Source organism: Triticum aestivum, chromosome 1B (genome assembly GCF_018294505.1).
Source record: "Triticum aestivum cultivar Chinese Spring chromosome 1B, IWGSC CS RefSeq v2.1, whole genome shotgun sequence".
NCBI lineage: Eukaryota > Viridiplantae > Streptophyta > Magnoliopsida > Poales > Poaceae > Triticum > Triticum aestivum.
The window spans coordinates 368,444,062-368,516,150 of record NC_057795.1 but is presented as its reverse complement, the minus strand read 5'-3'; positions in this window follow the sequence as shown (position 1 = coordinate 368,516,150).

Sequence of the window (72,089 nt, the reverse complement as noted above, 5' to 3'; positions counted from 1 at the left end):
TACAATTTACTATCAACGATTCAATTGGCTCGTGCCGGTTATGATTCTCATTTCGGTGAATTCCATGTGACCCTATTTAAGAGAAGCAATCTCAAAGTGGTCTTTGTTGGGCATGTTGAAGACAACCTTTATGTGGTTGATTTCTCAAAAGAGAAAACTCATCTTGCAACATGCCTAATGGCCAAGGTCGATGTGGCGTGGCTATGGCACCGACGGCTAGCGCACGTTGGCATGAGAAATTTACAAGCTCTCTTAAAGGGGGAGCACATACTTGGACTAACCAATGTGTCTTTTGCCAAAGATCGTCCTTGTAGTGCTTGCATTGTCGGAAAACTACATGAAAAAGCTCATAAAGTGAAGACTATCATCACCACTTTGAGGCCCCTCGAGCTCATCCACTTGGATCTTTTTGGGCCTCCAACTTATGATAGTTTGGGAGGGAGGAGGTGTTGCCTTGTCACTGTCGATGACTACACAAGATATACTTGGATGTTCTTTCTCAAGACCAAAGATGAAACTCAAGAAACCTTCATCAACTTTTCCAAAGAAGCTCAACGTCAACATAATTGTGAGATCAAGGCAATTCGAAGTGACAATGGCACCTAGTTGAAGAATTACATGGTGGATGAATTCTTGAGTGAAGAGGGGATAAAGCATCAATATGTTGCACCATATACTCCCCAACAAAATGGTGTTGCGGAGAGGAAGAATCGGACTCTTATTGTGATGGCTAGGACCATGCTTGACGAGTATAAGTCTCCATACAAGCTTTGGGTCGAAGCCATCAACACTACGTGTCATGCTTCAAACTGGCTTTATCTTCACAAGCTCAAGAACAAGACCCCATATGAACTCCTAATCGGGAGAAAGCCTAACGTCAAATACTTTCCGGTATTCGGTTGCAAGTGTTTCATCCTAAACAAAAAATCCCGTTTAGCTAAGTTTGAGCCCACAACTTATGAGGGCATATTTGTTGGATATGAATCAAACTCTCATGCTTATCAAGTTCTTAATAAATCCACCAGATGCATTGAGGAAACGGTGAATGTGGAGTTTGATGAAGATAACGGTTCACGTGTGAAGCAAATTGTTCCTAGTGTTGTAGGTGATGAGGCTCCTTCACAAGCTATAAGGGCTATGGGGATAGGCCACATTCTTCCACAAGAAACACCCCAAGTCCAAGTAGAAAGAAGAAGGAGTTAGAGCCCCTCTTGTGGACTCTCCACAAGGGAAGTCATCACCGGCACCTCTTATGCAAGATGCTACGGGAGATCATGAACCTATCCAAGAACAAGATGAAGTACCTCATATTCCTGAGCAAGATCAAGGGCAAGCTCATTCAAATGGTGAAGGATCGATTATAGAGCCTCAAGATAAAGCTCAAGTTAGTGGTCAAGATCAAGATCAACCCCAACCGCAAGTTTCTTCATCATCTTCACTTCCCAGTGAACAAGAACTTGTGGTTGCAAAGAGAAGGGTGTCTCCAAGGCTGAAACAATCTCAAGGACAAGCTTCTTCATCAAGTTCAAAACCAAGTGAAGAAGAGCTTGCAATCAAAGAGCAAAAAGTGGCTTCCAAGTTAAATTATCTTCAACATCTCACAGAAAACATCTATCGAAGCATGAAAAAGGGCGTAACTACTCATAGACGTTTGGCAAACTTTTGTGAGCATCACTCATTTGTCTCTTGTGTTGAGCCCCTTAAGGTTGAAGATGCACTTGACGATCCGGATTGGGTAGATGCCATGCATGAAGAACTCACCAACTTCACCCACAACAAAGTATGGACCCTTGTGGAGAGACCAAAGATCATCATAATGTCATTGGAACAAAGTGGATCTTCAAGAACAAACAAGATGGACATGGACAAGTAATAAGGGACAAGGCAAGGTTAGTGGAACAAGGTTTAACCTAAGTTGAAGGTTTGGACTTTGGTGAAACTTTTGCCCCCGTTGCCCGTCTTGAATCCATTCACATCTTTCTTGCATATACCTCTCATCATGATTTTAAATTGTATAAAATGGATGTGAAGAGAGAATTTCTTAATGGTCCTCTTAAGGAGTTGGTTTATGTCAAGCAACCTCCCGGTTTCGAAGACCCCAGTCACCCCTATCATGTTTATGAACTCCATAAGGCGCTCTATGGGCTTAAACAAGCACCTCGTGCTTGGTATGATCACCTTACGGCGTTCCTAAGTGAGAGGGGGTTCCATATTGGGGTAATAGATTCCACTCTCTTCACAAAGAGGGTAAAAGGAGAACTGTTTGTGTGCCAAATATATGTTGATGATATTATCTTTGGGTCCACTAACCATGCTATTAACGTTGAGTTTGAGAATCTTATGACTAAGGAATTTGCTATGAGTATGATGGGAGAATTGAAGTTCTTCCTCGGTTTTCAAGTGAAGCAATTGAGAGGAGAAACCTTCATCAACCAATCTATTTATATTGAAGACATTCTCAAGAGGTTCAAAATGCAAGATGTCAAGCCCATGAAGTCACCCATGCCCACCAATGGCCAACTTCATCTTGATCCTAGTGCTAAAGTGGATCAAAAGGTATATCGCTCCATGACAGGTTCCTTGCTTTACCTTTGTGCATCTAGACCGGATATTATGCTGAGTGTATGTATGTGTGCAAGATTTCAATCCGCTCCTAAGGAGATCCACTATTCGGCGGTGAAAAGAATCCTTCGATATTTGGTTCATACCCCAAACTTGGGCCTTTGATATCCCAAAGGATCATATATTGAGTTAATGGGATACTCGGATTCGGATTGGGCCAGAGACAAGGTTGATCGCAAGTCCACTACCAGTTCATGTCAATTCCTAGGGAGATCTTTGGTAAGTTGGTCTTCAAAGAATCAAAATTGTATATCTCTCTCAACGGCCAAAGCCGAGTACATTGCCACTGGAAGTTGTTGTGCTCAGTTATTATGGATGAGGCAAACTTTGATGGACCATGGTGTCAAATGTGACAAAGTGCCTCTTTGGTGCAATAATGAAAGTGTAATCAAGATTGCCGAGAATCCAGTACAACACAGCAAGACCAAGCATATTGAGATTCTTCATCATTTCATTAGGGGTCATGTGGCCAAGGGAAACATTGAACTACTCCATGTCAACACCGAGAATCAACTAGCCGATATTTTCACCAAGCCACTTGATGAAGCAAGATTTCGCGAGTTAAGGCATGAGCTAAATATCGTGGATATATATAAGTAACTTGGGTTGAGATTCTTGCCCATGCACACATACTCATATAATATCTTGCTTTGATGTAGGCACATGTCTATGGGGAGCTAGCTCAATTCATGAGTTACCTCATCCTAGAAGTGCAAAAAATTTAACAAATCTTTCACATTAGCCACTTGTAGGTGGCACTTGTGCTTCAAAGATGAGTGTTGGTCTTGGGCCCAAGGTTCATATCTTCATGGTTCCATGCCAATTAAACTCAAACATGGTGGCCTCGGCCACCGCCCTCCGTTGAGGTTTTTATCCATTTTCTTGTGTGTGGTGTTTTTGGCCATCCTTTTTCTTTTGGTTTTATTGTGTTTTATTTGCTCGTTGTCCTTCTCTTCTAGTACAAGTGCTCCATATATTCCCTTCTCGTAGTGATAGGATTTCTCTCATGACGTATTCAGAAACATAGACCGAGATGCTACGAAAAGGATTGGTAAGAGTTTTCACTCAGCCATGCTTTCAAGAAGTACTTCTGGTTGAAATTCCTGAGTACCCCGTGTCCATGGGAATGTACCATGCGCATGGGGCTCACTTAGCCTGTGCACACGGGGTCTGCGGTTCTAGACCCTGAAGAGGTTGGGCCTGGGGGCTTGGGTTCATTCCCACACTATCGCCCCCTCTAAGGGTGTCCTGGATTAAGGGGTCCTCGGACAGTCGGACTATATGTGTATGCAGGATTGTTGGGCTATGAAGATACAAGATAGAAGACTTCGTCCCGTGTCCGGATGGGACTCTCCTTTGCGTGGAAGGCAAGCTTAGCAATTCAGATATGAAGATTCCTTTCTCTGTAACTGACTGTGTGTAACCCTAGCCCCCTCCGGTGTCTATATAAACCGGGGGGTTTAGTCTGTAGGACAAGAACAATCATAAGCATAGGCTAGCTTCTAGGGTTTAGCCTCTACGATCTCCTGCTAGATCAACTCTTGTAATACTCATATCATCAAGATCAATCAAGCAGGAAGTAGGGTATTACCTCCATCGAGAGGGTCTGAACCTGGGTAATCATTGTGTCCCCCGCCTCCTGTTACCATTAGCCTTAGACGCACAGTTCGGGACCCCCTACCCGAGATCCGCTGGTTTTGACACCGACATTGGTGCTTTCATTGAGAGTTCCACTGCATCGTCATCATAAGGCTTGATGGCTCCTTTAATCATCTACAACAATGCAGTCCAGGGTGAGATTTTTCTCCCCGGGCAGATTTTTGTATTCAGCGGCTTCGCACTTCGGGCCAACTTGCTTGGCCATCTGGAGTAGATCGACAGCTACGCCCCTGACCATCAGGTCAGGTGTGGAAGCTTGAACTACACCACTGACATCCGCGGAGACTTGATCTTTGACGGATTCGAGCCCATGGCAGCTGCACCCTGCCACCATGATGAACATGACCTACATCTGTCATTGGACTGTGCTCAGGAGATAGCACCTATAACCGCTCCGGCCCTAGATCCAGAGCAGAGCGCGCCATCTGAGGACGGGAAGCTCAACCCTGCCACGAAAACCGCAGACTCAATGGCGTTAGAGCCAAACACAGGTCCAACCCCTTGCAAGGCATGTGTTATCGGAACCTCAGACTCGTCTCCGGCCATAGGCTCCGAACCGTGTGTATCCGCACCCATCGAACCTGACTGGGCGCTGATCTTGGAGTTCAGCTCCGCGGACATCTTCCAACACTTACCCTTAGGCAACATGTTAAACTCGTTGAAATCCCTCTCCTTGGCAGGACAATCTTGGCCAAACTATGTCCGACTCGAGTGGGAAGCGGACGACAAAGAACTTCGTTACCCACCCACCACCCACTTGATAGCCACTGTCGACGACTTGACCGACATTCTTGACTTTGACTCCAAAGACATCGACGGTATGGACGACAATGCGGGAGAAGATTAGGAACCACCGCCCATAGGGCGCTGGACAACCACCTCTTCATACGACATATACATGGTGGACATACCCAAAGAAAACAATGGCGAAGACAAAAAGGATCCAGTTGAGGATAAGCCTCATGAGAAGCAGCCGAAGCGTTGACGTCAGTGGTGCCACTCTAAACCTTGCCATAGCAAAAACAGCGATACCGGCACAAGAGAGAATAACACCCCAGACGACGCCGAAGACAATGAAGACCATGCAGACCCAGCAATGGAGCAGGACAAGCAAGGAGACAGCAAACATAGTCCGGGGCTGCTATCTGATCACAGCGATGCCGAAGACACCAATTATCAACCTGTCTCCGAAGAGGAGATCAGTCTGGATGATGATGCATTCATCGTCCTGGAAAAAAATTAGAATAAGAGTGCCTCCACCAGAGACTTATCGCCACCGCGAGGAGCTTGAAGAGGCAGAAGCAACGGCTTAAAGCCGCACAGGATACACTCAATGATAGATGGAACAAAGTGCTCGACACTAAGGAAAAATATGGCGGTAATCGCCAAACAAAGAGCTACCCTAAACGCAAACTGCTGCCTGAATTCGACGATGAGGCTATCACGTCCATACCACCGAATAACAATACGGCCGATCAACCAGACCGACCACCTCGTGGTCGAGACAGAGAGGCTAACAATGCCGTACACAAACCTGCACCCCCTCCCCATAAAGGAAGGGAGGTCGCAATCCAGGACCAGAAACACGATTTACGCGAAGACCTGGAGAAAAAGGCTGGCAGAACCAGGTCGATCTACAGATCTAGGGAACGTGTTCCCGCATAGGATCATGGCCATCAAACCAAATGTGCCGGTCACTTACCAGTTCGGAACCAACACTGAACACTACAACTGTCGGACCCATGCCACAACACAGCCAAATACAGGGGTGCTGCACACCCCCTGTGCTTCACCAATGAGGTGCTGGATCATGAATTTCCAGAAGGGTTTAAACCCATGAATATCGAGGCATGCGACGGAACGACACACCCTGCGGTCTGGATAGAAGACTTTATTCTTCACATCCACATGGCTCGCGGAGACGATCTCCACGCCATCAAATACCTACCCCTCAAGCTAAAAGGACCAGCTCGGCATTGGCTGAAAAGCCTCCCCAAAAATTCCATTGGAAGCTGGGAAGAACTTGAGGACGCTTTCAGGGCCAATTTCCAAGGGACCTATGCCCGACCTCCGGATGCAGACGATCTAAGTCACATAACCCAACAGCCCGGAGAGTCAGTCCGTAAGCTTTGGAATCAATTTCTCACTAAGAAGAACCAAATCATCGACTGTCTGGACGCTGAAGCCTTAGCAGCTTTCAAACACAGTGTCCGGGATGAATGGCTAGCCAGACACCTCAGCCAGGAAAAGCCAAAGACAATGGCAGCCCTAACTACACTCATGACTCACTTTTGTGCGGGAGAAGACAGCCGGTTGGCCCGTAGCAGCACCAGCGATCCTGGCACATCCAAAGTCAGGGATGGCAATGGAAAACCATGACGCAATAAAAACAAACATCCAAACAATGAAGAAAGCCCAGACAATACAACGGTAAATGCCAGATTCAGGGGTTCTAGATTCGGTCAATGGAAAAATCACTTAAAGGCAACAGAGATGGTCCATCCGGCCTAGATAAAATTCTAGGCAGGTCCTGCCAGATTCATGGCACCCCCGAGAAGCCAGCTAATCATACCAACAGAGAATGTTGGGTCTTCAAGCAGGCTGGCAAGCTCAACGCCGAACACAAAGGGAAGGGACCGCAAAGCAAGGACGAGGATGAATCTCGCCAGCCGAATGCGGGGGGACAGAAGAAATTTCCACCAGAGGTCAAAACAGTGAACATGATTTATTTCACTCATATCCCAAAGAAGGAGCACAAACGTGCACTCCAAGACGTATATCTTGTAGAGCCCGTCGCCCCCAAATTCAACCCATGGTCGGCCTGTCCGATCACCTTCGATCGCAGGGATCATCCGACTAGTATCCGTCACAGGGGTTCAACTGCCTTAGTGCTCGACCCAATAATTGACGGATACCACCTCACTCAAGTCCTCATGGACGATGGCAGCAGTCTCAATCTAATATATCAGGACATTGTCCGTAAGATGGGGATAGACCCGTCAAGAATCAAGCAAAGCAGCACTACCTTTAAAGGAGTAATACCAGGTGTAGAGGCCCGCTGCACGGGCTCTCTAACATTGGACATTGTCTTCGGCTCTCCTGACAACTTTCGAAGTGAAGAGCTAATCTTCGACATTGCTCCGTTCCGAAGTGGCTATCATGCACTACTCGGACAAACCATCTTCGCCCATTTCAATGCAGTCCCGCATTACACTTATCTCAAACTCAAGATGCCTGGACCACGTGGCGTTATCATGGTCAGCGGAAATACGGAGCGTTCTCTTCGTACAAAAGAATACGCGGCGGCTCTAGTAGCCGAAGCACGAAGCAACCTTTTCAAGCCAAGCAGCTCACCGGTCCTCAAGACCGCGGACACAGCCAAACATGTTTGGCGCACACCTATGTGTAGAATCTCAGATAAACCTGAGCTTGTTTAGCAGCCCTGCCCCCATAGATCGCCCCATAAGAAGACTGTACATGTTTTCCCGTATACATAAATATACACTCAACATTCCTTGGGTGGCGCTGGGGGCACCCTGACACGTAAGAACTCTATAGTTTGGCTTGACAAAATTCGGACTCAAGAAGCTACAGTTCTCGGTTTATCAAAACCAACAAACTATACCCACGACCATACCAGATTCTTTCACCTGGTTCTTCCTTTTTTACAGATGGCCATCATGATATACCCTTCAAGGACACTGCACAACAGAGACAAAGGCGCAGACGTGCAGCAGGGCCCCGTTTTAAGGTTTCTTTTTAGATTAAGACCCTGTGTAAACCTTTTTTCTTATTATTATCTCTTGTTGTTTCATACCCTCCTGGCATATAGAACACCCAGGAAAGATATCGGGATTATTTGTGAACTTACGATTCGCCGTACTGAAATGGATGATATAGAAGCTGCCAACAGTGTGCTTTGATAACTATGCTCTCACCACAGGCACTCTCTCCTCACGCCGGACTGCCATACATGCCTTGTATTCAGGGTTCATTACCAGGGGTTGCATCCAGCCTGGTATATATTGAAAAGTCCAAATACCTTCGGGAGTGTTCGGCGTCGCGAGTTTTGGCCTTATATGCATCATCTTCGAATCATGTCTTTGGTCAATAGTTGGGTTTTCCTGGCTCCTGTGCTTGCCACCTTATGTTCCGCTCTATCGGCTAAGGTGGTAAAGGGAGAACTACTGCAATTTGTGCCCTGGTTCATCTAGATGAGCACCTCGGTAGAGAATGCCAAAAACTGACTGTCATGATAAGGCGAGAGCTGGTCAACCACTTGATGACTCAGCGGAATCTTCACGATTCCTCTGCATTAACAAAGGACTGGTTTCTCGGTCACGCATGTAAACGCACCATATTCGGATAAACACGGACATACCAAGGGGCTATATAGTAGCCCCGCCGTCAAACTCCTATGGCTAAGTGAAAGTGTTAAAGCTCTACAGTCCGATTGCCTAGTTCGCCGCACTAACACCTCCTTAATGGACCAAGACGTTGGGTCAAGTGTGATCAAGTGCTTTTCTGAACACCCCCGCATTATACGCGAGGGGGCTGAAGCCGATGACTGCAAACTTTCAGGTTATATACATATATACATAAACCCGCATAGGAGGCACTAAAATACTTTACGGGCAAAAGTATAAACAAAGCCTTCATTATCATAACTATTGTTTTTACAATTCGGATACATGTTACTCGAACACAATATTTTTCGAGAACTGACCCTCTATCAAGTGGGCACCCTCTAAAACTTCTTCAAAATAGTGCTCTGGTGTGTCTTGACCCTCGGGTGGACCCCCTGTTGCAATATCGTTGGCCTTCATCTTCGCCCAGTATGTCTTCACACGGGCAAGGGCCATCCGTGAGCCTTCTATGCACATTGACCGCTTGATAGCGTCGATATGCGACACCGCACGAACAAGTTGTTGCACTAAACCAAAATAACTATTCGCAGTTGGTCCCTCAGGCCACAGCCGGCCCACAACAACCTTCATGGCAAGTCCGGATATCCTGTGGAGATCGGCCCATTCGGCCATCTGTTCATTCAACAACAGCGGACGCCTTGGCATGCTAAACTGCGACTAGAAAAACCAAAAACGCCTCATGGCCTTCTTGGCCTTGGAAAAACTATGTCGCATCAGAAGCACTCTTCAACAAGTCCAAATATGTGTCTGGAGAACTCCACATTTGATCAAGTGGGGCATACTTCGGATCACCGAACTTAGTTCGTAATAAAAATGGCTTCCCAGCCCCGGTCTCCCCGACTTGCTGGATCTCCTCCCGAGCCGCTCTGGCCTCTGACCGGGTTTCCTTTGCCGCTTGTAAGGCCTTCTCAAGGTCATATCGGCTAGCGGCATCCCTTAGCTCAAGAGCCATGTTGGATATTTTCTCCTCACCCAAGCGATGAGCAGCCTATTCGGCTTTTAATTCACCAACTACCTCCTCGGCAGCCGCGTTGCTTATCCTGGCTTGTTCCTTGGCCCGGGAAAGCTCAGCCCAAAGGGTCTCCACCGCAGCAGCACCATCTGCAGTCAAGCATATTATAAATTCCAGCATCATGCTCCTATTTATACTCACTGAACTCCCAAAAGACATACCTTGAGCCTCGTCAAGCTGCTTGTTCATGAGCATGATGTCATCATCCGCTACATCAAGTTGCCACTTCAGTTTGGAAAATTCGGCAGCCCGAGCAGTGGCCGGGGCTGTAGCCGCCTCTGTACAAATTGGCAAAATTATTACCTAAGATTATTTATATTTTGATCCTCTAATCGCCTTGTTTGGATGGCAACCAGAGTCTTAGGGGGCACTATACACAGTGCACCTTGCGTTTATGGTACAATTAAAAAATATATCACATTACGTACCTCAAAGCTTCTTAGTAGGCTCGTAAAGGCTTCATTCAATCCGCTTTTCACGGACGAAATTCGCTCAATCACTGTACCCGTTAAGGTACGATGTTCCTCTGAGATAGGTGCTTGCCACAGAAGACCCGTCAATATGTCCAGTTGTATATCGGATAGTCCGGGGCTCTTGTTGTTGGTTTCTTTAGGAGCCGAATACCCCTGACCTCGGGCGGCCGAAGAGTCACCTTCATGCCTTGTCCCCCTTTGCGGATCGGGAGAGTTCCTCCGAGATGACACCTTTGGGGCGGGGAATTATGAGGCGGCGTTTCGCTCTCCATCATCTCCGGAAGAAGATCCCCCGAGGACGAAGATTGTTGAGGGAGGCTATGGGCCGGACTGCAAAACATACATTTCAGATATTACCCTCACAAATAGGAAAAGAACGGGGTATGCTTATTAAACACTTTTGTTCACTCACGGTTCGGCTAAAGGCTGGCCCCCTTGTGAGCATTGTGCGGCAATATCGCCTCCTGAATCCGGGCCCCTGATAGGGATTCCTTCACTCGCTTGGAGGCCTCTGCCTTCAGGTCTTCGGGGGCGACCCTCTTCTTCCCGTGGGGGAGGGAATGTTAGATTCTCCTCTCCGTTCATCCTCCGACACGGGAGTTTCGATTTCCCCGGGTAAGGCGCGTGACGTACCTCCGGTATGAAGGCCACTTTTGACCTCCACACTCCTCTCCTTTTCTTCCGTCAATGGCACTTGATAAGGCGCCGGAGCCCGCATCCTGGTTAAAACTATATCCGCTGTGTTTTCAGGAAGAGGAGTCAAACACCTGGTCCTCTCCGCCTTCTTTACCCGGCCCTGGCCGAGTACGGTTTTCTCAGCATATTGTTATGGGAAACTTAAACAAAAAATGTGTTCAGAAATTGAGTGCTTGCCGGGGAATCCGGGTGGTTGCAGTCGAGGCCTGCGTCCTTTGTGGTGTCCGAACACCTTTTTCATGACCCAAAGAATAATTCATACATCCCTTCGAGTGTTGTGCCAAAGAAGCGTTGAATGGTTCGCGGTCCTTCCGGATTGAACTCCCACATGCGGAGAGGTCGACGCTGGCATGGCAAGACCCAACGGACTAACATAACTTGGATCACCTTGATGAGATCGATGTCCTTCTTAATAAGGTCTCGAATGCGGCTTTGCAGTATTTGCACTTCATCTAGCGATCCCCAATCCAGCCCCTTGTTGATCCATGATGCAAGCTGAGGTGGAGGGCCGGATCGGAAGGCGTGTGAAGCCGCCCACTTTGTACCACGAGGTTCCGTGATATAAAACCACTCCCGTTGCCATAGGCCGGAAGCTTCGGTGAAGGAACCCTTTGGCCAGGCGATGTCAGCCAATTTGCTTATTATAGCACCTCCGCACTCTGCGTGTCTCCCATCTATTATCTTTGGCTTTACATTGAAGGTCTTGATCCATAAGCCGAAGTGTGGGGAGATAAGAAGGAAAGCCTCACACGTGATAATGAATGATGAGATGTGAAGGAAGGAGTCCAGAGCTAGATCATGGAAATCTAGTCCGTAGTAAAACATGAGCCCTCGAATGAAGGGATGAAGGGAGAAACCTAGCCCCCACAGGAAGTGAGGGATAAATACGACCCTCTCATTGGGTCTAGGAGTAGGGATGACCTGCCCTTGTGCAGGAAGCCTGTGAAGGATCTCCGCGGTCAAATACCTCGACTCCCTGAGCTTCGTGATATCCTCCTCTGTGACAGAAGAAGCTGTCCACCAGCCTTGAGAGCTGGATCCGGACATGGCCTGAGGTCCGAAGCGACTGGTTAAGCCTTGGGTGTTGGAACTCAAGGTGGGAGGAGGAGAGGAGTAGCATAGAGGAGAAAGTCGGGTCTCAGTCTCCTTATAAATATGACGAATGTCAAACATCCCCTACATAGCCTTAAAACATGCCTATTCCCAAGGAATCATACCAATGGGACGGTTGGGTTACCCACGCCCGTGTTGATGAGAATCCCGCAATAAGGGGACACGATCTCCGCCTTGACAAGACGTGCCAATAAAACCGCCTCGCAAAGCGTGAAGCAGTAGGTTGGAAAAATGATTAAAATAAACGCCGAACGATGACGTAGTTGCGTGTTGCAAAAGTTGTCAGTGGATTGGACTCGTGAAAATATTATGCTCTCCACAGTGGTATATGGAATTTGTTTAGCAGAGCCGGACATGATTCTTATGTTGAAGATTTGCTTTGGAGTATTCGGAGAAGGAACCCGCCTTGCAATGCTGAAGACGATCTGCGCACTGGACTCATCGTCATTGAAGCCTGGTTCAGGGGCTACTGAGGGAGTCCTGTGTCGGCGTTCTGGGAACGGGGGTACCCAGACTTTCCTGCCTACGGCCTGCGGCATGGCTCAAGGAGTGGCCCAGTACGTCCCGTCTTCATCGACATATGCTCAAGACCCTCGCGAGGGGCCAAGCCTCGCGGGGCGGACGACAGGAAGCTTCCACAGGCACAGCCTCGTCAGGCTGGCTCGCGAGGAGGCGGAGAGATCAAGGCAGGATACCTCACGAGGTGCCCAGCACGCAAGCCATGACGACCGGAGCCAGGCGGGCGCCAGGCGGGCGCTGGCCTGCGCAGAGTCCTTGTTTCCTCTTTTATGCAAAGGGAGCAAGCGCATGCAAGAGTATCTAGCAAAGGCAACCATTTTGGTGCAACAAGGCCAAGACCAGCAGAACGGCAGGATGGAGGTCATCGTGGAGCCCAAGCCGGCGTCACCATCAGAGTCTTTGGCAGGCGAGGACCGACTTTAGCCAGGATAAGTGTACTAGATGTTCCCCTTCAAAATGGCCAATTGTTGGCGCCCTTCCCGCTCAATATTTGGGAAGAGGACCAAGGCCTCACTCTATAAATAGGACTAGCCACTCTCAAGGCAGGGGGTTGACCAATCGAACCTTAGCCAGAACCACCAACATAAGAACCCCTCCCCTCGCGAGGCAGTTCTTTCTTTGTATTCTTCATCATCAGCCCCTGAGGCAATCCACCACACCACAAACTAGAGTAGGGTATTACACCACAATGGTGGCCCGAACTAGTATAAACCTCGTGTCCCTTGTGTTGTTCTTCGTGTAGTTTAGATCCTTGCGAGGCGATGAGACGTGAGTAGGTAGGAGGTGCGATCTCCGTGCGCACCCCAGAGTTCGAACCTTGAGGGTCTGCCGGAACCCAAAATTTGACATTTGGCGCGCCAGGTAGGGGTGCGCAGGAATCCGCCTTCCGCCGCCCTGTGTTTCGCTGCCCCTCGCATCCATGTCAGACGCTCGTCGGGGCCGCGCCGAGCGCCGGGCCGCTCTCGCCACTCACGTCGCCCAGACGGCCCCGTCGGCGGATGCCGCCGCTGTTCCCCTTCGCCTGCCGTTAGCACCGCCACCGGCCCGGCGGGGAACGAGCAGCAGGCGTCGTCCCTGCATCCTTTAGTGCAGCGAGAAGGCCGCACCGCCACCCCGTCGCTGACTCCGGCCGGTTCCTCGTCCCACGCCCGTCGCGCTCCGGCGGACGCGCATGTCGTGCTGCTCTTGGCGCGGGAGCTCCTGCACTACCGTCCCGTCGACGACCTCTACGATGAGTGGCTCGCCTGCATCACCGAGCTCGTCAGCGCCGCTGGGGGCTCCCCTGCGCCATCCCTCTTGCTGCACCACGCCCCGCCCTGCGTGGGCAACGAAGCTCCGGGGGCGCCTCAGCCGCCTCCCCCTCAAGAAGGCGCCTTGGCCCCAAGGCGTGTGGCCCCTGGACGGGACCCGCTCCGTCTGGTGCCAGCACAGCAAGAGAAGAGCTGCCAAGAGATCCCTCGTCCCCAAGAAGCTTCCCGTGTGCTCCCCGCACCAGCCCGTCACGACCGTGCTCCTGCTCTAGTGTGTCAAGACCCCGCGCTGCTCCTGGCGGCAGCGCACAGAGACTTCCAAGATCAAGATCTCCGTCACCAGAGGCCCCCCGTGGCCACTGCAGGCTGCCGTGCCTTTACCGCCGAGGTGCGCAGCGTGGCCTGGTCGGGCAAGTTCAAGCCAGATCTGCCCCCGCGCTACGATGGCACGGCTGACCCTGCCGAGTTCCTCCAGCTCTATGAGCTGGGCATTGAAGCCGCCAACGGGGATGAGAAGGTCATGGCGAACTGGTTTCCCATGGCGCTCAAGGATGGTGCCCGCACCTGGCTCCTGAACATGGCTCCCGGCATGATTTCCTCCTGGGACGAGATGCGCACCCGCTTTATCGCCAACTTCCAAGGTACCCGCGACCGGCCCCGGCCATGAGCGACTTGCACCGCATCAAGTAGCAGCCAGGAGAGACCCTGCAAAAGTTCATCCAGCGTTTCAACAACGCTCGCCTTAAGATCCCTAGGGTGTCTGAGGAGGCCATCATCTCAGCCTTCTTCGACGGTGTACGTGATGTCAAGATGAAAGAGGAGCTTGCGATCCATGAAGACCTGTGCACCTCCCTGGAGCTGTTCAATTTGGCGACCAAGTGTGCCAGGGCTGAGGAAGGACGCCTTTCCCTCCTTGAACTGCCAGCTGCCAACCCAGAAGAGAAGAAGCCCAAGGTCAAGGACGTGAAGCGCAAGGGGGCTGCCGTGCTTGCGGCAGAGCCGGACACCAAGTGAGGTAGGGATCAGCCTGAGTCATCCAAGGGCAGCCGCTACTGCGTGTACCACGACCTCCACACCCACAACACCAATGAATGCCAAGAGCTCAGGGCTGTGCGAGATGTGTGTGCCGGCCGACGCCCCGAGCGCAGCGACCGGGGCTATGGTCGAGGAGGAGGAAGAGGTGGAGGACGATGGGAAGACCGTGGCCCTTGCCAAGGGTGGCGTGATCGACCTCGCGAGGACCGCTGGCAGGACCAGCATCGTGAGGGAGGTTGGAGGGACCAGCCTCGCGAGGATCGCCTACAAGGCAACGCGGGCCTCCCTCCTCTGCCACCACAGCCGAGGAGGAATGAAGACCATTATCAGGATGAAGGGGCTGGGGGCTTCCAGGAGCCTCGCGCAATCGCTTGTATCTTGGGCGGCGCTCAGGCCCGAGCCTCTCAGCGCATCTTCAAGCAGTTCACTCGCGAAGTAAATGCAGTCCTCCCCAAGCTCGAGGCCACGCGCCCTTTCAGGTGGTCGGTGTGCGCCATCACATTCAGCTCAGCGGATCAGCTCAAGTGCGCGGCCACAGCTGGAGTCCTCCCAATGCTTTGTTCCCCAATCATCAGCAATGTGCAAGTCACCAGGACCCTCGTCGATGGCGGAGCAGGGCTCAATGTCCTGTCCGTCGAGACATTCAATAATCTCCAAGTGCCATACAATCAGCTTCAGCCAACCAAGCCTTTCTCAGGAGTCACCGACGGTTCCACTGTCCCGATAGGGTAGGTCCGCCTTCCTGTTACCTTCGGGAAGCGCGACAACTACAGCACCGAGCTCATTGACTTCGACGTCGCGCACATCTGCCTGCCGTACAATGCCATCCTCGGGTACCCAGCTCTGGCCAAGTTCATGGTCGTGACTCATCACGGCTACAATGTCCTCAATATGCCAGGAAGCGATGGAGTCATCACGATGCCTTGTGAAGAGAAGGATGTTGTATGTTCTCTGGAGCGTGCTTTTCAAGTCGTGTCAATCAAAGACCTAGATCACAGGAGCGGAAGGCTTCCCGAGGTAGTCCCTAAGAAGAAGAAGACATCGCCTGGTCCGAACCCTCGGGAGGCAGGCCCCTCAGGATCCGCGCCTATTCAAGGGGTGCCCCCTTCTGTCGCATAGGAAGGTGCGCCCGGCGCCCTCCTCAGGCAAGGCTCGGGGGCTCTCTCCTGGAGGGCCATCGACTTTGCCAAGATCATGAGGGAGGCGCTCGGGCACCACTTGGAGGCGTGTTTCAAAGCACGTTTCCCTCAGGAAGGAGCAAGGCAAGGAGGGTCAAACCCTCAGGAGTTCGTCAGCGAGATCATTCAGGAGCTGCAGGAGTCAAGAGTCATGAGTGGAAGCGGCCGCTTACCCGCCGTAGCTCCCCATCCGGGCGAGGATGGTGGGTTGCGCGTCTGCATCGACATACCAGGGCTCAACCGAGCCGCCTCTCAGGAGCGCCTCTGGCCCTCACGCGTGGGACGCTGCGAAGGTCCACCCCACAACTATGTTCGCATGCCTTACGGCTTTCCGAACTAGGCTATTGTGCGTCAACGCCTCATGAGGAGCATCCTGGAGGCTCAAGCAGCCAGGCATTCGAGAGTCCTGGCGAAGATGGAGATGGTCCGCGAGGAGCCGCCAACGCCTCCGGAGCCTCCTGAGGCTCCTGGGCCTGGGGGCTCGTAAGGATCGGCTTCCATAGCACACGCCGTCCGCCACTTCAGCACCCTTTCATCTCCAACATCATCAGGTGACACCCTTCGAGTTTCATTTTCAGCTGGGAGCGCCCTCAGGGCTGCATCATTCCCAGGCCGCGTGGGTCCGTCCCTGCGGCATGTATCCCTTTTGTTCATGTTTTTAGCTTACTTTGCTGGGGCGCCCCTCGGGCTGCATTATCCCCAAACCAGTCGGGCCTGACCCAGTGGCATGTATCCCTCTCGCGTTTATTTGGGTCGTGTGGTTGACCCACCATGATCATTACTTGATACTTGTGGCGGCACCCTTCTTCCTTCATGTCGTCTGCTTGCACGTTAAAGGGGGGGTACCTGAGCATCGCGACTCATGGACTCTTACTGGCTCTCCAGCCCTCACCTCCTGGCCTTGTCCATGGCATCGCGACCTGGCATACCAGCAACGGCTGAGCTCGCTCGAGGGCCGGGACCTGAGGACGTAGAGCGTTGGCATCTAACCAGATTTGTAGGAGCACACTACAAGTAAAGGCCCAGAGCTAGGCGCAACCCTCCTTGAGGTAGGGCCCCGTGAGTCCCGCGCTGGCTCACGGGTGCCGAGATACACCTCGTCAAGCCCTACCGTGCTAGCCACGTGTCAGGGCGGGGCTGTACACGCCCCGGGGGCTCCTACCGAAGGGGAGCCCCCTCCCACGCACCAGTGGAAGCACCATGCTCCGCGCTGGCTGACGACACTGCCGAGGAGCGGCTATGCCCGTACATATACGGAAGTGCTATGCTCCGCGCTAGTGATAAACAACTGAGGGTGGCCCCCGGCCGCATCAACCTCAGGAAGCCCAGAGCTTAGTGTCTGGCCCCATCGTAATGCCTCCCCTCGGGAGCGCCGCGCGAGGGGGCTGGGCACGGGGGCTACGCCTGGGTCACACCCAGACACATGCCACCCAGCCAGGCCCCTCGGGCCTGGTTCATCACACGTCTCTCCCCGAGCGGAGCCAAGGTACGAAGGCCGTTTGAACGTCAAGGGGACTCCTGAGCATCACGACTCAGGAGCCTAACTGGTCACGTAGCCCCTCACCCCTTAGTTCCAAAAGGCTAACGGCGGTTGAGGTATGCGCGGGGCCAGGCCCTGCCAATGTAGAACGGTAGACTTACTCCTACATCTCCCCTCCCTACTTGTTATTCGCGCGTCAAGGGGGACACCTGAGCATCGCGACTCAGGAGCCTAACTGGTCACGTATCCCCTCACTCCTTGGTCCCGTCCTGGTTTCCGGTCGGGGCTAACGGCGGCTGAGGTATGCGCGGGGCCGGGCTCTGCCGATGTAGAACAAAAGCAAGTAGGAAGGAAAAATGCAAATCTCAAGGAATTCAAAAGCAAACATTACAGTCCATAGATTGTTTTCACAACAGCAACCGCAAGTTTAAACGCCTCCATGAGGTATGATGCATGTTGCAGGAGCTAAAAACAGGACAGGAGCCGCGAAGGGGTCACTTTCCGGCAGTGCCATCGCTGGTGGTGGAGCTGCGCTGGGCGGTTTCGCCTCGTGGAGCCTCAGGATCGGCAGCACCTCGCCTTGGCTTGGTACTGAAGGCACGGAACCTCGCCAGCAGAGCCTCCGCTCGACCCTTCACATCCTCAACAGCGGCAAGCTCGCCGCTCACAGGCTCCAGCAGGCTATCAAGGTCAATGCTGGGGTCACGAAGGTAGACGTGGGTAAAGACGCGCGTCAGCGTTGCAGAAGAAAGGACACGCGCCTCAGCCTCAGCCGTGGGGCCAAGGTCGAGGGCGACATCTTCAAGGGCGTGGACCAGGAAGGGAAGCAACTTGGCGGGGCCGTCCTCAACGCCGACTAGCGGGCTCTCCAGGACGCTATCATAAAGCGTCTTCAGCAAGGCGCGAGCCTTCTCCTCCAGCTTCGCCCTCGGCCAGGACCGGCACCTTTCCGTCCAGCTCGATCCTCTTCGACTCCAACGCCTGCTCCAGCATATCTAAGCGGCCATGGCGTTCATCAAGCTCGGCATCCCGGTCCTTGGCGGCAGTCCCGCGAGCCTTCATCTCTTCCTCCTTCTCCTGGCGGTCACGGGCCTCCTTGGCGAGCTGGCTGTGCAGGCCTTGCAGCTCGCTCTCCGGCGCCTTGCAGTGACCCCGGACATCCGCAACCTCACCCAAGGCAGCGTCATGAGCAGCCTTGGCCTGAAGGATGGCCTGCTTCTCCTCGTCGCAACCCGTCGTGACCTGAACCAGCGCCGCTCGAACTGAAGCATTAGAGCAGACCCAGCTGGAGGCCAGCTCCAGGCGCCCAGCCACCAAGCGAGGGTCGGCGCCCTGAAGATCTTCTCGCAGCCGGTCCAGCTCAGCAGTAGCACGATCCAGGACAGTAGAAGGAGTCGGAGAAAGGGCAGTTGGCGGAGTTGGAGGAGAAGACGGCAGCGTGATCACAACACCATGAGTTGGGACCTTCTGCGCCCCGATGATTGCGGCGGTGGCGTCAGGCGAAGACGCCTCGAGAGTCGCTTGGGCCATGGGGGCTGAGCTCGCCCCAGCATGCCCCGCCTGGCCTCGCGAGGATGACTGAGCAGTAGAGGCCCGAGCCTTGCCGCCCCCTTCTCCCGCGGGCAGAAGTGCTGCCCTGGACGAAGCTTCAGGGGCCCCCTTCAGCCTTTTCGCCGCAGGCACCGGCTTAGACAAGGAATATGGACGTCAAGCCTCAGCAACAAAAGCAAGAATCAAAACGAGAATCAAGCACTTACTGGTCATCGCCCGCGGGCTCAAGAAACCTTCGGCCGAACTTGAAGCCTGAGAGCCGGCTGTTGGGGTCAGCCTCAGGAGACTCGGGAGCAGGAGGCACGTCTACAGATCGCCTCGGAGCCGGAGCAAGCCTGCGGAGAACCAGCCCCGTCCTGTCCTTCTTCGGGATCAGGGGCGAGCACTCCCCGCCTCGATCGTCGCCATCCTCTTCGTCATCCAACATGAGGCGAAGAGCGCGGGACCTGCACCGAGGGAGGGGCTCTCTCGACTCCCCGTCGGTCACCTCGGAATCGGGCTCCTCTTCCTGCCCCTCTTCTTCCTCCTCTCTGCCGGAGTCGCTGGAGGATACGTTCACCGTCGCCAGGGCTGCTAGGTCCTCAGGAACCTCCGCGGGCACAGACCCATCCCCGTTGAAAGGAGGCATGGAGTTCACTACCTGCCCCCAATCATCCCGAAGGAACAGGGGCACGGGAGCACCCTCCAATCTAGCCACGTCTCCCCCAACCAAGGATTGGAGGACCGCAGCCAGATCTCTGTTGGCCAAGACTACGGAGCTCGGGCGAAGGGCGGCATCAGCCTCCCCGAGCCTCCACAGCGCGAGCGAATATTTCTGAAGCGGAGCCACCCGGTGCTCCAGGAACTCCCTCAGGAGCGACGCCCCGGTCAGCTTTGCCGTCGCCATGTTGCCCGGCCATAGGTCCACGTCCATCCTCTCCAGCACTGGCGTCGCGCGGGGATCGACGAGCTCCGCGCGGGACCAAGCGTCGACGGCCTCGGGCTGTCTCGTGGGCAGGATCAGCCAGGGGTGGATGCGCCCAGCATCCACCATGACCCACTGGCTCCGGAAGCCTTCAATCCTCTTCCCGGGCTTCGAGATAGCATTGGAGCTGGAGTACGAAATAAAGCTCGCGCACACAGTGATGGGGCCGTGAGAAACCCGAAGGTAAAAGTAATGGCGCAGCAAGGCCACCGAGGGCCTTACCCCAACGTGAGCCTCAAAGTAGTAGGCGAAAATCGCCAGGAGAATAACAGAGTTGGGATGGAGGTGCAGAGCTTGCAGGTTGTAATGGCGGAGAACAGAAAGGAAGAACTCGAAAAAGGGAGGCACCAAACCGGTGGCGATGGCGCTCACGAAGAGCGGGTAGAAAGTGCTTCCTTTGTCCTCGGGAAGGGCGGAGCGAACCTTGAGCGCGGCCGCCCCGTCGTTGCCTTGCGCCGCCATCATCTGGCGCATCCGGGCAAGGTTCTTCTCCGACACGTTCGGAGGATCCAGAGCGGGCGAGTACCAGGCTCCGGCCGGGGTATGGCGAGGCGCCATGTCTTGCTAAGATGCAGGGTTGGAGTAGATCTGGGGATTTCGGAAGCAAGAAGGAGGAGAGCGAGAAAGGGGATCTGGGCAATGACATAAGAAGGCAAGGAGGGGAAGCCTGGCCGGATACCTCTCTCTTGTCAATTTGTACAGTTGCCGAGGCGTCATGGGGAAGCAGGGACGCCCACGTCCAACCAACCGCCACGCGGCGCCCAAGGCCACAGGCTGTTGGGGCCCGCGGCGCTTTGCACTTGCCCCTTCGCTTCTTTGCTAAGCCAAGTCTAGGCGCGCCTTGGGCTTGGGGGCTACTGTCGGTGTTCTGGGAATGGGGGTACCCAGACTTGCCTGCCTGCGGCCTGGGGCGTGGCTCAAGGAGTGGCCCAGTACGGCCCGTCTTCATCGACATATGCTCAAGACCTTCGCGAGGGGCCAAGCCTCGCGGGGCGGACGACAGGAAGCTTCCTCAGGCACAGCCTCGTCAGGCTGGCTCGCGAGGAGGCGGAGAGATCAAGGCAGGGTACCTCACGAGGTGCCCGTGACGCAAGCCATGACGACCGGAGCTAGGCGGGCGCTAGGCGGGCACCGGCCTGCGCAGAGTCCTTGTTTCCTCTTTGGTGCAAAGGAAGCAAGCGCAGGCAAGAGTATCAAGCAAAGGCAACCATTTCGGTGCAACAAGACCAAGACCAACAGAACGGCAGGATGGGGGTCATCGTGGAGCCCAAGCCGGCGTCACCGTTAGAGTCTTTGGCAGGCGAGGACCGACATTAGCCAGGATAAGTGTACTAGATGTTCCCCTTCAAAATGGCCAATTGTTGGCGCCCTTCCCGCTCAATATTTGGGAAGAGGACCAAGGCCTCACTCTATAAATAGGACTAGCCAATCTCAAGGCAGGGGGTCGACCGATCGAACCTTAGCCAGAACCACCAACACAAGAACCCCTCCCCTCGCGAGGCAGTTCTTTCTTTGTATTGTTCATCATGAGCCCCTGAGGCAATCCACCACACCACAAACTAGAGTAGGGTATTACACCACAATGGTGGCCCGAACTAGTATAAACCTCATGTCCCTTGTGTTGTTCTTCGTGTAGTTTAGATCCTTGCGAGGCGACGAGACGTGAGTAGGTAGGAGGTGTGATCTCCGCGCGCACCCCAGAGTTCGAACCTTGAGGGTCTGCCGGAACCCAAAATCCGACATCCTGGATTAAGGGGTCCTCGGACAGCCGTACTATATGTGTATGGAGGATTGTTGGGCTATGAAGATACAAGATAGAAGACTTTGTCCCGTGTCTGGATGGGACTCTCATTTGCGTGGAAGGCAAGCTTGGCGATTCGGATATGAAGATTCCTTTCTCTGTAGCCGACTCTGTGTAACCCTAGCCCCCTCCGCTGTGTATATAAACCAGAGGGTTTAGTCCATAGGAAAAGAACAATCATAATCATAGGCTAGCTTCTAGGGTTTAGCTTCTACAATCTCATGGTAGATCAACTCTTGTAATACTCATATCATCAAGATCAATCAAGCAGGAACCTGGGTAAACATTGTGTGCCCCGCCTCCTATTACCATTAGCCTTAGACACACAGTTCAGGACCCCCTACCCGAGATCCGTCGGTTTTGACACCGACACCCTCCACTCCCCACGCGCCTCCAAGACCATCGATGTTGCCTCCTCTCGCCGGCGCTCCTCTAGATAAAAATTGCTCCAAAAGGGTCTAAGAAAATATTCATGTTTCTCTCTGAAAATATTGGTCAGAGGTAAAAATTCAAACCAATATTTTTAGGAGCTCATAAATATTTATTTTGGGCATTTGGAATTAATGCAGTAATTATTTGCATTGGATATATATTTTTATATAAAAAAATATTTTCCAAATATTCTGATTTTTGGTGATGGGCTTTGGAGCAACCCAACTAGTCCCTACAAAAATTTACAGAAGAAAATAAATTGATTTAGTATAATTACTAAATCAGATCAAATGTTAGAAAAATAGAAAAGAAAACAAAAGGAGAAAAACACTTACCTGTGCAGCCTGTACTGGCACTATGCTGCCCAGCAGGCCGGCCCTGCCAGTCACCCCCAACCTCCCACCACGAGGCCACGGGCGCGTGGTCGCCGCGCGCACGCACGCGCCGCGCCACCTCCTGCCTACCTGCCCCTCCCCCTCAACGCCTGGATGTCATGGACGTCACCACGCGCCACCTCGGACCTCCCTCACTCTCTTTCTCCCTCCTCCCCTGGATCTGTCCCTCTCACCGCGACCGAGTGCTGCCGACGCCGCAGCTCACCGCCGTCATAGCTACCGCCTCCCCCTCGCCCTCTCTTCCGGTCCGGAAGCTCCGCCACATCGCCTGCTACCTCTCCGTCGAGCCACGCGTTACGGAAGGCCCTGGAGCGCCGCCATCACCGTCGTCTTCACTTTCGGCCACCCGAGATCGACGTCGCCGTTTTGCTCGCATACGACCTCCCCCGAGCTTGCTGACAACTCTGCTGGAACCCCTATGATCCCCGTCGTCGTTTCCCCCTCTCCGTTTCGCCGTTCGCACACCGCAACTCTATTCCCCTTCATGGCCGTAGCTCCTCGCCGTCGTCCATGTCGCTGTTGTTTCCCTGGCTACCGCAGCTCGTGCCTGCGCACGCCATCGTGCTCAGCAGCCTCCCAGTAGGCCAACGCCGTCGCCCGTAGCTTCGGTCGTGCACTACAGCCTACGCACGCACCTGGCCGTGCTCCAACTGCCGCCCCGAGCTCGTTTTCGGCGAGCTCGGGCCACCTCCACCCCTCCCGTTTGCTCCAAACGACGTGGATGAGCCCCAGCTCCTCACCCGTGGTCTCCGCCGCCCAAATGGTTGCCAGAGGGCATTTTCCGAGCCCGTCCGCCGCGTTCGGCCTCGTCGGCGGCTAAACATTGGCGAGTTGACTGGGTTTGATCTCCAGTTGACCGTTTTGACCACTAACTGACTCTGTGGAGTCACTGACATGTGGGCACTGCCCTTGCTAACTTCTAGATTAGGTTTGGTATAACACTAATTATGTTAGTTAGTGTCTGAGACAGTGACGTGTGGAGCCCACACGTCAGGTTTGACCCAGTCAGCATTGTTGACTTGCTGACGCAAGCATGACATTGTGCTGACGTAATTAAACTTTTTTCTGGTTTTAAAATAAATCATGAAAAATCCAGAAAATTTTATAAACTTGAAAAATCATATAAATTCAACCGTAGCTCAGATTGAAATAATTTATATATATATAAAATTATCAGAAAAAATCAGTCTATCCATCTGTACTAGTTTCATGCATGACAAACCAACTTTTACCTACTGTATAAGTGGAAACACATAAATGGCATTTATAAAGGCTTATTTTTGGAGTTTCATTTGAACCCTTGGTTCAAATGGACTTCATGCAAATGAATACTAGTTGCATTAGCTCAAACAACATCACATCATCATGCCATGTTCATGCATCATATTGTTGAATATTCTTGTGTTTTGATTGTCGACACCATTCCTTCTTGATAGGTCTTGCTCCGGAGAGTGCTCCAGAGTACCTGTCTATGGAGCAGTGTCCCCACGTTGATCTACCAGGCAAGAAACCCCCTTGTTCATTCCGATACAATCCTACGCTCTCGCTCCCGCTCTCTGTTATTGCATTAGGACAACAATGATTCAACTACTACTTTATGTTGCGGTAGTGGAACCCATTCCTCTGCATGACCTGTCATTGCCATAGTAAGTAGTTGAAACCCACTAGCATGTGTAGGAGTTGATTGAAGCCATGTAGTGTTCCTACCATGCCATGCTTGCTATTGCTTAGAGTGTGTCAGGTCTGATTCATTGGGAATGAATTGGAGTGTTATGCTATGTTCTGATGCTGAGAGTTAAGTGTGTGAACACGATTTGGTAAAGGTAGCGGTGAGAGGCCATGTAGGAGTACATGGTGGGTTGTCTCACTTGAACCATCCTTAAGCACTGAGTTCTATGTATGTTGTCCCATGACTAGATACTACCACACATTAGGCTCCAGGCGCTCCAAGCCCTCTCGACTTATTAACCGACTTGATCTCTGTCTAGGAGTCGCAACTAGTTTCTGGTGTTTGTAGGTAGTGTTATTTTTCTACCAAGTGGCACCCGGCAAGGTGGGCTTGGGATAGACTAGGCACACGTGGCCTAGTGTACCGAGTGGCACCCAGATGGTGGGCTCGGGAACCCTGCACACATCATTTGGGGCCGTGATGGAAACCTCGGCCGGACTCCCTTGCAGATAGAACCCGAATAGGTGATAAACCTGGAGTAGGGTCTTGTGTGGTTAGTCAGGTCGTGGATGACACCCTCGCCAGGCTTCCGCTTGAAGGTTGCCGAGATAGATGACGTGTACATGGAGGTAAGTGGCGAGAGCGTGTGTGAAGAAGTACACCCCTATAGGGTTAACATGATCTATTCGAATAGTCGGGTCCGCGGATATGGACTTCTTGGATGCTTATGTGGTACATAGAAAACTTGAAGTGGATACTCTAAAATGCTCAAGACAAGTGTGAGTTCTATGGATGGCCTTCTTGTAGGGAGACGAGGATGAATCCATAGTAGTCTATTGTGTGGTGATTAGTGGACTCGTGTGCGCTATCTCAACTCAAAGAAGTTACTCGTAGTCATAGAACAGGATAACCAATGAGTCAAAGCTGGCTTGCTGCAACTAAACCCCACTTTGCCTTCTTGATACGAATGCATGTATGATAGGTTCTGATGTAAATCTTGTTGAGTATCTTTGTACTCATGTTGCTTAATTTATGTTTTTGCAGCGGAGACTTCGGTCTTACTAGTTTCCACGTGGGCTTCGACAAGTAGCTTGTACCTCAGCTACGATCTTGATCGGATGTTGTAGATAGTCAGGCTCCTCAGCCTTTTTCATTTCTACTTGTCTGTACTCAGACATGTTATGCTTTCGCTTGTTTCTTGTATGTCTGAATGTTGGGGCATGCGACCCCTGTTTGTAATAAATGCTATGATGGCTCTTCAAAGTCTTTATCTATATGAGTTGTTGAGTTATGCTGTGATTCCATGTTGTACAACACATACTTGCATGTTATGTGTACGTGTAATGTGTAGTGCTATGTGTGGAATCCGGCAACCTAGTTGTTTATTCTTGGTAGCCTCTCTTATGGGAAAATGTCTCCTAGTGCTTCCACTGAGCCATGGTAGCTTGCTAGTGCTCCAGAACACTTAGGCTGGCCGGCATGTGTCCTTCTTTGTTCCTATGTTTGTCCCTTCGGGGAAATGTCACGTGTTGTTCCTTTAAGTCCTTTTAGCTGGCTACGACTTGGGTTCATACGTTGATGATCGACATGTTCGTTGTTGGGTCATGTATGACTGTTCCTGTAAGTTTGTGCCACCTTGGATTTATGACTAGTCATGTCGGCCCGGGTTCTCTGTCATATGGATGCTAGCGACACAATCATATATGTGAGCCAAAAGGCACAAACGGTCCCGGGACAGGTAAGGTGGCACCCGTGGGAATATCGTGCATGAGGCCGCAAAGTGATATGATGTGTTACATGCTAGATCGATGTGACTTAGGATCGGGGTCCCGACAGCTTTGGTATCAGAGCCTGACTGCCTGTAGGATTACTAAGCCAAACTGGTCGAAGTTGAGTCTAGAAGTTCCTTAGTTATATAAGGAAATTGATTTTGGAAGGGAACGTAAGGCTCTTTTTACTCCTTATACCACATGGACTTCTGATCTGAGTCATCCTATCTTTCCTACGGGGTTAAGGAACTAGGCTTTCTCTCCCGTCCATCAGGACCACGTGTTACTACTCCGTAGTCCCTTAGGATTGGTTGATCAGAGTCATACCCCAGTTTTTGAGTACTTCCGGTGTAGTCTATTTAGTATTATCTCAGAACCTGGAGTGGTGATGTTGAGTTGATGTACTATCCCATTGTTAGCAGGATGTCTCTTTTCAGCATTTTACTGCCGTTATGCTGCCAGAATTGTCCTAGGAGTCCGAGAGAATACTAATTTCCTTGTCCTGCATTCTACAGTCTATAGTTGATGCTGATTCCATCCTTGGTTTCGTTTCTCAGGATGTCATCACTTAAGCGAAGTTCTGTTGCTCGTAGCCAGAACCACGGAGATGGTAGGGATGAGGATCCTCCCGACCAGCCTTCATTGGTAGAGTTAATGTTAGAGATGGAGAGGAAAAAACGTGAGTCTAACCGCTCGTTGGCACGTATCGAGGAGAACACCGCACATCAGTTCAAAGAGTCTGCGACCATCCATGACTTCATCGGCTTGCACCCACCTACCTTTCATCATTCCATTAAGCCATTCGATATAGATGACTAGCTCCGTAGCATCACTCATATGCTGCATTTCGCGAACGTAGATGAAGATGACAAGGTCACCTATGCCACATACCACCTGGAAGGTCCTGCTAGTCTTTGGTGGCAGAACTATGAGGCTATGCTTCCATCTGGCCAGATTCCTACCTGGAGAGATTTCACTAAGGCTTTTTGTGATCATCACATTCCTCAATCCCTCATCGTTCACAAGAGAGAAGAGTTCTGTAGTTTCACCCAGGGTAAGATGGTTGCTGATGCTTATAGTAAAGAGTTTGAGAACCTCGCCTGCTATGCTACAGAAGAGGTGTCCATGGATGCCAAGAAGTAGGCTAGCTTCCGGAAGGGTCTCAACCCCAAGTTGCGTCGTGATCTCCACCTACATCATTGTGATACATTCTAGGCCCTTGTGAACAAGGCCATTAATGCAGAGACAGCTCAGCTCACTTACGAGGAGTCTCGTAAGCACACCTATGATTTGGGATCTTCCTCCGGCTCTAGCTCTCAGAAGCGCCGGATTTGGGTTCCAAACTCTGCTCTTCCTTCTGTATTTTCACCGAGGCCATCTTATGTGGCGCCTCACCTAGCCCAGTCATATGCTCCACCCAGGCCTATTGGTAGACCGCTTGTCAATGCGGGTCCATGTCCAACCACAGGGACTTGCTTCGCATGCGGGAAGCCAGGACACTATGCACGTGACTGCCCTCAGGCCAGTTATGCTCCATCCCAGCCCAAGAAGTCTGTTGGCCGTGTTAAGCCATCAGGAAAGATGATCAGTGCCAAGCCAGCTCGCACTAAATGTGGACGTGTGCATCACATCTCAGCTAAAAATGCTCATGAAGATCCAGATGTTGTTCTTGGTACACTCATTGTCAATTTTCATCCAGCATAGGTTCTATTCGATACTGGAGCATCTCATTCTTTCATTTCTGAAGGTTATGCTTGTTTACACAACATGTCATTTTGTGATATGCCAACTCCGCTCGGAATCCAAACCCCAGGGTCTAGATGGCAAACTACCAGGATAAGCTATGGTAATGAAATCCTCTTTGACAGACTTGTCTTCCTTGCATCACTTGTAGCCCTCAAGTCTTCAGATATTAACGTCATCTTGGGTATGGACTAGATGACAGCTCATCATGCCAAGATTAATTGTTACACCAGGTCTGTTTAGCTTACACACCCATCTGGCAAAATAGTCACTGTCTCCACTACAGTTGCAAAGCGTCAGCTCTATTCTCTTAATGCCAGCCCTCTTCCAGACCTTGAAGATATCCCGGTAGTCCGTGACTTCCCGGATGTCTTTCTAGAGGAACTTCCAGGTGTTCTACCTGATAGAGATGTAGAGTTTGTCATAGATCTTATCCCAGGATCCGCTCCAATCTCTAGAAGACCTTACAAGATGGCACCCTTAGAACTAGCCTAGCTGAAGAAACAACTTGATGAGTCCTTGCAAAAGGGTTTCATCTGTCCTAGTTCTTCTCCTTGGGCTTGCCCCGTCCTCTTCGTCAAGAAGAAGGATGGTACGAACCGGATGGTTGTAGAATATTGTCCCGTTAATTTGGTCACGATAAAGAACAAATATCCGCTCACCAGGATCAATGACCTGTATGATCAGCTCGCTGGATCCTCAGTCTTCTCTAAGATGGATTTGAGGTTAGGCTGCCACCAAATCAAGATTAGAAACGGGGACATCCCCAAGACGTCTTTTGTCACTCCTTATGGGCAGTACGAGTACACCGTCATGTCCTTCGTTCTAACCAACGCTCCAGCTACATTCTCCCGCTTTATGAACTCAATCTTCATGGAGTACTTAGATAAGTTCGTTGTGGTTTACCTCGATGATATTCTTATTTACTCAAAGAATGAGGAAGAGCATGCCGAACATCTTAGACTTGTGTTAGAAAAACTCAGAGAGCACCGCCTTTATGCCAAGTTCTCCAAGTGAGAATTTTGGTTGCCAGAAGTGACCTACCTAGGCCACGTGATCTCCTGTAAGGGCATTGCTGTCAATCCCGAGAAAGTTCAGGCCATTCTTGAATGGACTCCTCCTGAAACCGTTAAACAAGTTAGTAGTTTCCTTCGTCTAGCCAGTTATTGTCGCCGCTTTGTTGAAAAATTCTCCAAAGTGGCCAAACCCCTCACAGAACTTCTCAAGAAAGATAAAAAGTTTGAGTGGTCCCCACAGTGTGAGTACAGTTTTCAGGAACTGAAAAGACGCCTGACTTCTGCTCCCATACTTGTGCCACCGGATTTCACTAAGGACTTTGTTATATATTGTGATGCCTCGCGATAGGGACTAGGTTGCATTCTTATGTAGGATCGTCATGTGATTGCATATGCATCTCGACAGTTGCATCCACATGAGAAGAATTATCCTACACATGATCTAGAGCTTGCAGCTGTAGTCTATGCACTTAAGACCTGGCGACATTACCTTCTTGGTAAACGTTGCGAGATCTACACCGATCACCAGAGTCTCAATTATATCTTCACCCAACCAGATTTGAACATTACGCAAAGATGTTGGTTGGAGGTGATCTCATATTATGATATAGGGATTACCTACACCCCAGGAAAAGCCAATGTCATGGCTAATGCTCTAAGTCGGAAGTCCTATTGCAACAATGTCATGGTGCAGCAGGGCCAACTACTTCTCCATGAGGAATTCTGTAAGCTTAACCTTCACATTGCTCCTCACAGATTCCTTTCTACCTTGGTGGCGAAACCTGATCTTGACGATTGGATTATCTCTGCTCAAAAGCAGGACACGGGAATTTCCAGGATCAAGAGAAACGTTAAGAAGGGAGTTGGTGGATGTTTTTCTATGGGTGATCGAGGTGTTGTTTTCTTTGAGAGTCGCTTGGTGGTTCCCAAGAATCAACATCTGCGAAAATTGATCCTTAAGGAGGCACATGAATCTCCTCTCACGATTCATCCCGATAGTACTAAGATGTATCAGGACCTACGCCAGAGGTTCTGGTGGACTAGGATGAAGAGAGAAATTGCTTAGTTCATTGCTAACTGTGACATTTGTCATCGCGTTAAGGCAGAGCATCAGAGACCTGCTGGCACCCTTTAGCCTTTAGCCATTCCTGAGTGGAAATGGGATAAATTTGGTATGGATTTCATCACCGGCTTTCCCAGGACCAAGAGAGGGAATAATGCTATCTTCGTAGTCATTGACCGTCTCTCCAAAGTAGCTCACTTCCTACCTGTTCGAGAGAGTATCACTACTAGTTAGCTCACTGACTTATATATTTCTTGAATAGTGTCACTCCATGGTGTTCCACTAGAGATCAATTCAGATTGTGGTAGTATTTTCACTTCTCATTTCTGGGAGAGTTTCCAAATTGCCATGGGAACCCATCTTTCCTTCGGTACCGCTTTCCATCCTCAGTCGAGTGGTCAGGTGGAAAGGGTCAACTAAATTCTCGAAGACATGCTTAGAGCTTGCGTTATCTCATTCGGTATGGATTGGGAGAAATATCTTCCTTTCGCCAAGTTTGCTTATAACAACAGCTATCAATCCAGTCTCAAGAAAGCTCCTTTTGAGATTCTCTATGGACGAAGATGTCGAACACCTTTGAACTGGTCAGAAACCGGTGACAGACAATTCTTTGGACCAGGCATGATCCAGGAAGCAAAAGAGCAAGTTTTCATCATTCGTGAGAATTTGAAAATAGCCTAGTCTCGTCAAAAGAGCTAGTATGATCGTCGTCATAAGGATATGACTTATGAAGTTGGCGAAAAAGCTTACCTTCAGGTTACTCCTTTGAAGGGTACCCATCGTTTCGGTATCAAGGGCAAATTGGCTCCTCATTACATTGGTCCTTTTTGCATTCTCGCTAAACAAGGAGAGATTGCCTACCTGTTGGAACTACCCTCACATCTTTCTCGAGTTCATGATGTCTTCCATGTCTCTCAACTCAGAAGTTGCTTCTCGGATTCCATCCGCGGAGTGGACCATGAAACAGTTGATCTCCAAGATAACCTCACATACCGAGAGTACCCAGTTCGCATTCTTGATCAAGCAGAGTGTGTCACCCGACGTCAGAACATCAAGCTTCTCAAGGTTCAGTGGTCTCATCATTCCGAGAGAGAAGCTACTTGGGAGAGAGAAGATTGTCTTCGACTGGAGTACCCCACTTTCTTTCCGTCGACCACTAAATCTCGGGATGAGATTCTTTCAAGTGGGGGCGAGTTGTCACATCCCTAGTTCTGGTATGCTCTAGACTAGCTAGTCATGTGTGCATCATGTTTAAATTCAAATGAATTTGAATTGGGGATTTGTGAAACCCTCAGAAATCATTTCTAGTAATGACCCAGATAAAAATTGCTCCAAAAGGATCTAAGAAAATATTCATGTTTCTCTCTGAAAATATTGGTCAGAGTTAAAAGTCAAACCAATATTTTTAGGAGCTCATAAATTTTTATTTTGGGCATTTGGAATTAATGCAGTAATTATTTGCATTGGATGTATATATATATATATATATAATTGTCCAAAAATTCTGATTTTTGGTGAGGGGCTTTGGAGCAACCCTACTAGTCCCTACAAAAATTTACAGAAGAAAATAAATTGATTTAGTATAATTACTAAATCAGAACAAATGTCAGAAAAATATAAAAGAAAATAAAAAGATAAAAACACTTACCTCTGCAGCTTGGCCTAGCACTGTACGGCCTAGCAGGATGGCCCAGCCAGCTGGCCCTGCCAGTCACCCCAACCTCCCGCCAGGAGGCCAGGGCGCATGGTCGCCGCGCGCGCGCACCCGCCGCGCCACCTCCTGCCTACCTACCCCTTCCCCTCGATGTCTGGATGTCCTGGATGTCGCCACGCGCCACCCCGGACCTCCCTCACTCTCTCTCGCTTGCCCTCCTCCCCTGGATCTCTCCCTCTCACCGCGATCGAGCGCTGCCGTCGCCGCAGCTCACCGCCGTCGTAGCTACCGCCTTCCCCTCGCCCTCTCTTCGTGTCCGGAAGCTCCACCATGTCGTCTGCTACCTCTCCGTCGAGCCACGCATCACGGGAGGCCCTGTAGCGCCGCCATCGCCATCGTCTCACCTCTGGCCACCCGAGATCGCCGTCGTCATTTTGCTCAAGTCCGACCTCCCCCAAGCTCGCTGACGACTCTGTTGGAACTGATGTGAGCCTTGTCATCATTTCTCCCTCTCCGTTTAATCATTTGCGCGTCATAGCTCCATTCCCTGTCATGGTCGTAGCTCCTCGCTGCCGTCCATGTCGCCATCGTCGCTCTGGCCACCGCAGCTTGCGCCCGCGCACGCCATCGTGCTCAGCAGCCTCCTAGTAGGCCAACGCCGCCGCCCGCAGCTCCTGTCGTGCACTACAACCTGCACGTGCACCTGGCCGTGCTCCGCCGCCGCCCCGAGCTTGTATTCCGCGAGCTTGGGCCACCTCCGCCCCTCCTGTTTGCTCCAAACAATGCGGACGAGCCCCAGCTCCTCGACCATGGTCTCCACCGCCCAAATGGTTGCCGGAGGGTGTTTTCGAACACCCTCTGCCGCGTTCGGCCTCGCCGGCGGCTAAACGCCGGCGAGTTGACTCGGTTTGACCCCTAGTTGATCGTTTTGACCACAAACTGACTCCGTGGAGTCACTGACATGTGGGCCCTGCCCCTGCTAACTTCTAGATTAGGTTTAGTTTAACACTAATTATGTTAGTTAGTGTCCGAGGCACTAATGTGTGGGCCCCACATGTCATGTTTGACCCAGTCAGTGCTGTTGACTTGCTGAGGCAAGCATGACGATGTGTTGACGCAATTAATCTTTTTCTGGTTTTAAAATAAATCTGGAAATATCCAGAAAATGTTATAAACTTCAAAAAATCATATAAATTCAACAGTAGCTCAGATTGAAATAATTTATATATGAAAAATTGTCAGAAAAATTCAATTTTTCCATCTGTACTAGTTTCATGCCTGAAAACAAACTTATACCTACAGGATAAGTGGAAACACATAAATAGCATTTATAAAGGCTTATTTTTGGAGTTGCATTTGAACCCTTGGTTCAAATGGACTTCATTTAAATGAATACTAGTTGCATTAGCTCAAACAACATCACATATTCATGCCATGTTCATGCATAATATTGTTGCATATGCTAGTGTTTTGATTGTCGACACCATTCCTTCTTGATAGGTCTTGCTCCGGAGAGTGCTCCAGAGTACCTGTCTGTGGAGCAGTGCCCCCTGTTGATCTACCAGGCAAGCAAACCCCCTTGTTCATTCTGATACAATCCTACGCTCTCGCTCCCGCTCTCTGTTATTGCATTAGGATAACAACGATTCAACTGCTACTTTATGCTGCGGTAGTGGAACCCATTCCTCTGCACGACCTGTCATTGCCATAGTAAATAGTTGAAACACATTAGCATGTGTAGGAGTTGATTGAAGCCATGTTGTGTTCCTACCATGACATGCCTGCTATTGCTTAGAGTGTGTCAGGTCTGATTCATTGGGAATGAATTGGAGTGTTATGCTATGTTCTGATGCTGAGAGTTAAGTGTGTGAACACGATTTGGTAAAGGTAGCGGTGAGAGGCCATGTAGGAGTACATGGTGGGTTGTCTAACTTGAACCGTCCTTAAGCACTGAGTTCTGTGTATGTTATCCAATGACTAGATACTACCACACATTGGGCTTCGGGCGCTCCAGGCCCTCTCAACTTATTAACGGACTTTATCTCTATCTAGAAGTCGCAACTAGTTTCTGGTGTTTGTAGGTAGTGTTATTTTTCTACCAAGTGGCACCCGACAGGGTGGTCTTGGGATAGACTAGGCACACGTGGCCTTGTGTACCGAGTGGCACCCGGATGGTGGGCTCGGGAACCCTGCACACATCGTTTGGGGATGTGATGGAAACCTCGGCCGGACTCCCTTGCGGATAGCATCCGAATAGGCAATAAACCTTGACTAGGGTCTTGTGTGGTTAGTCAGGTGGTGGCCGACACTCTCGCTAGGCTTCCGCTTGAAGGTTGCCAAGATACACGACGTGTACATGGCGGTAAGTGGTGTGTGAAGAAGCACACCCCTCCAGGGTTAATATGATCCATTCGAATAGTCGGGTCTGCGGATATGGACTTCTTGGATGCTTATGTGGTACATTGACAACTTGAAGTGGATACTCTAAAATGCTTAAACAAGTGTGAGTGCTATGGATGGCCTTCTCATAGGGAGACGGGGATGAATCCATATTAGTGTATTGTGTGGTGATTGGTGGACTCATGTGTGCTATCTCACCTCAAAGAAGTTACTCGTAGTCGTAGAACAGGATAGCCACTGAGTCAAAACTGGCTTGCTGCAACTAAACCCCACTTATCCTTCTTGATACAAATGCATTTATGATAGGTTCAGGTGTAAGTCTTGCTAAGTACCTTTGAACTCACGTTGCTTAATTTGAGTTTTTGCAGCGGAGACTTCGGTCTTACTAGTTTCCATGTGGGCTTTGACAAGTAGCTTGTACCTCAGCTACGATCTTGATTGGATGTGTAGATAGTCAGGCTCCTCAGCCTTTTTCATTTGTAGTTGTCTGTACTCAGACATGTTATGCTTCTGCTTGTTGCTTGTATGCTTTGAATGTTGGGGCATGCGAGCCCTATTTGTAATAAAGGCTATGATGGCTCTTCTAAGTCTTTATCTATATGAGTTGATGAGTTATGCTGTGATTCCATGTTGTACAGCACATACTTGCATGCTATGCATACGTGTAATGTGTAGTGCTATGTGTGGGATCCGGCAACCTAGTTGTTTATTCTTGGTAGCCTCTCTTATGGGAAAATGTCTCCTAGTGCTTCCACTGTGCCATGGTAGCTTGATACTGCTCCGGAACACTTAGGATGGCCGGCTTGTATCCTTCTTCGTTCCTGAGTTTGTCCCTTCAGGGAAATGTCACGTGTTGTTCCTTTAAGTCCTTGTAGCTGGCTACGACTTGGGTTCATACGTTGATGATCGACACGTTCGTTGCTGGGTCATGTATGCATGTTCCTATAAGTTTGTGCCACCTTGGGTTTACAACTAGTCATGTCGGACTGGGTTCTCTGTCATATGGATGCTAGCGACACAGTCATATACATGAGCCAAAAGGCATAAACGGTCCCGGGCCAGGTAAGGTGGCACCCACGGGAATACCGTGCGTGAGGCTACAAAGTGATATGATGTGTTACATGCTAGATCGGTGTGACTTAGGATCGGGGTCCCGACAGCCGGGCTCCCTTGCTCTGTGGAGATCGTCCAGGATGGAGTCCTCCTCTGGTATTTCCCCTCCCTTGTTTGTTCCTCTTCTTCCATGGATGCCTCTCTAGGATTTAGGGTTTGTAGGTTTTCACTAGATTAGGATAGTTGCTCCCCTTGTGTAGGACAAATCCAGGTGCATCTATCATGTGGTTCCTCTTCCACAACCTCTCCCATATTTCGATCTAGAAGTGGCTGCCACTGGGGAACCACCGTGTCCACGGGGTGTTTGATGCCCATGCGCATGGGGCCCCGTGCCCATGGGGTTTAACCCCCATGAGCACGAGGTACACAGGAACATTCTTCCTTGTTTTGTCTTACTCCTCTGCCATCATCTCAAGCACTTGTACTCATTTGTGTTTTTTGCATTGTGTTGTTGGGTGTTTGTGTGTGTTTCAGACTTCGCTGACAAGAGGGCCGAGCTCCGTCGCAAGCGCCCAAAGGCTGGTTCAAAGGAGTTCACAATTGCTCGTCGCCAGCCATTTGAGGGAATTTGTCAGGGGTCAGGGTCAGGCCAGGGCCGTGTTTGCAGTGCAACCACCAAGCAGCCCGTTCTTGAGGCCTCCAATGATTTAGAGGAAGAGTGTGACTCACAAGATGATGCTCACTATGTCAACCCAGAAGATGTAGAGATAGAGGCTAAGGATGATATTGTTGATGGAGGTGATGAACATGAAGATGAAGAAGAGATGTCTAGTCCTGAGCATGCCATTCCCGCTGGGCGGGATCTCAGGAACCTTCCCCTTACCAAATGGACCAAGCCAGAGCTTTGGGCTGAAAGACAGAGTCATCCAGATGCTGCTGCCATGGGTTTGGGAGTGGATCCCCGTTTCAAGAATGAATTTCAGCAAAGAGTGTACCATGAGTTGATCATGACCAAGGTGAAGAAGTTTGCTCCGCACAAGCAAGTTAATGTTGAGAGTCTCCGTGACAATGATCATCTCTATCTAGGTGTATATTCTGCTCTTGGGAGGCTGGGCTCCTTCCGTTTGTCACTTCCAACCATTCGTACAATGAGGATCTGGTGATGCAGTTCTTTGCAACCTTGTCTTTTCCGATGACTTTGCTCACACCCTCACATTGATGTCTGGGACTCATCGGTGCTTTGAACCTATGGCCAAGTTTTCCGAGATCATTCCATATGTGTTCATTGATGAAGAAGAGGCAACTGATGAGTTTGGAAGGGGTCGTGAGAGTGGATAGCGCACTAAGGATGAGATTGTGTTTGCCTACAAGCAAGAGAAGTCTTTTGTCACCGGGTCCATCAAAGACCCCGTGCCTCTCTAGGATACAATGCGCCATATCTTGAGGTATACTCTCACTCCAAAGGCGGGTGATTCTCACAACATATGGTGTTCCATGTTGGATGTGTTTGTGTGCCTGCATAGGAAGAAGAGTGTGGCACCCCTGCTCAGAGCAACCGGTTTACCATGCGTTTCCAGTCCAGAGACCTTGTCTTCTGGCAACACACAACATCTTGGTACAGAAAACGACCGCTTTATTGATGCTAGCGGATCAAATTTTATATTACAACAGATAGCAAGGCCAAGTGGCACACACGGTGTGACTGAACAATATGTACATTATTTAGTGAACATAAAGGGTCCTCGATCATCACAACTACGCGGCAGCGGAACAACGTCGTGGTGGAACTCCATAGCACAGGGACACCGATGTGGACACGATCTAGACTCGGACAACACTCCTTTCCAACAAGACTTTCCTGAAATCTGGCATGACACGCTAGGTCAGTACATTGAATGTACTTGCAAGATGACAACAAGCATAAACATAATGACAAACAATATCATGATAATTAACCAATTCATAATAATGCAACAATATATCCAACATGCTATGATCATGCTCTTGTGATAAAAGTCCCTCGGACTGGCTTACCAACGGTGATCACTCTCTTGGATCACAAACGTACCACCCTCAAGGTAATAACTAAAGATATCTTGTGATCTTTCCGGCGATCACAACCACGACCAATATTTGGTCTTAAACGGTTATCCTTCCGGCGATCACAACCACGACCAACACTTGGTCTCAAACAACAAGATGACCTTTCCGCCATCATCAATAGTGCAAAGTTCATAACTTAGTGTGCAAGATTTATTAAACGTTGACCCATGGTGTGACCTACTTTCGAGTGTGTCTGTAACCGTGGATTCGGCTATCGATAGATTAATACACTCTGCAAAGGTAGCGCACTGTACCCACACCATGGAACCAATGGCCTCGCTCTCCCATTCGGGTGGACCAACGGCATTCCGACGAAACCCCTCCATTGCCATGACACTCTCCCGGCCACTCCGACTCACTCCCCACTGGGCTAGTCATGGGTGGCCCCATGTCTACCATAGACACAACGACCACCGTCGTGGCCAACACATAAATTGTCCCACATGGGGACACGATACCAAAATCTCAACAACGGGCACACTTGGTTATGTCTGCTTACCGGGCCAGGGTACCGCACACCCATAGCCTTCCCTCGTTGGAGGCACCAACCAGAGGCATGACAACAGATCGAATAAAGGCCTTCCCATAAAGGAAAATGTGGTTGCACTGGGAAAAACTTGATTCAGTGGCACCATGACCCGGTAAACAATATATTCAAGTTGAGTTATTATCAGGTTCAACTTAACATGAAAAATAACCGGTGTCATAGTATGCCATGAAATGCAACACTAACATATGCATCACATATTAACGGAAATGACTAAGTCAACTATATACACACTAAGCATCAACATCAACAACTCATGACACTTCTCTGATTAAGATTAAACCTCACTTTAAAAAGAATCTTTTTCTAGCAAATTTTACCATTTTTACTCATGCAAGAAAATAAATCCACTAATTAGTTATATCCATAACCATATTATTCTTTAATCACCCAAAAATAAATCCTACTTTCTTTACCAACTAAGTTAACTTCAAACTTTCCGTGAATCAAGTATATTAACTAAAACAAACAATTAACAGAATATAAATAACATAATAATGATTTAAATGCATGGATTAAATCATTTGTTCAAGTAAGAAAATCACAAATATTGAAATGGCACCATGAAAATGTTGTTGTGGCTTGCCTTAGTGCAGATGAGGTTCACAAGCCTCCTTGTGATCCTCAAGACAAGCCTCACCCTCTGAAAATATTTAAAAATACAACAAGAAAACATCAAGAACCCTTCTAAAAATCACCAGAAAATCTAGATAGCAGGGAAAATCCCATATTTGGTGAGCTGCAAGATTTCTGTACAAAGAACACAATGCAAAAAGAATCAATTCATTTGGACTTATGGTTAAAGAGTTTTGGCTGTTTGAAGTTCTCTGGATAAATTGAAATTTGAATTTTAATAAAAAAATACTGGGGGGGTGACGTCGAAGGCGTAAAGCCTCGGGGCGCCACCGCTCGTACCGCTTCGCGCGCGTATTGTGTGGCTGACTAGCGGGCCCCGCTAGTCAGGTGAGGTGGAGGGGGAGAAGGAAACAGAGGATGGAGCGGCGTCGCCAGAGCACACGCCGTCGACGAGGGCTTCTTGGCCAAAATGAGAGGGAGAGATCGAGAGAGGAGACGGAGGCGCACCTACCCATACCCGTAGAGTAGCTAGGGGTGGTCGGACGATGTTGGAATCGGCCTCTCTAGCGGAGGCAGAGAGCGGAGGTCGCCGGAGACAAAGACGACGGCAAACAGAGGCAACTCCAGGGGCTCCAACCAGGCGGAACAGCTCCACCGGAGAGTGGCGGAGGCCCTGGAAGGGTTGCCCAGGCCCGGGAGGGGCTGGAGCTATGGAGACGACTCAAGGGGATCGCCGACGAGCTCAAGCTCGGGGACGGCAAGCCCGCGACCTGCCGGGCCGGGCTACGGCTATCTACGAGATCGTGGAGTGTGTGGGAGCGGTGGATGGTGCTCGACGAGGCTCGGGAGGGCTCTATTTATAGCCGAGTGTCGAGGAGGGATCGGGCTCCACCGGTGGACACCAGGACATGACGCCCGGCGACGAACGGTGTCAGTGAGAGGGGGAGAAGGCGATGCAGCTCACGCGGGGACTGTGGGCGAACGGGGACGAGCACAGGGGCACTGGGGTGACGATGAGCATAGTGCGCACCACACTGTTACGTTGGTCGGACCGCGTCCGTGCTTGCTGCGGCGAGCTCCAGCGTCGGCGAGTGCCAGGGTGGAGTTAAGAGGGCTTGGACGAAGATTGTGGCGCAGTTTGGCACGCTCACGCAGGCGGGGAAGCGAGCACGCGCGCAACAAAGCGCTCGGCGGCACTCAGAGCGCGTTGGATGCATGCCTGCACGCCTAGATGAACATGGTCACCGCGTGAACTCTGCCCTTAGGGCGACCGAAGTCTAAAGTTCATGCCTGGCTTGTTGTTCATGGTAGTTTTAGTGGTTACCACACTTGGGTTTGGTCTTAGGTGCAGTAGAAAAGATTTCACACGCCAGGTAAGTTTCGGGACAGTAACTTTGAGAGCTTACTTGGTCAAACTACTGGGAGTTGGGAGCTGGGCTTTGGAGGTTAGCAATCATCTACTAAGGTGATGAAGCACCAGAAAAATCAGTCACAAGGGAGCAAGTAAAATGGTAGTTGTTGTAGAAACCACCATTTCTGTCCAGAACGGAAAATATTTTCTGTAGCAAAAATATTCCAAAAAGTGATGAAATATTTTTGCTCAGAAAGGTGCCCTAGGGTTCAAAGAATAATTGGGATTTTTCTCAGATTTTTATGGGCAAGAAAAATTGGGGTTGCTTTGGAGCACATTGAGCTAGCTAGGGTTTAATAAAGGGAAATTAATATTTTTCATTAAAGAAAAATATTCCAAATAATATTTTGAGGTGAAGCACAGAGGGAATGATGGTTAGAGAGGGAAATGGGACACTTGGGTGAAAGCCAAGGGGTACCCAAGTGTTCAAGTCCATATGAAAAGATTCAAAACTCCAAATTTCAAATTCAAATCAACTGAAAATCAGGCAAAGAAGAGAGGGCAAAAACCAGGCTGTCACAAACCTCCCCCACTTAGACTGAATCTCATCCTCGAGGTTGGGTTGCTTGGGAAAACCATTCTGGGTAATGTGCCCTTAGAAATTCTTCCCGTTCCCACATTGATTCTGACTCTGTGTGATGCTCCCATTGGACTTTATGGAACTTCCTTGCTTTACTACGAGTGACCCTTTCCATCTGATCCAAAATCCTAACCGGCCTCTCTTCATGTGTTAAATCCTTTGCTAGCTCTATTTCAGTTATAGCAGTCTTTTTCTCAGGCGGCGATATGCATCCTCTCAACTGTGAAAAATGAAACACATTGTGCACGTCCGACAATTCAGGGGGTAGTTCCAACTGATATGCAACAGTACCCACTCGTGACATAATGGGAAATGGACCAATGAATCTGGGTGCCTACTTTCCATGAGTCTGGAATCTCTTGATTCCCTTCATAGGAGTGACTCGGAGGTATATGTGTTCTCCGGGTTCAAAACTGATATGTCGGTGCTTTGCATCATAATAACTCTTCTGTCGAGATTTGGCCAATCGCAATCTGTCTTTGATTTCCTTAACTTGCTTTTTAGCTTCCACCATGAGACTGATTCCGAAGATGCAACTATCTCCAGTTTGGGACCAATTTAATGGAGTGCGGCACTTACGGCCATACAAAGCCTCATATGGTGACATCTTTAGACTGGTCTAGAAGCTATTATTGTAAGAGAACTCGGCATATGGTAGACAGTCTTCCCATTTAGGTCCTTGGGCCAAAGCACAGGCTCGCAGCATATCTTCGAGTATTTGGTTTACCCGCTCTGTCTGTCCATCAGCCCGAGGATGATAAGCGGTACTATACTTCAGTGCTATCCTCAAGGCTTGATGGAGACGTGACCAAAAAGCAGAGGTAAAAAGTGAACCTCGGTCAGAAGTGATGGTTCGGGGTACTCATGCAGACTGACTATTCTGGATACATACAGCTGTGCAAGTTGATCTGCTCGATATGTGGTTCTGATCAGGATGAAGTGAGCAACCTTGGTTAAGGTGTCCACTATGACCCAGATTGCACGCCTGGGCCCGCAGGCGCACCCTGGTGGGTTGTGGTCACTGTGGGCCCCCTCTTCTAATGATTCCAACTCCCAAAAAACACAAATATTCCAAAATAATTCTCCATAAAATTTTAGTGCATTAGGGCTTCATTTGATATGGATTTTCCGTGAAACAAAAAACATGCAACAAACAGGAACTGGCACTGGGCACTAGATCAATATGTTAGTCCAAATAAATCATATAAAATGTTGCCAAAAGTGTATAAAAGTTGTATAATATTGGTATGAAACAATAAAAAATTATAGATATGATGGATACGTATCAAACACCCACAATTTAAAGTAGTCAAGAACATATAGGAACAACTTGTCTCTAAAACTGATAGTGCATAAGTTATCTCAGCCAAGTTTAAAGATTGAGAAAATGTGTGAAGAACTAGGCCAAAGACTATTCTAACCTTAAGAGGATCATTGCCAATTGTAACGAGGTGATTCTGTTCTATGACTGCCTAGAGGAGTTCAGACAGTTGACAGTGTCAGAGCACAATGGTAGACACATTCTTAAGCAACACTTGGAGAAAATGCTACTCGTGCAGATAACCTACTGGAAATAAAGAGCCACCATCCGGGCTATCAAGTTTGGTGAGGCCAACACGAAATTTTTGCAGTCCAAGGCCATTATCAAACACACAAACAACCATATTGCTTTGCTCAAAGATGAAAATGGTATAGAACACTATGATTGCCACACTAAGGAAGCTCTCCTTTTTAAATCTTTCAAAGAGAGAATTGGTACAACAAAGACCAATCCCCTGTTACCACACAACCTGATTACATCCAGTGTTGAACTTCACAACCTGGAAGCACCATGTACCAAAGAAGAAGTTGATGATGTGATTGCCAAAATGCCCAGTGATAAATCCCTAGGACCACATGGTTTCAATGTTGCTTTTCTCAAGGCCCGTAGGGATATTGTGGCACCAGATTTCAAACATAAATTAATTGTTGATTTTCATTCTGGTACCATCAACTTGCATAGCATCAACTACTATTTTTATTACACTCATACAAAAAAGACTTTGTTGATGCACCAGGAGATTACAGACCTATCTCCATGCTCAATTGTACTCTCAAGATATTACTAAGCTCTTGGCAAACAGATTACAATAGGTCATTCTGACCCTCGTACATGAAAATCAATATGGTTTTCTATATGACAAAATCATTCAAGACTATCTTGCCTGGTCTTTTGAGTATACTCATCAGTGCCAACAATCAAGAAAGGAGATTGTTCTTCTTAAGTTGGATTTTGAAAAGGCATTTGATGTGTTGAGTCATGACACTATTTTGCAGATTTTCAAAGCTAAAGGCTTTGGACAAAATGGTTAAAATGGATTGAAATCATTAAAATTCAATTACTCTTCTGTCTTGCTTAATGGAGTACCTCGTAAGAAATTTCTCTACAAAGAGGGGGCCAGGCAAGGGGACCCCCTTGAGAGAGTCATGGACTAAGGGGTCCTCAGGGTGATGGCCCATTGTACATGGGCCGGACTGGTGGAGCCGTATAGTGACAGGATATCTATGAAGCCATGGTGTGCCCTCCAAGTTAAGAAAGCGTAGGATCCCTTTAATTCCTTATTGTAATCTATCTTCGGTAACCCTAACCCTAACGGTGTCTATATAAACCGAGGGTTTTTAGTCTTTAGGACTAGAGCTACATTCATCACCTCATAGCCTTAGGGTTTAGCTCATGCTGATCTCGGGGTAGATCTATTTTGTAAACCACATTATACATTCAATACAATCAACTAGGACATAGGGTTTTACCTCTTAGAGAGGGCCCGAACCTAGGTAAACATTGTGTTCGTCGTCCCATGTTACCCATCGATCCTAGATCCACAGCTCGGGACCCCCTACCCCGAGGTCTACCAGTTTTGACACTGGCATTTGTGCTTTCATTGAGAGTTCCGTTGTTGGATCACCGGAAGGATTGATGGCTCACCTAATCATAGGAGAAGGCAACGAATCCAGGGATTTCTTCGTCCCCGGCAACTCTTCGCGTTTGACAGCATCGTGCTGCACGCCGACCCAACTGGTCGGTTGGGTCAGATCGACAACTTCGCCCCCAAGCACCGAATTCGATTCGGAAATCTGGAATACGTCACAGACATACGGGGCGATCTGGTCTTTACTGGATTTACTACTCCTTCCCGCACCCTTGCGGGCCCCTCCATGTCTGCTCTGGAATTCTCCGAGCCGATCTATGGATCGGCCTCCACCCTCCAGACGGCTTTGAGCCAAGAGGATTCCGCTTCAATCCAGGGCCAAACTCCACCCTTGGCCGGATCCACCATGTCTGTGGAGGGCTCATCTTCGACCCTCGAGGCAGAATTAAGGGCTAGAAACCAAGAGTCAATCTCGGCCAAGCATTCTCGTCATGACGCTCCTCTGGCCTTGAGACCCCATGATGAACCACAGTCAATGACCCGGAGTCACCCCCAGATCGAGACAAGTTGATCTCGAATCCCGGGGTGGAAATCGCTAGCAAAGACCAAAGCTCGTCCTTAACCTCCCATGATAGTTCGGACCCCATCAAAACTCCGGTATTGAGCACCGAACCTAGTTCGTCCTGCGAAAGCGAAGGACCAGCCAAGGCACCTACTGCCTCCCGCCTCGTTACGGCAGAGGTCAGCCTAGATCCCTTGGGTTCGGCGACCCTCGCCATGTTAAACAAGGTGTTACACCGAATACATAAGATGACCATCCAGGAGGATCTGCCCTCCTCCCACAATCATCAACTCCTCGAGGCGTACCATATGGAATGTTACGTCCCACCCACCACCCACTTGGTAGCCACCATCGATGATTTAACCGATATGCTTTGAGGGAGAGGCTTAAGCTAACATACTTTCTCTTCTTGGATCATATGCACTTATGATTGGAACTCTAGCAAGCATCCGCAACTACTAAAGATCATTAAGGTAAAACCCAACCATAGCATTAAAGTATCAAGTCCCCTTTATCTCATACGCCACAACCCCCTTACTCGGGTTTATGCTTCTGTCACTCAAGCAACCCACTATAAGCGAATCATGAACATATTACAACATCCTACAACGGGAATCCCTCACGCTTGCGCGACATGGAGGGAACAATAGGACATCACCAATAACAAAACATGCAACTCAAACCAATCACGATCATCAATTAACCCATAGGACAAGACGGATCGACTCAAACATCATAGGATAGCCATACATCATTGGGAAATAATATATAGCGTTGAGCACAATGTTTAAGTAGAGATTACAGCGGGTAAAAGAGGGGTTACACCGCTGCATAGAGGAGGGAAGAGTTGGTGATGAAGGCGGTGAAGTTGTTGGTGTAGATCGCGGTGATGATGATGGCCCCGGCGGTGTTTCGGCGCCACCGGAAGCAAGGGGGAGAGAGCCCCCCTTCTTCTTCTTCTTCCTTGACCTCCTCCCTAGATGGGAAAGGGTTTCCCCTCTGGTCCTTGGCTCCCATGGCGTGGGAGGGGCGAGAGCCCCTCCGAGATTGGATCTGTCTCTCTGTCTCTCTCTGTTTCTGCGTTCCCGGATTCTGCCCTTTCACCGTTTCTTAAATATCCGGAGATCCGTAACTCCGATTGGATTGAAACCTTCACCAAGAATTTTTTCCCGAAAATTAGCTTTCTTGCGGCCAAAGTAAAGCAGCAACCGCCTTGCAGGGTACCCATGAGGGTCAGGGGCGCGCCTGCCCCCCTGGGGCGCACCCCCTGCCTCGTGGACCCCTCGGGCACCGTCTCGCATTGATTCTTCCTCCCAAATCTCACAAATATTCCAAAAATATTCTCCGTCCATTTTTATCCTATTTGGACTCTGTTTGATATGGGTTTCTGCGAAACATAAAACATGCAACAAACAGGAACTGGCACTGGGCACTTGATTAATATGTTAGTCCCAAAAATAGTATAAAAAGTTGCCAAAAGTATATGAAAGTTGAATAATATTTGCATGAAACGATCAAAAGTTGCCAAAAGTATATGAAAGTTGACTATAATTCGGAGGATGCTGAATACATGGACCAGGACGGCAGACCCACGACTAGTACCGATGTCGCCCCTCCCATCACCGGCCTCTAGACGGCTACATCAACCTAAGATATTTACATGATGGGCACCCCCAAAGACGGCGACGGCACTCCCAATAAGGACAGAGGCAAGCCCAGAGACGAGCCACCCAAACACCGAAAACAGCATCGTCGATCAAAGCCATGTCTAAGCCATGCGAGGAATATAGACTCCACCGAGAATGGCACTATAAATAACATGGATGACCTCGCTGGGGATACAACCAACGAGAACCATTAGGATGACCCTACGGGGCAGGAGGACCCACTCAATCCAGAAAACCACGACCACTCCGAGGATAGCAACTATTCCCCACTCTCTTAAGAGGAGGCCAGTCTTGGGGAGGACGATTTCATCGTCCCCGAAGACCCTCTGGAGCAGGAAAGGTTCAAGAGGAGGCTTTTAGCCACCGCCTGAAGCCTAAAGAAGCAAAAACACAAAATCAAGGCCGAAAAAGACACCCTCAACAAAAGATGGACCAAGGTCCTAGCTGCCGGAGAGGGATACGGCCTCGAAAAGCCACTCAAAAGCTATCCAAGGCAAAGGCTATTGCCGCAGTTCGACGACGAGGCCATAGAGCCCACACGCCTAATATACACAAACATCGAACAACCAGACTAGCCCCCTAGAGGGCGGGATAGAGAAGCTGTCGAGGCCGAACACCCAGCCACCCCACCTCACCGTCATGGCAAGGACTAGGTGTGGCCCAAATACGTGTACAACCTTCGCCATGACCTAGACGCGGGAGGCTGCACCAGGTCCATTTACGGACCCAGAGAAGACCCGCCCACGTACCGGGAAGGATACTACGATCGTTAAACTAAAAAGATAGAAGCCGGAGCAATAGCAGACTAGGAGGGCCGAAGACCTCCGACGCGATGTAGACCAAGTTTGGGACACCAGACACCCCTTGTGCTTCATAGAGAGGGTAATGCAACATCAATTCCCGTAAGGCTTCAAGCTTGTGAACATCTAATCATAAAACGGAACCACAGATCCAGTCGTATGGATAGAGGATTTCCTCCTCCACATCCATATGGCACGAGGAGATGATCTCCACGCCATTAAATATTTGCCGCTAAAGCTCAAAGGCCCAGCTCGACACTGGTTGAACAGCCTCCACGAGGACTCTATAGGTTGTTGGGAAGAGCTTGAGGACGCTTTTCGAGCAAACTTTCAGGGCACCTATATCCGTCCTCTGTATGCGAACGACCTAAATCACATCATGCAACAACCCAGAGAATCTGCCCGACAGTTTTTGAACCGATTCCTAACCAAGAAAAATCATATCATAACTCCGGATGCCGAAGCTTTGGTTGCCTTTAAGCATATTGTCAAGGACAAATGGCTTTTACGGCAGCTCGGCCAGGACTAACCAAGAACTATGGCAGCCCTTACTTCCCTCATGACCCGCTTTTGCACGGGCGAATGTAGCTGGCTTGCTCGTAAAAACACCAACCCAGACACACCCGGTACCTCCGAGATTCGGGATGAAAATGGAAAGCCCCGACATAGCAAGAATAAACATCGCCACAATGACGGCGAGGGTGAGGATATGGCAGTAAATGCCAGATTTCAAAACCAGAAGTCTGGACCCTGAAAGAAAGCCCATAAAGGCAACAGTGATGGCCCGTCTAGACTAGACACAATTCTGGACAGGTCTTTTCAGATCCACGGCACATCAGAGAATCCCGCCAACCACTCCAACCGAAATTTTGGGGTGATCAAACAAGCCGGCAAACTCACAGCCGAGGACTCGGGTAAAATCCCATGAAGCAAGGACGATGATGAGCCCCACAAGTTGAATAGTGGAGGCTAGAAACCCTTCCCTTACAAGGTCAAGACGGTAAACATGATCTACACAACCCACATACCGAAGAAGGAGAGGAAGCGAGCGCTATGAGACGTATACTCCGTCAAACTAGTAGCACCGAAGTTCAATCCATGGTCAGCTTGCCCGATCACGTTCGATCGCAGGGATCATCCCACCAGCATACGCCATGGAGGGTCCGCAGCCCTAGTGCTAGAACCCATCATCGATGGATTCCACCTCACTAGAGTCCTAATGGACGGAGGGAGTAGCCTCAGTCTGATATACGAGGATACAGTGAGGAAAATGGGGATTGATCCATCAAGGATTAGACCCAGTAACACCACCTTCAAGGGGGTCATTCCGGAAGTGGAGGCCCACTGCACGGGCACCATGACGCTTCAAGTAGTGTTCGGATATCCGGATAACTTCCAAAGCAAGGACTTGATCTTCAATATTGCACCTTTTTGCAGTGGCTATCACGCCCTCCTCGGCCGAACAGCGTTAGCCAAATTCAATGTTGTTCCGCATTACGCGTACCTCAAGTTGAAGATTCCTGGTCCTTCGGGTGTCATAACTATCAACGGCAATACAGAACACTCACTTCAAACCGAAGAGCATACTGCGGCCCTAGCGGCTGAAGACCACACCGGCCCATATAGGCCCAGATGCCGACCTGCCGTAAAGGCCGGCAACAATAGTAAGCAGGTTTGAACTCGTTCCCTATCATGGGAACCCACATGCGTTCGCTACAAATAGGGATACGTGCCCCACGGCACGCCCACATTCTTCATGCTCCACGTGCCTCGTCAGCACAACTTCGCACTCAAAATATCATGGGCAGCCGTGAGGCGTACATTAATCCCAAGTACATGTTTGGTTAAACCTAACTTCGGAATTACTTCATGTTCGGACAACCCGAGGACAAATTCTGGATACCCCCAAGCATAAAGCTCCATCGGCAGGGCCCTCACCCATCAAGGTCTCATTGAAGGTCCCAACCCCCACCCATCAGAAGCAAGGGCGTAGACACGCCACAGGGCACAAAGAAGGCTTCAACTCACGCATCAAGGCCCTATGTCAACCTTTACTCTATAAAACTTTCTTTTTTTCTCTTATAAGTACCACCTTCGTAGTTCGAATTGTATGGTTATACCTCCCAAGCTTACGAGAAACAATAAAAATACCCTTTATGGTGTTCAAATATCCACATCTTGCGACTTGTCTATTCCCTTTATGATTATCTCCTTGCTCTTCGAACAGCCTGGCATGAAAGTATTAACTAATCAGGAGTTCGATTTATATATCACCTCAATATCTCCAAGTCTTGCATCACTTTCCGCTCGTTGTTCGGCGTCTCGGGTATTGCACTATATGCATCTATTCTGAACTGTGTCTTGGGTCAATAGTTGGTTTCCCGGCTCCTATGCTTGCATCTTATGTTCCGCATGTTCGGCTAAGAGGGCAAATGGAGAACCCCTGCGATTGTACTTCTAGCTTGCCCAGTCAAGTACCTCAGGAGGAAAAAGCCAAAAAATGACTGTCATAGTAAGTACGAACAGGTCCGCGATCCGATGATGAGGTTCGACTCTAAAAATCGTTGGCGATTTTTTTGTGTCACACAAAGGGTTCGTCTTAACACAAACCTTGTGATCGCAAACGGTAGGTTTTGATCCCCAAGTATATCACAATACACCGGGGGCTAGTCCCTACTCCCCACCGTCAAGCTCCTAAGGCTAAGTGAAAGAAGTAAAACCGAATAGTCCGATTGCCTGGTTTCGCTCCCACACTACTACCTCCAGGCACCAAGACATTGGCTAAGGGTAACAGTGCTGAGACGAAACACCCCTCGTGATATTCATTTGGGGGCTGAAGCCGATGACTGGTAGCGTCTAGAATAAACATACGACCACACATGAGTCAAAATTAAATTATGACAACATACACAAGTCAGGCAGATGAATAATAAAGCATAAGGTCTACTTGGTACACACTTAATACAATCACTCAAGCATTACATCTTTAGAACACTGGTCCTCTATCGCCGCGCACCGGTCATCACCTACGCGAAATACTACTCGGGGAGGCGATGCTCCTTCCCCTGGGTGGGGGACCAGTCGCCATCTCCATTGGATTGATCTTCGGACAATGCACCATGGTCTTCACAAATGAAAGCCTCGCCCCCTCAAAGCACGATGACTGCTTCACGGCGTCAATCCAGAGCGGCGCATCCCGCAGCTTCTGCACAAGGCTGAAGTAGGTGTCCAGAATGGGCTTAGTCGGCCATAGACTGACACAAAGGTCCTTCAAGGCCAGCGCGGGCATCCAATGCATCTCCATCAGCTGCTTCATTTCATCGCAGAGGAGGGGCAGACACTCGGAGTCTGGAAACTGTAACCAGAAGAGCCGTCGCGTGGAGTTCTCCTAAAGGGTGGCATAGTGCCTCACCGCGGCCGCCACATTCTTTGGAAGTTCGACAAAATCGCCTATGGAGCGCCAGACCCTTGTTAGCAGGGCGAACATGTTGCCTTTGAACACACTCTGAAGTAAGTATTTCTTACCATTGGCAATTTACTTGGCTTGGTGGAGCTCCTCCCGGGTGCCTCGGGCGTCAGTCCTCGCCTCTTGGAGCTCCTTCTCCGTCTTGGATAGCCGGGAGGACTGATCCTCCTGCCCCTTCTCAAGGACCTCCAGTTTCTTGGTGGTATCCTGGAGCTCGACTTGGACTTCGGTCACCCGAGCCTTGTGCTACTCAGCGGCAAGCTTGGCCTTCTCGAGCTTGGCCACCGCTTGTTCAGCGATGGTATTCTTCGTGGCCGCCTTGGCCTTGGCTTTTTTCAAGGCCTCCTTCAAGCCCTCGACCTCGGCGGCAGCTACACGATCATCGAGATAACTGATTAGTAAAAAGTCCAGAATGTCCATATCCAACATTAAGAAAACATATCAAAAAGCTCGCCTTGTGCCTCGTCAATCCATTTGTTGACAAGGTCAAGCTCTTTATCGAAAAGCTTAAGCTTCTTATCCATCTCCTCTAACACCGTGGCATTAGCAGCCGCGACAATGGAAGATGCCTGCATCAACAAAAGAATTGTCGACACAATTAATCGACCTACCGAATTCGATCCTCTGCAAGTTTTCTTTGAAACCCTTGCAGAGTCTCGGGGACTGCTAGGTACACGGCCTACCCAAACTAACATTACAACCACATCATGAGGAAAAAGCATTATGTGACTTACCTAGCCTGTTAGAAGGCCTTGGACAACGTTGTCTAGTCCGGATTGGACGGACCGAACACCCTGCATAACCGCACTCATAAGAGTGCGGTGTCCGTCAACGATGAAGGATTTGTCCACCAGCTCCTCCAGAACGTCTGGCCAGCTAGCCACCGCCTGTGTCGAGGTGTTTAGCACTGATGTCGCCCCCCGACCCTCCCCTCGCTGAAAGGAGTCTGTGTCGTCGAAGGCCTTGGGGGCTCGAGAGTGGTCGACGGAGGGGGTTCGGATGGTCCGGACTCCTTTCCCGCATCAGCCAGGAGGGACGCACCCTCCAGGTCTTCGGTGACCAAGGTGTTGACCTTGGCCATTACGGCGTCAACCTCCCCCTCTGTGTTCGGAGGAGGGGGAGTCCTTTGGGACCACACCTCCTCGGTCTCCTGTGGGATCAGGGTATAGGTGCCGAGTGCGCCATGGATCCATTGTCCACCAATTCGGCGGGCGGAGACATGCCCTCCGAGGTCTGCTCGGTGGGGTGTTCATGTGGGGGACTGCAGTTCGGAAGAGTTAACCTTCAACTTGAAAATATCAACGCCTTACCTGCTGGCAGGGGGCTTGACCCTGGATCCCTTCTTCGGGGTCTCCTCGGATGCCTCGGACTCCTTGTCTGAGCCCGAGCTGTCGCACAAGACTAGCTTAGGCCGGCATCGTCTCTTTAGAGCTGGAGAAGGTTGGACCCCCTCAACGTCCTTGGATGCCGCCCTCTTCTTGGAGTGCGAGGAGGCACTCTCCTCCTTGTCCCATCCTGCACGGACAAGGCCGCAATGTCTCCGGACCGATTTCCCGGATAAACCTTGGGCGGAGGCTCACCATGGCCTCCGTCACTTCTGTCTTCTTGCCCTTCTTGGCGAGCGCCTTGTAAGGCACCACAACCAGCAACTTCTCCAGCTGCTCTGATCGGGGCTCTTCAGGCAGAGGCGCTAGGCCGTTGATCTTCTTGGCCTTGGCAAGCCAACCCTACAAAAATCTGCATACAAGGTTTGACCAAATTGAGCGTGGTATAAATATCCGAACACTCTTCGAAGAAAAATGGCACTCACCTCCTTTGGGGGGTTCGTTGCATCAAGGATGATGTCCTTCCCCTCGACCAACTACTCCTTCTGGGGCTGGAATAATTAAACCCATATTTTTTTGAGGGTCGTGCCGTAGAGGCGTAGCACGGTGGCTGGATCCTCGAGCTCATACTCCCACATAGGCTTGGCCCTCTCTTGGCAAGGGAGGAGCCGGCGGTGGAGCATGATCTGAAGCACATCAACCAGCTTCATGTCGGTCTCTATTATGTTGTCGATGCATTTCTGCAACGACTTCGTGTGTGCGACACACCCCCAGTCCAGAGCCTTGGTGGTCCATGAGGCCAGCCTGGTAGGGGGCGGACCTGAATGCGGGGGCCGCTCCCCATGTAGCCTCCCTCGGCTCGGTGATGTAGAACCACTCCTTTTGCCACATCCATATGGTGTCGAAAAAGTGGTCATCCGACCACTTGACCCGCGTCAGCTTACTAATCATGGCCCCTCAACAGACAATGAACACCTTCAACCACAAACCAAAGTGCGGTTGAACTCGAAGGAGCGCTTCACAGACAGCGATGAAGGTCGAGATGTGGAGAGGGAATTGGGGGCTAGATTGTGGAAATCTAGCCCATAGAAGAACATCAATGCCCGCGTGAAGGGGTGCAGGGGGAACCCTGGCCCTCTAAGAAAATGGGGAATAAAACGACCCTCTCGCCCGATTGGGGCATGGGGATGATCTGCCCTTCTTCGGGGGCCCAATGAGCAATGCTGGCCGGCAAATAGTCGGCCTCCTTCAACTTCAAAATGTCCCCCTTGGTGATGCTGGAGGCCTCCCACTTCCCCTTGGCTCTGGATCCAGCCATGGTTGAAGGAAGAAAGAAGGGATTCACCATGGAAGCAGAGAGAAAGGGCGTTGGAGCTCTGGAGGTTTGCGTAAGTGGGGGGTGGAAGAAGGCGTAAGATGCAGACAGTAGTGTCCCCCCTTTTATAGGCCGATGACAGGCCTGGGGTTCCTTTTACCATGCCATTGGCTCCTCCACTTCCCGATATCTCTTCAACGTTATGAGCAAGGAGGGGTGTCGGTGTCAAAACTGGCGGATCTCGGGTAGGGGGTCCTGAACTGTGCGTCTTAGGCTAATGGTAACAGGAGGCAGGGGACACGATGTTTTACCCAGGTTTTGGCCCTCTCGATGGAGGTAATACCCTACTTCCTGCTTGATTAATCTTGATGATATGAGTATTACAAGAGTTGATCTACCACGAGATCGTAGAGGCTAAACCCTAGGAGCTAACCTATGATTCTGATTGTCCTTGTCCTACGAACCAAACCCTCCGGTTTATATACACACCGGAGGAGGCTAGGGTTACACAGAGTCGGTTACAAAGGAGGAGATCTAACATCCGAATCGCCAAGCTTGCCTTCCACGCAAAGGAGAGTCCCATCCGGACATGGGACGAAGTCTTCAATCTTGTATCTTCATAGTTCAACAGTCCGGCCAAAGTATATAGTTCGGTTGTCCGGATACCCCCTAATCCAGGACTCCCTCAGTAGCCCTTAACCCAGGCTTCAATGACGATGAGTCCGGCATGCAGATTGTCTTCAGCATTGCAAGGCGGGTTCCATCTTCAAATACTCTGTAGAAGATTTTGAACACAAGGATCGTGTCCGGCTCTGCAAAATAATTCCCACACACCACCGTAGAGAGCACGATACTTTACAAATCTAATCTGCTGACAATTTTCCACAGCGTGTTCTCACGTCGTGGCCTGGTTTAACACAAACCGTTTTTCTCAGCCTGCCACGACACGCACTGCAAGGCGGTTTTATTGGCATGCCTTGTCGAAGCAGAGATCGTGTTCCCCTTATCGCGGGATTCTCATCAATATGGGTGTGGGTAACCCAACTACGCCCGTTGGCATGACTCCGTGTGTTTAGGCAAGTCCTAAACGGTCACGCTGAGGATGCTTGATATTCACCCCCTTTATACAGGGGTCAAGGCCTATCCTTTTCTTATCACGCTTGCGCCTTTCCGCATCTCAAGCTCCAACACCCGAAGCTCAAGTTTAGGCACTTTGGATCTTTAATCATGTCCGGATCCAACGTTTGCACGGTAGGGCCCGTCGAAGTGTGGGAGTTCAACCCAGAAGGTCCGCGAACTATCCAGCACTTCTTTGGCATGACGCTCGAAGGGATGTATAGGTTATTATTCAGACCACAAATAAAGTGTCCTGATACCACCGAGGATGCGGGCCTGAGCTGCAACCGCCCAGATACCCAAGTAAGTAACCCTGTAACCGAACACTTCGTTTATATTTATCACATCATTATTCTAAAAACTTGTCCGCGGCCAGGATTGGCTCAGCAAGCCGGAAAGGATCAGGTGTCCGGCCCCACTTCCCGAAGGCTCGCCTAGTCCTGCGATAGCCAGGATGCTTAGACGTGCGCTAAGTCAAGTGCCCTCGGGGAAAGATGAAGGGGAGAATAGAGAAGCTGAGCTTCACACATTGCACATGCAAACCGGGGGAATTATTGTCTCCTCGAAGGAGGATAATCGGGAAGGTGAATCCAAGGTTTCCTCCCCCCGAGGGAAGAAAAGGGCCACCTCCGAAGACTTGGAAACGGAGGTGGCTAAACAAGGGAAGAAAACTTCACCAGGGGGCCTGCCCCGAAGGGCGTCCTCACCGCACCATGCCCGCAAACGGGCCAGCCCTCCACCGAGCTATAAGTTAATCGTGAATAAAAAGCTATTGCTTCCTCCTCCGAAAACAATAACCAAGATCTATGCTTTGCAGTCCGGCTAGTGGCTCTTCTCAGCAGAGTTCGTCTTCGGGGGACCTTCTTCCGGAGATGATGGAGAGTGAAACCCCACCTGCCTCTCCGCCTCATGAGGCGGGCAACCCTGAGGTGTCATCACGGAGGAGTCCGGATCCGCCAAGGCCGGAGGCTAACACTTCGACCGCCTCGAGCCCGGAGTGTTCGGCTCCCACGGGAGGCAATAGGAAGGGTCCGGAACAGTCCGACGCCTAGCCGGACACACTAACGGGCCTTCTAGAACAAGTTGCTCTCTCAGAGGATCACCGTACGTTAATGGGTACGATATTTGAGAAGATTTCATCCGCCACAAGCGGGTTGAATGAAGCTTTTAAGAGCCTGCTCAAAGGCTTTGAGGTGTGTAACAAAACGCATAACATTTCGGTTGTACCGCACGCGCTAGGTGTGCTCCCTATAGATAGTAGCCCCTGAGACTCTGGTTGCCAGCCCTAGGCGGCAAACGGAGAATCACACTCTCAAGTAATGACCGCACTGTATTCATGTGCAGGTGGCAAAGGGTCTGGCGGTAGACCGGACCGCTGAATTTGCCAAACTGAGGCGACAGATTGATGTGGTGGATGCCGACATTACGCTTGTAAACAAGCGGCTTGACGAGTCACGGAGTATGTGCACTTTTTCCCCTCATTTCTTTAGGAAATATTAGGAGGAGCATAAAATGAATATGATATGCTTTGGCTGCAGGCGGAGCTGCTGCCGTGGAGGCCCTGAGGGCGGAACTTGCCCTAGCCAAGGAACAAGCTCAGGCGAGCAATGCGGCTGCCCTATAGGCGGCCGAAGATTTGAGAGCCGAACAGGCTGCTCATTGCCGAAGCAAATATAAAATAGTCGAGATGGCTGTGGAGCTGAGAGACGCCGCCGGCCGGTATGAGCTCCTCGAAAAGGAGAATCGGGCAAAGTCAGATGACCCGAAGAAGGCCCTAGATGCAGCCAAGGAGACGCGTTCTGAAATTAGAGCTGCGCGGGAGGAGCTTCGACAAGCCGGAGACATCGCGCTGGAAGCCCCTATTTGTTGCGGATGAAGTTCGGAGACCCAAAGTATGCTCCTCTGGATCAGCTTTGGAGCGCTGAAGACGCGTATGCGGATCTGGCAAAAAGTGCGGCTGATGCGACCAAGTTCTTCAAGGATCAAAAAGATAATGAAATAGAAAGGTTGTTCTCGTCGCAATTCGATGCTCCAACCCGCCCGCTGCCATTGAGTGAGAGGATGGCCGTTATGGCCGAGCTCCATAGGTTGTTCGGTCTTGCAATGAGGTCTGTAATAGACCATCTATGGCCGAAGGGACCAAGGCCGGACAGTTATTTTGGTTTAGTGCAACAATTCCTTGGCGCCGTATCGCGAATCGATGCCATGAAGAGGTCGGCGTGCATAGAGGGTGCACGGATGGCTCTTGCTCATGTTAAAACATATTGGGCGGATATGGAGGCCACTGGCATTGCAATCCAGAGTCCGGCGGGAAGCCTGGACCCAGCCGAGCACTATTTTGAGCAGGTCACAAAAGGTGCCCGTTTAATAGGGGCTCAGTGCTCGAAGAATGTCATGTTCGAGTGACAAGTCATTCAATTGTAAAAACAATTCTATTTTGACTATAAAGGCTATATTTATACTTTCACCCGAAAGTGTTATAGTGCCTCCTGTGCGGCCGCTTGATGTATGTATATATCCTGAAAGTTAGCAGTCGTTGGCTTCAGCCCCCACGCATATAATGCAGGGGTGTTCGTGAAAATGTGCGTAATCACACTTGATCCAATGTCTTGGTCCATTAAGGAGGTCATCGCACGTCGAACTAGGCAACCGGACTATATAGCTTTAACACTTTCACTTAGCCATAGGAGTTTGACGTTGGGGCTACTATGTAGCCCCTGGTACCTTTGCGTGCATCAGGATACAGGCACGTATGTACATGACTGCGAAACAGTCCTTCGTTAATGTGGAGGAATCCCGAAGATTTCGATGAGTCCTCGAGTGGTTGACCAGTCTCTCGCTGTATCGTGACAGTCAATTTTCGGCTTTCTCTACTGAGGTGCTCATCCGGAATAACCAGGGCACAATCGCAGTACTTCTCCTTTGACTGGCTTAGCCGATAGAACGGAACATAACGCAGCAAACCCAGGAGTCGGGCAAACCCAACATTTGACCAAAGACATGATTCGGAGCTGATGCATATAAGGCCAAACTCGCGACGCCGAACACTCTCGAAGGTTTTCGGAATTTATAACATATACTGGGCTGAGTAGCGCCCTTGATTGTGAACCCTGTATTTCCAAGTACGTGCATTAATCCGTCGTGGCAAAATGCCAATAACGCCAGTATCCCCTGCGGGTGTATTGAAAACCCGTGGGATGTCAAGCAACAAGAGACAGTAAAGAAGGTTTAAACCTTTGAGCGGGGCCCTGCTGCACGTCTGCGCCTTTGTCTCTGTTGTGCCGTATCCTGGAAGGGTGTCGCACGAATGGTGTCTGTAAAAACTCATGGAAAAGAGTATGGTGTAAGCGTGTGAAAAGTTGGTTTATTCTCAATGGATAGTAGGAATGTGAGACATTGGCATGTTAATAAGGTCAAGCCAAATTGTGGGCTTTTTTACATGTTTGCAGCCCCTAGTTCTATCTATGGGGGAATATATATAGCACCCAGCTCAGGTTTATTTGGGTTGTTACCGACGGTGGTGCACCGGACTCGTCTAACCATGTCTGTGGTCCTAACGACCGATCATCCAGCCTGATAGGAGAGGCCGCTTAGTGTCCGGCTGCTAGAGCCACCACGTACTCTTCCGCACGTAGGGAACGCTTTGTGTTTCTGTTAACAGTGATGACGCCACGTGGACCAGGCATCTTGAGTTTAAGGTAGCCGTAGTGCGGTACTGCGTTGAAGTGAGCGAAGGCCGTTCTTCCGAGTAGTGCATGATAACCGCTTCAAACGGGAGCGATGTCGAAGAGTAATTATTCGCTTCTGAAGTTGTCGGGAGAACCAAATGTCACCTCTAATACGAGGGAGCCCTTACAGTGGGCCTCAATGCCTGGTATCACTCCTTTAAAGGTGGTGTTACTTTGGCTGATTTTGGATGGGTCTATCCCCATCTTGTAGACAGTGTCCAAATATATCAGATTAAGACTGTTGCCGCCGTCCATCAGGACGCGAGTTAGATGGTATCCATCGATTATTGGGTCGAGCACCAAGGCAGCCGATCCTCCATGCTGTATACTAGTCGGGTGGTCCCTGTGATCGAAGGTGATCGGGCAGGCCGACCTGGGGTTGAATTTGGGGGCGACGGGCTCTATAGCGTATACGTCTTTGAGCGCGCGTTTGCGCCTTCTCTTTGGTATGTGAGTCACATAGATCATGTTTACTGTTTTGACTTCTGGTGGGAATTTTTTCTGTCCCCCAGTGTTCGGCTGGCGAGGCTCATCCTCGTCTTCACTTGGTGTTTCCCTTCCCTTGTGTTCGGCATTCAACTTGCCGGCCTGCTTGAAGACCCAGCACTCTCTGTGAGTGTGATTCGCAAGTTTTTCGGGGGTGATATGAATTTGGCACAATCTGTCCAAGACTTTGTTTAGGTCGGACGGTCCCTCTTTGCTGCCTTTAAATGGCTTCTTTCGATGACCGGGTCGAGAGCCCCTGAATCCAGTGTTGACCGCCGTGTTGTCCGGAATTTCTTCCTTGTTTCGACGCTTGTTTTTATTGGGTCGTGGCTTCCCGTTGCCATCCCTAATTTCGGATGTGCCTGGGTCACTGGTGCCTCTACGGGCCAACCAGCTGTCCTCGCCCACGCAGAAGCGGGTCATAAGGCTTGTTAAGGCTGCCATTGTCCTCGGCTTTTCTTGGCTGAGGTGTCTGGCAAGCCACTCGTCCCGGATACTGTGCTTGAAGGCTGCTAGGGCTTCGGCATCCGGACAATCGACAATTTGATTCTTCTTAGTGAGAAATTTGTTCCAAAGCTTACGGGCTGACTCTCCGGGCTGTTGTATTATGTGACTTAGATCGTGTGCATCCGGAGGTCGGACATAGGTCCCTTGAAAATTGGCCATGAAAGTGTCCTCAAGTTCCTCCCAACTTCCGATTGAATTTTCGGGGAGGCTTTTCAACCAGTGTCGAGCTGGCCCTTTCAACTTGAGGGGGAGGTATTTGATGGCGTGGAGGTCATCCCCACAAGCCATGTGGATATGAAGGATGAAATCCTCAATCCAGACCTCAGGGTCCGTCATTTCGTCGTATGCCTCTATGTTCACGGGTTTGAATCCTTGTGGAAATTCATGATCCTGCACCTCGTTGGTGAAGCACAGAGGGTGCGCCGGCCCTCTGTATCTGGACATGTCGTGGCATACTGTCGACTGGTGTTGTGTCCGGTGTTAATTCCGAACTGGTATTCGATCAGTGTGATCGTCTTGGTGACCATAATCCTGTGCCAGGGCATGTCCTCTAGATCCATGGATGGACCTGGTCGTGCCGGCCTTTTTGTTCAGGAGCTCACATAAATGATGTGCGCCGTCAGTAGCTGCTCTATCGCAGCCATGAAGTGGTTGGTCCGGCCGATTGGCCGTATTTTTCTTCGACGGAATGGGCTCTACGGCTTCATCATCGAATTCGGGCAGCAGTTTGCGCTTTGGGTAGCTCTTTGTATGGCGATCGTCGCCATATTTTTGTTCGGTGTCTAGCACTTTTTGCCACCTGCGGTTGAGCGTAGCCTGCGTGGCCTTAAGCCTTTGCTTCTGCTTCTTTAGGCTCCTCGCAGTGGCCATCAGCCTTCTGCGGAGGTTATCTTGTTCCAGGCGTTTTTCCGGGATGATGAATGCATCATCATCCAGACTGTCCTCCTCTCCGGGGGCGGGTTGGTGGGTTTGACCCTCGGGATTGCTGTGATCAGGCGTCTGCTGCTCCGGGCTGTGTTTGGCGTGACCTGGCTCATCCTGCTCCATCACTGGGTCCATATGGTCGTTGTTGCCTCTGGAGCCGACCGGGGTGTCATTTTTCCTTTCGCTGTTATCACTATTTTTACTGTGATTGGACTTGAGCGGCGCCTGCACCGTCATTTTGGCTTTTGTCTGGGGGTTCATCCTCCGTTGTGTCCTTTTTGTCACCGTTGTCCTCCTTAGGTGTGTCCACCGTGTATATATCATATGATGAGGTGGCAGTCTAGCGCCCCGTGGGCGGTGGTTCCAGATCGTCCCCTGCATCGAAGTCCATACCGTCGATGTCGTCGGAGTCGAAGTCAAGCATGTCTGTTAGGTCATCGAGAGTGGCTATTAAGTGGGTGGTGGGCGAGCTGCGATCTTCGTCGTCCGTATCCCACTCGAGCCGGACATAGTTCGGCCAAGAGTCTCCTGACAAAGAGAGAGACCTTAAAGAGTTTAGCACGTCACCAAAGGGCGAGCGCTGAAAGATATCCCCGGTGGTGAACTCCATGATTGGCACCCAGTCGACTTCGATGGGCATGGACGCGCGCGGTCCGGGACCCACGACCGGAAACGAGTCCAGGGGTCCGGCGAGACAGGTTTCCTTAGAGGTGGAGTCTGTGTTTGGCTCCAACGCCGATGAGTGTGCGGCCTCCGTGGCGGGGTCCATCCCCCCTTCCTCGGACGATGCTATCTGCTCCGGATTTAGGTCCGGAGCTACTGCGGGCGCGATATCCCGAATATTGTCCGATGGCAGATCTAAGTCGTGCTCGTCGTGATCGTTCGGCGCTCCTGACGCAGGCCCGAATCTGTCGAGGACCAAATCTCCGCGGATGTCGGTCGTGTAGTTCAAGTTTCCGAATCTGACCTGATGGCCAGGGGCGTAGCTGTCGATCTGCTCCAGATGGCCAAGCGAATTGGCCCGCAGTGTGAAGCCGCCGAACACGAAGATCTGTCCGGGGAGAAAAGTCTCACCCTAGACCGCGTTGTTGTTGACGATTGAAGGAGCCACCGAGCCTTACAGCAACGACACAGATGAACTCTCAATGAAAGCACCAATGTCGGTGTCAAAACCGGCGGATCTCGGGTAGGGGGTCCTGAACTGTGCGTCTTAGGCTAATGGTAATAGGAGGCAGGGGACACGATGTTTTACCCAGGTTTGGGGCCTCTCGGTGGAGGTAATACCCTACTTCCTGCTTGATTAATCTTGATGATATGAGTATTACAAGAGTTGATCTACCACGAGATCGTAGAGGCTAAACCCTAGGAGCTAACCTATGATTCTGATTGTCCTTGTCCTACGGACCAAACCCTCTGCTTTATATAGACACCGGAGGAGGCTAGGGTTACACAGAGTCGGTTACAAAGTAGGAGATCTAACATCCGAATTGCCAAGCTTGCCTTCCATGCAAAGGAGAGTCCCATCCGGACACGGGACGAAATCTTCAATCTTGTATCTTCATAGTCCAACAGTCCGGCCAAAGTATATACTCCGGCTGTCCGGATACCCCCTAATCCAGGACTCCCTCAAGGGGAATCAAAATCATTAACCATATCCCCCAAAAGGCGGGACAGATCTCCACCTCGAGGGGACGTGTCGAACGTGGTGTCGGCCTCGAGCCATGCTTCGAGAAATAGTAACTGCCCGGCGTTATGGCCGGACGCAACTCTTTGTATTGAAAGAGAAAAAGTTGTCAGACGGAGGCATCATCTATGCTTGAGTGTTATTTTTTATTATCACCTTTGGTGCTAAGCAAAACTGCCGTTTTAGATTCAAGACTTCTCCTGGTTTCGAACAGGGAGAGACGTACTAAAGAACCCGCCTCACAAGCGGAATACTGGTCGGATGAATGGATATCGGATACAGGTCTTGGCGTTGGAGGTAAGTCTGGGGGCTACCAAGGGAGTCATGGACTAAGGGGTCCACGGGGCGACTGCCCATGGTACATGGGCCGGACTGGTGGAGCCGTATAGTGATAGGAGATCTATGAAGCCATGGTGTGCCCTCCAAGTCAAGAAGGCATAGGATCCCTTTAGTTCCTTATTGTAATCTATCTTTGGTAACCCTAACCCTACTAGTGTCTATATAAACCAAGGGTTTTTAGTCTTTAGGACTAGAGCTACATTCATCACCTCATAGCCTTAGGGTTTAGCTCATGCTGATCTCGAGGTAGATCTATTCTGTAAACCACATTATACATTCAATACAATCAAGCAGGACATAGGGTTTTACCTCTTCAAGAGGGCCCGGACCTGGGTAAACACTATGTTCGTCGTCCCTTGTTACCCATCGATCCTAGATCCATAGCTCGTGACCCCCTACCCTGAGGTTTGCCAGTCTTGACACCAACACCCCTCTCCCCACTCATCTTTGTACTGGATGTAGACCTATTACAATCCATGCTTAATGAAGCCATGCAAGCAGAGATGATTAAGGCACCTATTCTGCATAATTCCTACCCTTCCAAGTAATCCGATATGCTGATGACTCAATTCTAGTCATTCCTGCTGAAGAGAGATAGCTCATCCACATCAAAAACTTGCTGGTGCACTATGCGAGTTTCACTGTCTTAAAGGTCAACTACTCAAAGTCCACTATGATCTCCATCAACAGTCCAGAGTCAAAATGCATTCTTTGTCAAATCTTTTGGGCTATCAGATTGGAACTCTACCTATAACATATCTTGGCCTGCCCATTAGCCTCTCAAGACCTAAAGTGAGAGACTTTACACCTATGCTATGCAGGATTGAGAGAAGATTGTTGGGGTGCTCAACTCTCCTTTCATACGGAGATAAGCTGATACTGGTAAATCTACTTTTGCTAGCATGCCCATATTCTTTATAAGTACCTCGAGTATACCTAAAATTGTCATCATTCAAATTAACAAATTCCTCAAGCACAGTCTCTGGAAAAAGTATGGATCTGGAGATCAAGGGCCAGCCATGATTTCTTGGGAGAAAGTTAGTCAACCTAAAATTCACGAAGGTCTGGGAATACTGGATACATATTCTCATAATCAAGCCCTTCTAATGAAATTAATGCATAAGTTCCTCAACAAAGCTAATATCCCACGGGTCAAGATCATTTGGGAAATATACTATTGTGAGGTTTCTCCCAGAGATAGAAGTGTTGGCTCTTTCTGGTGGAAGGATATTCTGAAGTTGATGCATAAGTACAGACATATTTCCCAATGCAAACCAGGCATAGGTGACACAATATTTTCTGGCATGATAACTGGCTAGACTGCAGCCTGAGCCAAAAATTTCGAGAATTATTGTCGTTCTCCATCAATGAGTCCTAAAAAATGAGAATATCACATATCAGCACATGAGGGAACAACAAACACTTGAGGACCAGTTCCATAGGCCATTATCCAGACAAGCATATTCTCAGTTCCTTCAGTTACAAACTCTACTGCATAATCTTCAACCTCAAGATCAACCTGATGTGTGGTACCTGAGTGATAAATCACCAAAGTTCTCCTTCATGAAAATTTACAAGACCATCATGGGACCTTCAAAGACCCACCACCTGTTCAAGCTGCTGTGGAAATGCTCAGCCAGACTCACACACAAAATCTTCTTCTAGTTGTTACTCCATGATAGAATAAACACCAAAAATTTATTAAAGAGGAAAAGTATGCATCTCCAATCCTATAAATGTGTCCTATGTTTAGATAATGTGGAAGAAACACTGACCCACCTATTCTAGGATTGCAATTTTGCCCTGAACTGATGGAGCTATCTATTCCCAAACAACAATAGTGGCATGTCGAGCTTGGATGAATGATGTCTGATAGCTCAACTCCTACCTGTTGATATTGCGCTTGATGTCATATTGATGGGCTGCTAGATCTGGCCAGTCAGGAATCATAAAAAAAAATTGACAGGCGCCAGTACATACAAGTGGATGGAAATTCTATCTCCAAGAGGATTTAAAAGCTACAGAAATCAGAGCAAACTTAACCAAAGCACAAAAGATCAAATCCTGGTCTGAGCAGCATATAATTTAGTTTCCCCATGTTTCACAAAACTGGCATTGGTTGATTTTTTTTCCTTGGCGGTTTGTGCCTTTTTGTACGTGTACATATCCTAATTAATGAAAATTAACTATAGAACGTTTTGTTCTCCGGTCATTGCTTTTAATTTTTTTGTAAAATGTGCCAAGATATAAGAAATGTGATGCCCTCAATTTTCCATGTGATCGAACATAAATTTTCTAAAATTGTCATTAAGTACAAAACAAAATTTCCTACATTTGTGTGTGAGCATTGTAATATTTCTCTAAAATTGCCATGATTTAAGGACACGAAAATGTTATTAAATTGCCTTGAGAAAGTATTAAAAAAATCTAAAGTGTCATGTGACCAGTAGAAAACCATTACTAAATTTTGTGGATGTGAGAAAATCATATGTTTGCCATGTGACCATCATAACATTGTCGTAAAATGTGGCGTGATATAGGAAACACACTTTCCTAAATTTGACGTGTCATTCTTTTTAATTGCCATGATGTACAAAACAAAAATTTATACATTTGCCATGTGACCATTACAATATTTCCCTAAAATTGCCATGATTTAAGGAACGATCATATTGTAAAATTGCCATGAGAAAATAGAAAGTAAAAAGTTTCTATAGTGCCATGTGACCAGTAGAAAAATTAAAAAACATTCCATGTGTTATGTGAAATAAAATCATGTATCATAGCAAACTCGATCAGATCCGAATGACAGAAGATGACCATGTTAACAACAAACATGAATATGATGGAAACGGTTTGACACGTGGTGAGACGGCTAGAGCTGGCAGCCCATTGCAGCGGGTAATTTAGCATGTCGATCACAATGGTGAAGAGCATGGGGGATAGGGAATCCCCCCTGACGCAGACCGCATGCGTGAAGAACTGGCGGGCCTGCGTTGCCATTGATCTGCACCCGTGTGGGAGCCGAGGAAAGGACGATGGAGATCTAGTCATGCCATCTCATTGCAAAACCCAAGTGTTGCATAGCCTCAAGAAGGAATAGCCAAGATACGCAGTCAAACTCACGCACAATGTCAAGCTTCAGAAGGACGCGCGTGGCCTCAAGGTGGTGTAATTGACGCACAGTTTGTTGGACAAGCAGAAAGTTGTGATGATCTTCTGGCGATGAAAGCACTTTGATTTGTGGAGACAATCTCACTAGTCTAGGATCAAGGTGTAGTGATAGCACTTTGGTCACAAGTTTCACAAAAGAGGTGGATCAGACTTATTGGTCTTGTAGTTAAAAGGAGACAAGGCATCATGCTTTTTTAGTACCAGGGCCATAAAGGCCTAATTGAGTTTCTAAAATCCCCTTCCATTGAGGGCAAATAATTTTTCAAAGGTTGCACATAAATATGTCTTGATCGTTGGCAACATGTGCGCAAGAATTCAGATGTAAGGACATCCGGACCAGGAGCCTTGCCCGATGGGTTCTTCTAAGTGCTTGACAATTTTCCATTTTGTCCATGTTCATGAACATGGCAAATTCATACAATGCTCATATGGAAAATTCTTGTGATTTTTTTGTTCTCCAATCTTGGCAAGTTATTTTTTCTTAAATGTCCACAATGAACAAATTTCTGAATCTTCAAATTCTAACATGAAAATTTTGCATACAAACCGTATGGCAAATTCACAATTTTTGGGACTATTTTTCATTAATTTTTCCCGTGGACACTTTATATTAGAACTACATCTATATAATAGCCATGGCAACAATAATATGTTATTTGCTCTTTCCTACGAGGGTATGGCATATACCACTGCCTCTATTTTCTGCTAGTGCTATCCTACAGATAAATTGCCTTAACATCATGCCTTGTTAAGAACTAGAACAAGAGTGAATTTTGGTGCACGGAAGAGGAGATGAATTCCACATAGAATTTGTCATTCTTGACATATTTTGGGTTTGTAATCACCATTGATAACACATGGCAAACTATTCGGATTAATGTATATGCCATTTTTCTCCCACACATGGCAAATTCATGTTTTAATGATTATACAATGTGCTTATTCAATTCCGATGTCATATAGCTGCATGTTTGCCATGGCAAATTTCTGTTTTTACCATGGGGAATACAACCATCGCAAATACTCAAGTTAGCTCGTGAAAAATTTGTTACCTTTTAGGACAGGAACTTTTTGTCCATGGCAAATTGTTCAAAAAATTGCCATGGCAAATTTCTATTTTTGCCATGGGAAAAAGAACCGTGGCAAATACTCAACTTTTTGTCCATGCAAAATTGTTCAATTTTTTGCCATGGCAAATAGTCAAGTTAGCTCATGGGGCAAATCCATTAATGTTTTAGTATGACAACTTTTTTTGTCCATGGCATATTGTTCAAAAAAATTGCAATGGCAAATTCCTGTTTTTGCCATGGAAAAAATAAAACATGGGCAAATACTCAACTTAGCTCATGGAAAATCCATTACTGATTAGCGAAAACTTTTGGTGATTGCAAATTGTTCAAATTGGCCATGTCAAATTTATGATGTTTTTTGTCTTTTACATACAGTGGCAAAATTTGTCTTTGTTATTGGTCCCATGAAGTTTTCAACAACTTTTATGTTCTCTTTATATATTCAATAATTAATTCCCATGGCAATTTTGATTTCATGGCTATGGAAAATTACTTTGGTCCACCATGGCAAGTTTTGCATTGATGGCCAAACACGTTACTATTAGCACAGGTCTACAAGTAGCGACGCAACGCGTATCCTTCCAGTGTGCATGTCCTATGTATGGGCCAGCCCGCACTCGTTTTTTCCGCACCGGTTTTTGCAAGGTTCTAGAACCTTCCCTAAACTAGTTTATTTCTTTGGTTTTTTCTTATTCAGCCTTTTCTTTTTCCATTTTCTTTTTTTCATGTTCATGTTTTCTTTTTATTTTTTCCTTTTAATTTTTTTCTTTCATTTTCTTTTTTTATTTTTCATTTCTGAGAACATCTTTGAAATTCATGAACATTTTTGGATACACAAACATTTTTTAATTCTTAAACACTTTCTAAAATCATTAAAAAAAATAGAATCCATGAATTTTTTATTTTTTATTTGGTGAATATTTTTTGAATCGACAATCTTTTTAAAATTTGGGAATTTTTTAAATTCACGAACATTATTTGGTTTTTGACAAACATTTTTTGAAAACATGTACATTAGTCAAATTCATGAATATTTTTTGAATCTGCGAACATTATTTGAATTGATGAATTTTTTGAATTTGGGAAATATGTTTGAAATATGTGAACATTTTTAATTTTCGTTACCATTTTGGAAAAAACATCATGATCATATTACGAAAGCCAGAATTTTTTTTATTCATGCATATTTTTTGAATATGCGATTTGTTAAAAATCAAAAATAATTTTGGAATTCTGAAATATTTTCTGATTATTTGTGGAAAAAATTGAATTCACGAACATTTTATGATTTCTTGAACATTATTTCAAAATTCACAAATGCTTTGAATGTTTTCGAAATCAAAAATTACTTAAAGAAGAAAAGAAATAGAAAATGAAATAAAAACGAAATTAGAAAACAGGGGATGTCTGACCCGACACATCGGCCGGCCGAAAGGGTGCACGGGGGTGAAGGGATGTGGGCTGGCTCATTTGCTAACGCCTAGCGCGCCAAATAGGAGACTCGGAAGCCAAGCCCTTTCTTTGTTCGCTGGCAAGGGTCGCTGGGATCGAACGTTTCGTTCGCTCCAAGCTGCCCCAAGTCTGATGTTTTGTCAGCATTGGGGTCCAAAATCTATGACCCAAAGAGGACTAGTTTTAGCATAGATGGTGGACACTATTGCGCCCGAGTGCCCCGATGGCAGTAACAACGTTTCGTCTTTCCTCAGAAAAAAAATAAAGTCTCTGCTTAGGTATTACTTTTTTTGACCCATCTGCTTAGGTATTACTATACTACGCTTTAAACCGACGTGTGGCCATGCAAGGGCGATTTTGGGAGGCGATGAGGAAGGTCTGGCCCCTCCCAACAGATGTCATTCTGATTGATAATTGCTGGGAGTGGTTATTGCATTCACTGGTGAACTGTCACGAAGAATTGAGAGACCTGGTGATCATGCTTGTCATGCGTATTTGGCAATCACGTAAATATTATGTCATAGTCAAGTGGTACCACTGATGGAGGTAACAGTTGAGTTCTTGGCAAGTTACTACGGGGTTGTTTGGTTTCTGCCCACCTCCGCCCCACCAAATCGTGGGCAGCCAAAATTTTGGCGGACAATTTGCTAGATGGAACCAGGTGAGATGGCGTGGAAACAGATGGAACCAGGTGAGGGAAATCTAATTTTTTTGAGGGAAATGCCTTTATGGCTAGTTTATTAAATTATGCAACGCTTACATCGTCCGCTAAAAAACCAGTAATAAATTCCGGAGGTGAGTCCAACCACAAGCTTGGTGGATCAACACGTCCATTTTGAGCTAGCGCATGAGCTACCATATTAAATTCTCGGTTACAATGCTCTAATAAGGCCTTCCCGAAATCACTAAGAAGTGAGCGACAGACATCTAGTATAGGAGCCGCGATCATTGAGTGTCCCGAGTTTCCCTGGAGAGCTTCCACAATGATCACATTATCAGATTGTATCAAAATAGAGTTCAATCCCAAGTTGCCAGCAAGTTTGAGACCTTCCACAAAAGCGCCTGCTTCCGCCGATATCACGTCCGCCACATGCTCTAATTTGGCCGTTGCAGCAGCCACAAACATACCATTGCTATCTCTTATAACTGTACCACGGGATCCTGCATTGTCCTCTTCTACGAAGGAAGCATCAACATTAACGAGATATTGGCCAAGTAATGCATTGTCCATCCTATCAAATGACAATCCGTTACCATCATGCACGTATGTATGGTTACATTGTGGACCTCTGTGTATCGAGGACTTCGTGACTCTCCATCGTAACTCTATCTCCATGGGTAAAAGGGGGCAAAAAAAGAGAGAAGATAACTTAACCGACCTGACGCTGTACTGCCAAACCGGTTAAGCATAAATAGTAAACCAGCTGTGGGTTTAGGTAAACAAGCACAGTTCTTCCTGCCTAATGCCGCCTTCGAATTGACAGGTCAAGTCGTGTTGAGCCACTAGACACATCCATGCAACAGAAACTAGCAATGTCTCTCTTAATGAAACACTCGTGCGCACACATGCCCGTTGAAGATCATGTCTCCAACATGTCGCAAAACCCCGAGAAGTTCCTACACGCCTTTTTTCACAGTTTTCACCCTGAAAGGGTAGTTTCTACCGGACGTTGTTCCCCCACATCCCAACGCCTCAAAGTAAGAGGGGTCCTCCTGCCACAGCCGTTGCTCCTGCCGCGCATATGCATCGGCCACAGGGGGCCCTTGTCTGTCTCCCTTCGTCCTGCAAGTTGCAATCAAGAACAGGTAGGGGCTGTGTGTACCGTGTTGTCTGCTGCGCACTACACTGAACTCCTCACCAGGACAGTCGCCGCAGCAGCATCCAGCAGCCACTTGGTCCTTGCTCACATCCTTCCTTTGCGCGAAAATGTCCTTGCTTAATGCTCATCCTGCTGTTGCTCACCTGGTTGCTCTTGCTGCTAAGTACCGGGGAGATGCGGACAGGAGCGGGTGAGATTCTTCCGTCCTCGAAGGTAATAACAAAAACTTGCTCGGAATGAGGAGCGCTGTTGGTTGAATCTTCCGATGTAAATGCTGGTCCCAGGGCGCCGGGGCTGTGTTGCCCACTTCCATGCTGGGCCAAGAATAATTCCTGCAGCGATGCTGGTTGGATTGTGTAGTAGCTCCAAAGAAATGAAGAGAATCGCAGGAGTTTGGCCACGGCTTTATTACGTACGTGCATCAATCCGATCGAGATGGTCCTTTATTTGTTTGGTGGGTGTTTGGATCGCCAATGGCTCAAAGGTATCGATCGATTGATCAATCCATCAACGAGCCATGGGGCCTCACATAGAGAATGGGATGTTCATTGTTGGATCGGCTTATTTTGCAGAAGCGGGATATTTAAATCACAACCCTAAACTATTTTGTTAGTCCGAGATTCAACCCCACACTCTAAAAATCGTCTAGTATTCAACCCTGAACTATCAAAATCGGCTAGCTTCAACCCGCCCCTCCCCTGAACTTGGTTTTCACTAAGTAGGCCAGATTTGACCCGTTGACCACCCAGTCTGCAGCCATGTCAGCCTATTGCCTGTTTTGGACAATATTATCCAAAAAAGCGGAACTATGCAGAATTTTTTGAAATAATTCTGTAATATCGAGACTAATGTAATATACTCATCATTCTAAGAAAGTTACAGATATTTTTGCACGTTCACCCTCTATGCCGACCAATGTGGGACGAGGCCGCAGAGGACCGTTTCCGCGCCATCGTGGCATTAATGCTACCGCCTGCGTCGGCCCGTCCCACTGCCGCCGCAACCAGGTTGGTTGTACCTACTCCCTCCGTTTTTAAATATTTATCTTTTTAAAGATTTTAACAAATGACTACATACGAAGCAAAATGAGTGAATCTACACTCTAAAATATGTCTATATACATTAGTATGTGGTACTCTATTTGAAATCTCTAAAAAGACAAATATTTAGAAACGGAGGGATTAGCTTAGTTCTATGCCAGTATTAACATACTTAGTTTAATTGTAATTGTTCCATGAATTTAAATCGCAAGTGCCTATGAGGAATGCAATAGTAGCCAACTCGGTGTCAATTGAATTGCAGAAGAATTGCTACAGCATATGAAAATTTGGTCCCATCGGCAGAATTTTTTCGTACGTTCCGTTATGGAGAATCTGAATTTGCGCGTAACTTACGGAGTCTTCTTAAATTATAGTGATCACCTCCACAAACCATTTGACGACCTAAAATAGGGCGTGTGTGCTGGAGTTGCTCTTGTTTTTCTAGTGCTCGTTGCAATGTTTGCTTCGTGTTGATCTACCTAACTCGAGCCAGTCGAAATCCAGAAACAATCCAAACCCTTTCATGCATGCATGATGCACGCCCCGACACCCCCGAACTGTCACTTCAAGCAGAATATCCCGTGCTGTCTCTGACCCTGATGAAGACCTCTCCATCGATGACGAATTTCTGAGGCAGCAACGCCTGAAACTACCCCAGCAAGTTGGCGGCACTTTGCAGTTGGCAGTGTTGCTGCTCATGCATGGCCCCAGCATCCGCATGGACGGGTGCATGTGTTTCTTTCTCGTCGATTTGGTGCTTTGTTCCGTGTTTTTATTTTGCTCTGTGTTTTGGTTGGACAGACAGGACACAGATCGAACAGGTTGTTTAATCAGAAAAGCAGAGTCCGTTTGCTCGTGGGGCTTGCATAGACTACATATCTTCGGCACTATTTTGATCTTGGCATGACGATCTTTGTGATTCTGAAGGGCCCCCGCTCCCCTCCCTCCTCCTCGCCGCCAGGCGAAGCCTGGCCTGCGTAGGCGGCGGCGGGGCTTTCTCTCCCCTCGGCTGGTGGCGGCTCGCGCGGGCAGCCGGTCCATGCTGGTGGCGGCGCGCTGACGGCAGGGCGCGGCGGGAGCTCATGCGTGCTGCGCGGCCGCGGCTGCTCCTGGGGGGCTGCGTGGTGGGCTGCGCGAGGCTCCCCCTAGCTGCCTTGGGGGCTCGATCTGGCGTGGCCAGATCTGGCTGTCGATGGCGTCGGTTGCGGGCGGTGGGTGGGACGCCGGGGTGGCGGCCTCGGTCCGGGCTATCGGCGCGGCCTGGGCGTGGACTGCGTGCGCGGTTGGTCGTGGCGGCGCTCGGCGCTGGTTGCGCGTGGGGGGCGCGGATCGACGGTTGGGTGCGGCGGCGGCTCGTGCAGGTTGGGCGCAGCGACTCGTAGGGCGTGGCGGGCGGCTTCTCCGCAGCGTGTAGTGTGTTACGGGTGCCCCTGCTCCTCCTCTGTTCTGCTGCTTCGGGAGAGTGGCTTCGATCTGAATCAGTGATACGTCTCCAACGTATCTATAATTTTTTATTGTTCCATGCTATTATATTATCCGTTTTGGATGTTTGATGAGCTTTACTATGCATTTTTATATAATTTTTTTGACTAACTTATTAACCGGAGGCCCAGTCCAAATTGTTGTTTTTTGCCTATTTCAGTGTTTTGCAGAAAAGGAATATCAAACAGAGTCTAAATGGAATGAAACCTTCGGGAGAATTATTTTTGGAACAAACGCAATCTAGGAGACTTGGAGTGGACGTCAAGAAAGAAACGAGGAGGCCACGAGGCAGGAGGGCGCGCCCAGGGGGGTAGGCGCGCCCCCACCCTCGTGGGCCCCTTGTGGCTCCCCTGACCGACTTCTTTCGCCTATATATACTCATATACCCTGAAAACATCCAGAAGCACCACGAAACCCTATTTCCACCGCCGAAACCTTTTGTACCCGTGAGATCCCATCTTGGGGCCTTTCCGCCGCTCTGTCGGAGGGGGAATCGATCACGAAGGGCTTCTACATCAACACCATAGCATCTCCAATGAAGTCTGAGTAGTTTACTATAGACCTTCGGATCCATAGTTATTAGCTAGATGGCTTCTTCTCTCTCTTTGGATCTCAATACAAAGTTCTCCTCGATCTTCTTGGAGATCTATTCGATGTAATTCTTTTTGCGGTGTGTTTGTCGAGATCCGATGAATTGTGGGTTTATGATCAAGATTATCTATGCACAATATTTGAATCCCCTCTTAATTCTTTTATGTATTATTTGTTATCTTTGCAAGTCTCTTCGAATTATCAGTTTGGTTTGGCTTACTAGATTGATCTTTCTTGCAATGAGAGGAGTGCTTAGCTTTGGGTTCAATCTTGGGGTGTCCTTTCCCAGTGACAGCAGGGGTAGCAAGGCACGTATTGTATTGTTGCCATCAAGGATAAAAAGATGGGGTTTATAACATATTGCTTGAGTTTCTCCCTCTACATCATGTCATCTTGTCTAATGTGTTACTCTGTTCTTATGAACTTAATACTCTAGATGCA